This window comes from Schistocerca piceifrons, chromosome 2 (assembly GCF_021461385.2).
Source record: "Schistocerca piceifrons isolate TAMUIC-IGC-003096 chromosome 2, iqSchPice1.1, whole genome shotgun sequence".
NCBI classification, from domain to species: Eukaryota; Metazoa; Arthropoda; class Insecta; order Orthoptera; family Acrididae; genus Schistocerca; species Schistocerca piceifrons.
The window spans coordinates 313,579,082-313,645,457 of NC_060139.1; the positions used below are offsets into that span (position 1 = coordinate 313,579,082).

A 66,376-nucleotide genomic window follows, 5' to 3' on the forward strand; every position below is an offset into this window, starting at 1 on the left:
CAGAGACCAGTTGTATTAATCAATACTTTTATATTCATAATTACACACTATTTTATAAGAAAAGTCAATCTTTGTGATTGTACACTATGGACATTCTAAAATTAATTGAATATACTGGCTCAAGTATTGTTTTAAGTAAATATGCACAAACATTTTGCTAATTTTGTAATGCACGATCAATGTTAAAACTGTGAATCAATTATGGCTATCCACAAGATTTCCTCAGAATGATTTCTGAATGAAAATGTAACAGGAACTGATAGCCTTTACAGAGGAATAAACGAGGTGTAGCACATATGTTGGTACAACACGCATTGGAGCTCTTATTTCATCACCTGTCAATGACTCCTCTAATGGAGAGTCAGCTGTATGAAGTCATCATCACATGATGAGTTAATATTTTCACTTCCCTACTAACTCCAAGTTGCGTCAGAATTATTTTAACACTTTGGAGACCAGTGATGTATCTCCTACATCACATGGATTTTACTCCAAAAAGACAAACGACATAGGACCTACATCAGCTTCGTAAATACAGTAGTGTCCCGTTAATCCGAACTAATTGGGATGGACCTTGTTCGGATTACTGATTTGTTCAGATTAGCCGTAATTATGGTGACAAGTTTCTAGAATGAAGTATACCAAGCAGAAAAGTAGGTACACCATGGTAACAAATGGGAACAATGGCTCACTCTCACTCCCTGCTTTTGTTGTTGTGCATTGTTGAGACCTTTGTAGTGTCTGCCAGTTGGCTCGCTAAGTGCTTGGTTATGTTAGTTATTGATCGCTGGTATGTGTAAAAATTGTCTCTTATTTGTTCAGGTGTAATGGTGTACGTACTTTTGTCACGAGTAAATGGAAACATACAACGTTAACTCTCAAAGAAAAACTGAATGCTTTGAAGTGGATAGACAATGGTGAGAATGTATCTAAACTGGCAATGGAACTGGGTGTTGGTAAAGCAACCATTTGTGATTGGAAGAAGAACCGAGTGAAGCTTGAACAGATCTGTGCAATGTCTTCAAGAAAAATATTCGAAATTCGGCAGACTTTGAAACAGTCCCCGTACGACTAAGTGGATGAAGCTCTTTTCCTTTGGTTTACACAGAAAAGAGAAAGGGGGAACTCCTTTGAGTGGAGCACTGGTTCAAGAGAAGGCTGTTTACCTGAACAAGTTAATGAATGGTGATGAATCTTTTAGTGCGAGCACTAAAAGATTCATCACCATTCATTAACTTGTTCAGGTAAACAGCCTTCTCTTGAACTGTGATGCAGCAAAGGAATACTTGGGTGAGGTTGAAAAAAGAGAGGGAAAGTATTCTCCCCGACAAATTTATAACGCTGATGAGACTGGCCTTAATTTTAGGGCATTGCCAACAAAAAGCCTGGCATCAAAAGCAGAAGACCATGCTCCTGGTTTTAAAATGTGCACAGATTGTGTGACCTCATTAGCATGCAGTAATGCTGCTGGTAATCACAAGGTGTCTTTAATGCTGATCGGCAAATCTGCTAGGCCCAGAGCTTTTAAGAACTGCAACATGAAGTCCCTGCCCGTATATTATCGCAATCAGAAAATAGCATGGATGGGTGGTAAGCTATTGAAAGAATGGTTTCATGGCCAGTTTGTTCCCTCTGTTCGAGAGTTAAATAATTTGTCTCCCCATGCAATCCTTTTGACTGATAATGCGCGATCTCACCCCAGCACTGTGGAATTCTGTGATGGAGAAATTGTGGCGAAGTTTATGCCGCTGAATGTTACACCACTTCTACAGCCGATGGACCAGGGTGTACTGCAAACATTAAAACTGACTTACAGAAAACAGTTTTTATGAACGCTGATCCACGATGATAGCATTCCTTCAGTGGATGAAGTAAAAAAGGCCAATGTAAAGGATGTCGTTTATTGGGCCGCTGAGGCATGGCTGAATATTTCAGAAAATACTCTGAGAAAATCGTGGAGAAAACTGTTTACATCTCTTGAATTTCAGGACAACCTAGTTGAAAATGAAAAGGAAAATCTACTACAAATGATACAGACAATCCCTGGATATGAAGAAGCTAGTGAAGAAGACATAGATGAGTGGGCGGCAGTGGATGTGGCGTGTGTGGAGAACCTTACTGACGCTGATTCAGTTGCTGCTGTGACTCAAGACCAGGAAGAAGTAGACTGCTGTGATGGAAGTGACAACGAGCCTGAAAGCAACAAAGGAGAGCTGGTGCCACACAGTGACGCAGCAGAATCCCTTGACCTCATGCTACGTTATTTGGAGCAACAACCCACTGCTACACCTGCTTATTTGATGTTCATGAGAGAATGGTGCAACTATGAATCATATAACAGACCGTCTTTGTTATGCCAAAACACAATGACTGGGTTTTTGTCATCTAAAAAGTAGGGATAGAATGTCCGCTGTATTTTAGTAAGTTTGACAGCTTTTCTTTCATTGTTATACATTGTTTAAACCTAATGTTTTCTTGCCAATTTTTCTAATACATGTTTACTGTACTGTGGCAATCTGTGGTGCTTGTACTACCATGAAAAAACTCAGATGCCAGCACCTATCAATCGCACTGGGTGGAAAGGAATATATAAAACATTGTGTGTTACTTGTTTTGTGGCATTTAAGTTCCCCTTGTTGTCACGCGCCACACTTTTGAAGGTCATTTGCAGTGCAAAGGGCATTGATTATTGTCTAGTACACAATTTGTATTTATTTTCAAGATGCCCTTACATTACAGTACTGAGAAAGACAAAGGGCTAGCTAAAGATCTAATTACCCGAAGAAGCTCATTTTAAAAAAAAAAAAAAAAAAAAAAAAAAAAAAAAAAAAAAAAAAAAAAAAAAAAAAAAAAACTTTCATTTTGTAGACAAAACCATTAGGCGTTTGTAAAATTTCTTTGGATAACAAAACACAAAATAACTGCATCGGATATCAATGTAAGAACAAAACTAAGAACAATACAGAAAATGAAACACGCCTTTGGTTTGGATTTTAATAAAAATGGGGCTGGTGTGTACCTCAGTGACCCGCTAATGGGCTTACTAAACTTTTTGAGACGAGGCACAAAAAGTGGTGGAAGAAAGATTTTTTCACATTATCATGATGTTGACTGAAAATTAATACACACTATATAAGAAGCAATACAGGCAAAAAGGAATACAAACGTCTCAAAAATATTATCGACAGGAAGTGCAAAATGGCTAAGCAGGGATGGCTAGAGGACAAATGTAAGGATGTAGAGGCTTATCTCACTAGGGGTAAGATAGATACTGCCTACAAAAAAATTAGAGAGACCTTTGGAGAAAAGAGAACCACTTGTATGAATATCAAGAGCTCAGATGGAAACCCAGTTCTAAGCAAAGAAGGGAAAGCAGAAAGATGGAAGGAGTATATAGAGGGCCTATACAAGGGCAATGTACTTGAGGACAATATTATGGAAATGGAAGAGGATGTAGAAGAAGATGAAATTGCGAGAAGAGTTTGACAGAGCACTGAAAGACCGAGTCGAAACAAGGCCCCGGGAGTAGACAACATTCCATTAGAACTACTGACGGCCTTGGGAGAGCCAGTCATGACAATGCTCTACCATCTGGTGAGCAAGACGTATGAGACAGGCGAAATACCCTCAGACTTCAAGAAGAATATTATAATTCCAATCCCAAAGAAAGCAGCTGTTGACAGATGTGAAAATTACCGAACTATCAGTTTAATAAGTCACAGCTGCAAAATACTAACGCAAACTATTTACAGATAAATGGAAAAACTGGTAGAAGCAGACCTCGGGGAAGATCAGTTTGGATTCCGTAGAAATGTTGGAACACGTGAGGCAATACTGACCTTACGACTTCCCTTAGACGAAAGATTAAGGAAAGGCAAACCTACGTTTCTAGCTTTTGACAATGTTGACTGGAATACTCTTTCAAATTCTGAAGGTGGCAGGGGTAAAATACAGGGAGCGAAAGGCTATTTACAATTTGTACAGAAACCAGATGGCAGTTATAAGTGTCGAGGGGCATGAAAGGGAAGCAGTCGTTGGGAAGGGAGTGAGACAGGGTTGTAGCCTCTCCCCGATGTTATTCAATCTGTATATTGAGCAAGCAGTAAAGGAAACAAAAATTTGGAGTAGGTATTAAAATCCATGGAGAAGAAATAAAAACTTTGAGGTTCACCTACGACATTGTAATTCTGTCGGAGACAGCAAAGGACTTGGAAGAGCAGTTGAATGAAATTGACAGTGTCTTGAAAGGAGGATATAAGATGAACATCAACAAAAGTAAAACGAGGATAATAGAATGTAGTCGAATTAAGTCGGGCGATGCTGAGGGAATTAGATTAGGAAATGAGACACTTAAAGTGGTAAAGGAGTTTTGCTATTTGGGGAGCAAAATAACTGATGATGGTCGAAGTAGAGAGGATATAAAATGTAGACTGGCAATGGCAAGGAAAGCGTTTCTGAAGAAAAATTTGTTAACATCGAGTATAGATTTAAGTGTCAGGAAGTCGTTTCTGAAAGTATTTGTATGGAGTGTAGCCATGTATGGAAGTGAAACATGGACGATAAATAGTTTAGACAAGAAGAGAATAGAAGCTTTCGAAATGTGGCGCTACAGAAGAATGCTGAAGATTAGATGGGTAGATCACATAACTAATGAGGAGGTGTTGAATAGGATTGGGGAGAAGAGAAGTTTGTGGCACAACTTGACTAGAAAAAGGGATCGGTTGGTAGGACATGTTCTGAGGCATCAAGTGATCACGAATTTAGTATTGGAGGGCAGCGTGGAGGGTAAAAATCATAGCGGGAGACCAAGAGAGGAATACACTAAGCAGATTCAGAAGGATGTAGGTTGCAGTAGGTACTGGGAGATGAAGAAGCTTGCCACAGGATAGAGTAGCATGGAGAGCTGCATCAAACCAGTCTCAGGACTGAAGACCACAACAACATAAAACAGTCACTGATGTAATTCTATGTTTCTTTGCAGTATGTCATAGAAAAGGACACTCTTTCAAATGTGATAATATGAGTTAATTTTGGTGCAGCAGAACTTGCTACACAAAATTCAGAAAAACTGAAGCACAGTATCTGCCAGCTGAACTACACCATAACTGTCCAGTCCTCAGTGTTAATTGTGGATGTGTAGGAAATTATCAGTACCTGATCTAAAAAAAACGAATGTGCACTTGTAGTAGTAGGACATATTTTAAGTAAAACTGTAGTTAAAGCACCTTTATATTTTTCAAAGTTTACTGGACATGTTTATTTATGTAAATTGGAATAAACATAAAAGCTTCACAGAGGTAAATTTGAAGACTACACAATGCTTTGCAAAATTAAATGGGTCATTTTATGCCAGACATTACAACTCAAGAGCTGTGATGTTTCTGGTGCATATGTTATTTATTACAAAAATTAAACAACCAATGAAAATATTTTGCAAAAGTGTAATCATACAACACACTATTTATTATCTGCATTTTCAGATAGAAACTTCCAAATTACACTGTAGCAAAGAAAATATTACTATATAATGTATGCAATAGTTTGACAGTGTGAAATTTTCATGATACATATTTATGTCTTTGGAATATCCACGCAGAGAACTGAAATACATTAGAAATTTACTCCGGTAACAACAATACGATCTTTTTATTTTGGCAATAAGGTTTATGGCATATCATTTGCTCAAACACGATACAAGGCATACACCAATGTTTAACCTGATCTTATCAAAGGGGATACAAGAATTACACCATCACCTCTAACAAACAACATAGGAATGTTCCGCTTTGTTGTCTTATAAACTTCTTCATATGTTTCTTCATCAATTTCTACAGTGGTTACAGTTTCTTCCGCTTCACCCAGTACCATATTGAGGTGCTGATCATAAGCCTGAAACAGATGACTTTCATGTAAGACATGAGGGTCAAAACACTGACACAACATACTGTAACACAAAATTTCTACAAATTTTCATTGTGAAGCATTCATTCTGTAAGTGCACTCTGTCTGAAAATACTTATGAACTTTGATTAATTTAGGCATAAAGGTAACAACTCACCAAACAGTGGAGGTGTTGACTTGCTGAGAGCCATACCAACAAAACAGGAAACTTTCAGACCAAAAAGGATTCATCCAAAAGTTAGCAAAGTTTCCAATTTTATTTATGCGCCTTTCAAATAGTCAATGCCTCCACTGTTTGGTGAGCTTTTACCTTTATTACTAAATTATTTAATGCTACCAAGACTTTCCATTACCAAATGTACAAACTAGTATTTTGTTTAATATTTTAGTATTTTTGTTTAATAGCCTGTGTCAGTGTGTTATTTGACAGAGATTTTGTAGCATTAAATCCAATGAAGTTTAGCAATACTAATGAAATTTTTTTAATGTCAAAGATGTTACGCAAGCATGAAAAAATCTGTTGTATCATAACACTTTGTACAGAAGAAAACTAGCTTACTGCTATAACATCAAGTTGAACACTTGTATTTCAAAAGACGACACAATACACACAAGTCACAGAGCGAGTAGACCACGTAAGGCATGTGTACACGGTATAACGGTCAAATCTGCACTGAGTCCAAGTCTAGTGGACGCTGGCCGGCTGGCCGCATAGGTGGCGTGGCTGCTGCATGGCTGGCAGACAGTGCCGCATGTAGAGGACACGCGAAATTGCATGGCAGCACTTTGAATGAGCGGCGCGTCACAACACTTATGATATTACAATTAACAGAAATAAAAAGCTATGAAAGTGCTAAGCAGGTGTAAGTCAAATCTGCACTGAGTCCAAGTCTAGTGGACGCTGGCCGGCTGGCCGCATAGGTGGCGTGGCTGCTGCATGGCTGGCAGACAGTGCCGCATGTAGAGGACACGCGAAATTGCATGGCAGCACTTTGAATGAGCGGCGCGTCACAACACTTATGATATTACAATTAACAGAAATAAAAAGCTATGAAAGTGCTAAGCAGGTGTAAGTCAGGCACAGACTGCAACAAAACCCAAGAAGAAACAGGAAGCATTTAAAACTTGCGATACTGAAGGCAATTAAGTCAAGAGTAAGGAATAAGACGGTGTTGGTGACAATAGAAAAGAAAATAAGAGCGTGGAAAGCCCTTGCCAGAAAATGGGATGGGTACTGAGACATCTGTATAGTATCCAACACTATTTAATGAAGGAATAGTAAAAGGAAGACAAAAAAACTACAATAAATAAAACACAGGAATTTGGGTTTAATGCTACTATAAATGCACTTTTCTTAAGGTTCAAGTGGCCGAGTCAACAGTAATCAGAAGCTGTTGACCATGATTGAATCCTTTCCAGTGGTTAGCACCTTCTACTAACCTTTTTTTTGTCTACATCAATTATCTACATCCATACTTTGCAAACCACTGTGAAGAGCATGAGAGAGGTAGGTTAAATTGTAATAGTTATTAGGGCTGCTTCCCATTCCATTCATATATAGAACTATTTAAATGCCTCTCTATAATTAACCTAATCTTGTCCTCACACGATCCCTACAGGAATAATACAAGGCGGTAGTAGTATATACTTGTAGTTTTCATTTACAAAAGCTCTTGGAACTTTGTAAGTAGGCTTTCTCAGAATAGTTTTGTCTATCTTCAAGTGTGTTCCAGTTCACTTTTTTCAGTATCTCTCAGTCACTCTCCCACAGGTCACACAAATAATGATGCACTTCTCTTTATATATTCAATCCCCCCCACCCATTAGTCCTATTTGGTATGGGGGACACACACTTGAGTATTTTAAGATGGCTCACACGAGTGATTTGTGAGCAATCTCATTTGTAGACGGTCTGCATTTCCCTAGTATTCCACCAATAAACTGGAGTCTGACTCGTGTGACTCATGTTTTACCCATGACTGTGAGAAATATCTGTTATGATTAGAGCTGTATGTTCACACATGATTTATGTAGATCCAGATTCTAGTTTATAGAAGCTAAATCATACATAAAGGGTTTTATGTCAGCAACATCACAAGTATGCCAAGCGTCTTATCTCAAAACATTCTAACTTAAGCACATGAGTTATTTTAAAGAAAGAGGAATCATTTTCTAAGCATAATCATGGCAGCGGCCATACACAGCACGGTGTAACAATGCAGTATTAAAGCTGTTGGGTCTGTTGTATACGATGTATCAGATCAACTTTTTTTGACATAAAAATTATCCATTTCATAATGGTGATGAGGTCCCAGACTCCGGGGAGCGTACGGGACGATACAGGAGACCCGCACCGCTGTACTAGGCAAGGTCCTAGCGGAGGTGGTTTGCCATTTCCTTCCTCCGACCGTAATGGGATGAATAATGACGACGATGATGATGATGATGATGATGATGATGATGATGATGATGAAGACGACGCAACAACACCCAGTCATCTCAAGGCAGGAAAAATCCCTGACCCCACCGGGAATCGAACCCGGGACCCCGTGCACAGGAAGCGAGAACGCTACCGCAAGACCACGAGCTACGGACCATCCATTTCATAATAAATATTAATAAATAACCAGTTAGAAGCTGTTATACTTATGTGCAACATACTGTTATCTCATGCTGTATAATAGTGTAGCCTATTGGGCCCTAAATGACATGTTGCTCATGGTTTAGTTAATTATGTGTCATCATGTGGGAAGCCCAGGTACACAAGCTAGGTCGTATGCACACTTTATGCACTCAACTATGTGCTCATTGGAATACGCTGTACAACATGTTAAGACAAGAAACCACATGCTTAAGTCATGGCAGATACATTTCACAGTGCTACAGGCCATAATAGTTCATGCAGAGAAACGATATTGACAGTATTATGAAGCTTTACAGAGTTGATTATGATGTAATATAAAGCCTAGCTCCATGTTTAGGTCATAACAGCTGCCATTATTGCTGTTCCTTGAAAGATGCTATGTAAGTAAGGGCCTAATGCTGATCACATCATACAGCAGTTGCATGTAGATGATTCCTTTACTACGTAACACAGGTTTTAGCTGCAGGGTGACCTCCATGATAAGATGAACAGGTATTTGTGAGTAAACGTAATACCCGTAGCAGAACAAGGAGTAATACGACCATGTAATCTCTATGAAGATAAAGCCATATGTTGATGCTGATATATCACTTGGCACAATATGGCCAGTAGCCCTAGATCTAGGGGCTTACTAATTATTATAATGTATTACTCATACAACAAATGTGTGCATGAGCTATAATCCAGGACACAGATTGTACAACTATTTATATCCTAGTTCCGGATGTGACCTACTACATTAATGTCACTTGTTATCTAGCCACAGGTCTACGGCATGGTAATTACAATCACACACATTGCTTCAAGGCAGATAACATACACTGAGGTGACAGAAGTCAAGGTATAGTGATATGCACACATACAAATAGCAGTAGTATTGCATACACAACTTATAAAAGGGCAGTGCATTGGTGGAGTTGTCATTTGTATGTAGGTGACTGATGTGAAAAGGTTAATGATGTGATTATGACCACACGACAGGAATTAACAGACTTTGAACACAGAATGGTAGCTGGAGCCAGACACATGGGACATTTCATTTTGAAAATTGCTAGGGAATTCAATATTCTTACATCCACAATGTCAAGAGTACATCAAATTCCAGCCATTACCTCTCACCACAGACAACGCATTGGCTGGTGGCCTTCACTTAAAGACCTAGAGTAGCGGCGTTTGTGTAGAGTTGTCAGTGCTAACAGACAAGTAACATTGCATGAAATAGCCACAGAAATCAATGGGGGCGTATGACGAACGTATCTGTTATGACAATGCTGCGAAATATTGCGTTAATGGTCTGCGGCAGCAGATGACAGACATGAGTGCCTTTCTAGCAGCATGACATCATCTGCAGCACCTCTCCAGGGCTTGTGACCCTAGACGACTGGAAAACCATGACCTGGTCAGATGAGTCCCAATTTCAGTTGGCAAAAGATGATGATAGAGTTTGAGTGTGGCACAAAACCCACAAAGCCATCAACTCAGTTGTCAACACGGCAGAGTGCAAGCTGGTGGTGGCTCAATAATGGTGTAGGCTGTGTTTACATGGAACAGACAGGGTCCTCTGGCCCAACTGAACTGATTGCTACTGGAACTGATTATGCTCAGCTACCTGGAGACCATTTGCAACCACTCCTGGACTTCCTGTTCCTAAACGACGACAAAATTTTTATGGATGACAATGCATCATGTCACTGGGCCAAAATTGTTCACACTTGGTTTGTAGAACGTTATGGGTGATTTGAGAAAATGATATGACCAACCAGATTGGCCAACGTAAGTCCCATCGAACATTTTTGGGACATAATCAAGAGGTCAGTTCATGCACAAAATCCTGCAATGGCAGCACTTTTGCAATTATGGGTGGCTATAGAGGCAGCTTCACTCAACATTTCTGCAGGGAACTTCCAATGAATTGTCGAGTCCATGCCACACCGAACAGCTGCATTATGCCAGGCAAAGGGAGGTCCAACACGATATTATGAGATATTCCATGCCTTCTGTCACGTCAGTGTATTTCAGTAGCTCCAGCATAAGCTATACTATTTAGAAATGTTGTATAGCCTTGGGCTAGGCAATGTACAGTATAGAAATTGTGATAATGAAATGTGATATCATAATATCAGAATATCAAATGGAGTCTGTAGCAGATAACATAAGAGATAATAATATGTTATTTGCATATTGCCATGAACCATCGCAGGAAATATAATGTGATGTTATAGATCAACATCAAAGATGTTGAAAAAACTTTTGTGATTGGACATTTGAGTTGATTGTTTAATATCTTATGTGCTATCTGCAAACTCACTAATACATTCAGTTTCCTTCCTTTTGACACACTATTTACCACTTACATATTTTGATGCATGTCTGTGATTTTATGTTTAAGATTTTTCATGTGGACTCTGAATGCAGTTTTATTTTGTGTGTCAGTAAGTTCATGGAATCTTGTTGAAAACTTATGTCCTGTCTGTCCTAAATAAAATTTATCACAATTGCTACATTTTAGTTTGTGTACTCCTGAACCAGAGTAAATGTCCTTCATATTATCACCTACGTGATGTCGTAATGCCAATTTCAAGGTGTCTGATATTCTAAATGCTAATTTGACATTCAATTTGCGAAACCTGTGCTCAGTTTTATCAGATATATTATTTTTGAATGTTTTCATTACATACTTTGTTTTTGTACTGCTTTTATCTGGTATACGTCTGCCAACAGTACACCCTGTAGTTGTCGTTTTTTAAATTTTTTATACATTTTAATTACTCATTTTTATTTCCAGTATGTATAGCCCTCATAAAAAGAAGAAAGGAACTATTGAAAAACAATGTCAATGAAAGAATTAGTCTAGTGTTGTTAGGCTTGTTTTGTTCTGGTCCCAGGTCGTTTATGTATAGGAAGGGGAAAACTGCCAGATATTCTTCACTGCATGCTTGAGTTGGAAAATCTCATTTCCCTCTTCCAAAGGAAGGCATCCTGGATATCAGACAGTGCACTGTCACATTGCAGAGACAATATCCAGGTGCAACAATATCAGTGATTTCTCAGGGGGGGGCGGGGGGGGGGGGGGGGGGGGGGGGGGGGGGTGTAACCACCGCCTAACTCTCATAGTCCAGGAGGTAAGTCATAAACACTAAATTTACTACTTTGCTGCTAATAACTTTATTTGCAACATATTTTGTAGACAGTAACAACATATGCCCTGAAAGTACTTACACAAATATATTATTGTACGACATGTAGTTTTAGTACATTTACTCTGTATTACTAAGATACTCTTACAGTTGACTCAACTTAAGGAATTCACTGACATCTGGCAGCACCTTTGACAGCTTTCAACTGCGAAGTGTAAAAGGCTTTAAGCAACAACAATAGTCAACTACAGAGCTATCAAGAGGCATTACCAAAGAAGCATTTACAAAACCGTGTTGCAGATAGGTGAGGCAGCTGCTCTCAGCATACAGAAACCATAAGCTTCTAATAGAAAATTGGCAAAAATCAGTACCCAGACAATGTCAGGTTTGTCAGCTAGTAGAATTATAAACACATGAAAAGTTTAGTACGAGAGAGAGAGAGAGAGAGAGAGAGAGAGAGAGAGAGAGAGAGAGAGAGAGAGAGAGCGGGCGGGGGGGGGGGGCATAATAAAGACTTCTGACACCAAAAAATCATTTTGAAAATCACAGAAGACTGATGCAGTTCAGCACTCATCACATGTTGCTCATCATACAGAAAAGGAGAGACTGATCGGTATCACAAAGCTTTTTAATGTTCCATGACTAACAGCTTTTCTAAATTTACACTGATCTGTAGCAACCCCACTCACTCTTGAATGAAATAGTGTAACAGTTTTTCCTGTAACAGGATGTATGTACGAAAGAAAGGTTAATTTTTTTTTGTCTCTCAGATCACAGAGGACTAATTGTAGCAGGACTGTATGAATCTGTTTCTGAACATCTGGACAGCTATAGATATCAACATATGACTGTTCCAGCTCAAATGCATAAGGATGGGTACCCACGGACAGAGTTGGGCAAACAGCTAGCGCTCGTTCAGTCTACCTTTTGAACACAATATTAGCAACTGAGTTAATCGTGACAAAGCAAATACAACTGTAACAGAACATGTTAAATAGAAAAAAAATTGTTGTTGTTGTTGTTGTTGTTGTGGTCTTCAGTCCTGAGACTGGTTTGATGCAGCTCTCCATGCTACTCTATCCTGTGCAAGCTTTTTCATCTCCCAGTACCTACTGCAACCTACATCCTTCTGAATCTGCTTAGTGTATTCATCTCTTGGTCTCCCTCTACGATTTTTACCCTCCACGCTGCCCTCCAATACTAAATTGGTGATCCCTTCATGCCTCAGAACATGTCCTACCAACCGATCCCTTCTTCTGGTCAAGTTGTGCCACAAACTTCTCTTCTCCCCAATCCTATTCAATACTTCCTCATTAGTTATGTGATCTACCCATCTAATCTTCAGCATTCTTCTGTAGCACCACATTTCGAAAGCTTCTATTCTCTTCTTGTCCAAACTATTTATCGTCCATGTTTCACTTCCATACATGGCTACACTCCATACGAATACTTTCAGAAATGACTTCCTGACACTTAAATCTATACTCGATGTTAACAAATTTCTCTTCTTCAGAAACGCTTTCCTTGCCATTGCCAGCCTACATTTTATATCCGCTCTACTTCGACCATCATCAGTTATTTTGCTTCCCAAATAGCAAAACTCCTTTACTACTTTAAGTGCCTCATTTCCTAATCTAATTCCCTCAGCATCACCCGACTTAATTAGACTACAGTCCATTATCCTTGTTTTGCTTTTGTTGATGTTCATCTTATATCCTCCTTTCAAGACACTGTCCATTCCATTCAACTGCTCTTCCAAGTCCTTTGCTGTCTCTGACAGAATTACAATGTCATTGGCGAACCTCAAAGTTTTTATTTCTTCTCCATGAATTTTAATACCTACTCCGAATTTTTCTTTTGTTTCCTTTACTGCTTGCTCAATATACAGATTGAATAACATCGGGGAGAGGCTACAACCCTGTCTTACTCCCTTCCCAACCACTGCTTCCCTTTCATGTCCCTCGACTCTTATAACTGCCATCTGGTTTCTGTACAAATTGTAAATAGCCTTTCGCTCCCTGTATTTTACCCCTGCCACCTTTAGAATTTGAAAGAGAGTATTCCAGTCAACATTGTCAAAAGCTTTCTCTAAGCCTACAAATGCTAGAAACGTAGGTTTGCCTTTCCTTAATCTTTCTTCTAAGATAAGTCGTAAGGTCAGTATCGCCTCACGTGTTCCAGTGTTTCTACGGAATCCAAACTGATCTTCCCCGAGGTTGGCTTCTACTAGTTTTTCCATTCGTCTGTAAAGAATTCGTGTTAGTATTTTGCAGCTGTGACTTATTAAGCTGATAGTTCGGTAATTTTCACATCTGTCAACACCTGCTTTCTTTGGGATTGGAATTATTATATTCTTCTTGAAGTCTGAGGGTATTTCGCCTGTTTCATACATCTTGCTCACCAGATGGTAGAGTTTTGTCAGGACTGGCTCTCCCACGGCCGTCAGTAGTTCCAATGGAATATTGTCTACTCCGGGAGCCTTGTTTCGACTCAGGTCTTTCAGTGCTCTGTCAAACTCTTCACGCAGTATCATATCTCCCATTTCATCTTCATCTACATCCTCTTCCATTTCCATAATATTGTCCTCAAGTACATCGCCCTTGTATAAACCCTCTATATACTCCTTCCACCTTTCTGCTTTCCCTTCTTTGCTTAGAACTGGGTTTCCATCTGAGCTCTTGATATTCGTACAAGTCGTTCTCTTATCTCCAAAGGCCTCTTTAATTTTCCTGTAGGCGGTATCTATCTTACCCCTAGTGAGATAGGCCTCTACATCCTTACATTTGTCCTCTAGCCATCCCTGCTTAGCCATTTTGCACTTCCTGTCGATCTCATTTTTGAGACGTTTGTATTCCTTTTTGCCTGTTTCACTTACTGCATTTTTATATTTTCTCCTTTCATCAATTAAATTCAATATTTCTTCTGTTACCCAAGGATTTCTACTAGCCCTAGTCTTTTTACCTACTTGATCCTCTGCTGCCTTCACTACTTCATCCCTCAAAGCTACCCATTCTTCTTCTACTGTATTTATTTCCCCCATTCCTGTCAATTGCTCCCTTATGCTCTCCCTGAATCTCTGTACAACCTCTGGTTCTTTTAGTTTATCCAGGTCCCATCTCCTTAAATTCCCACCTTTTTGCAGTTTCTTCAGTTTTAATCTACAGGTGATAACCAATAGATTGTGGTCAGAGTCCACATCTGCCCCTGGAAATGTCTTACAATTTAAAACCTGGTTCCTAAATCTCTGTCTTACCATTATATAATCTATCTGATACCTTTTAGTATCTCCAGGGTTCTTCCATGTATACAACCTTCTTTCATGATTCTTAAACCAAGTGTTAGTTATGATTATGTTGTGCTCTGTGCAAAATTCGACCAGGCGGCTTCCTCTTTCATTTCTGTCCCCCAATCCATATTCACCTACTACGTTTCCTTCTCTCCCTTTTCCTACACTCGAATTCCAGTCACCCAAGATTATTAAATTTTCGTCTCCCTTCACAATCTGAATAACTTCTTTTATTTCATCATACATTTCTGCAATTTCTTCGTCATCTGCAGAGCTAGTTGGCATATAAGCTTGTACTACTGTAGTAGGCGTGGGCTTCGTATCTATCTTGGCCACAATAATGCGTTCACTATGCTGTTTGTAGTAGCTTACCCGCATTCCTATTTTCCTATTCATTATTAAACCTACTCCTGCATTACCCCTATTTGATTTTGTGTTTATAACCCTGTAGTCACCTGACCAGAAGTCTTGTTCCTCCTGCCACCGAACTTCACTAATTCCCACTATATCTAACTTCAACCTATCCATTTCCCTTTTCAAATTTTCTAACCTACCTGCCCGATTAAGGGATCTGACATTCCACGCTCCGATCCGTAGAACGCCAGTTTTCTTTCTCCTGATAACGACATCCTCTTGAGTAGTCCCCACCCGGAGATCCGAATGGGGGACTATTTTACCTCCGGAATATTTTACCCAAGAGGACGCCATCATCATGTAATCATACAGTAAAGCTGCATGCCCTCGGGAAAAATTACGGCTGTAGTTTCCCCTTGCTTTCAGCCGTTCGCAGTACCAGCACAGCAAGGCCGTTTTGGTTATTGTTACAAGGCCAGATCAGTCAATCATCCAGACTGTTGCCCTTGCAACTACTGAAAAGGCTGCTGCTCCTCTTCAGGAACCACACGTTTGTCTGGCCTCTCAACAGATACCCCTCCGTTGTGGTTGCACCTACGGTACGGCTATCTGTATCGCTGAGGCACGCAAGCCTCCCCACCAACGGCAAGGTCCATGGTTCATGGGGGGGAAAAAAAAAAATCAGCACAAGTAAAAATATTACCATTTTATTGTTTGTGGAACACAACACTTCTCTCTTTTCTTCAGAAGTGATGAAATGTTTTGTGTATGAAGCTGTGTTGCACCAAAGCACAAAATGCTCACCAGTGCTGAATCATTTAGCTCTAAACTTTCTGCAGTATTTATCCTTTTCATCACTGTGTTGTCCATGACAAAATGTTGATTCAGACTCTTTATGACAGCTGCATTTACATGTAACTTGGGAAATTCTTCTACATGTCCATCAAGATATTATCAAAACAAAATTCATGTTGCCATAATATCTGTCCTTGAGCAGAGAGCAATTTTGCAAATCAATCATTGGCTCTGCAATGGGTAAAGTGTATAGAACAATAGATAATAAAGTGCTAAATAATATCAGTTTATTTTACAGACTATACATTCCCCAATACCTTGTCTTCATAACTTTTGACAAAGTTGCACAATGTTTTGTTAACAAAGTACAAAATATGTGTCTGCAGACAACTGTAGCAATGAAAGACATTTAGAAAAACAAGCAAAAACCATTAAGTGTCTTGTACCAAGCTGCCTTTCAAATAGACACAGTTTGTTCATGAATGCCTTAATTTTGTGGCACACATTAGTAACCAGCCCTTGAAGTGTCAAATTTAAGTTATTTAAGTAACTTATTACATCAATGAGAAAGACTGTGTGCACTAGTGATGGGACAGCTAACTGATTTTAACAGACAGCTGATCAGTCGATTTTTCAGTCAAATGAAGTAACTGAATGAAACTAGACTTTCTGACCATGTCAACTAAATGAATGGTCTCACTCACTCAGAGTTTGAGTGGTTTCACTCAATGTGAGACAACCAACTGACAAGTCTCTGACTGTTGTGTCAGTTATACGAATGTTTTCACTCAGTAAACAATTTATTTTGTGGAGAGGTGAACAAGATGTATATTTCTAAAAATAAAGTATTTTCAAAATTTACATATCTAATTAAATGTGAGTTCTTTGTCTTTCTGGCATTAAATATGAATTTTTGTTTGGGTTTAAAAGGTTAATAACTGGTGCTGCATTATAAATGTATGTTTAAATAAATGAACAACTGATTTTTATTTAAATTTATTGAAACAGACCTCTCTCTTCCCACTTGTTGGTACCTACCACTGATAAGTCTCTTTACGTAAATGCAGACGTGACGTGAACCAGAAGCATACAAAATACTATATTTTTAATACTTCAGTGACTAATCATCTGATTCGTAAGCAAAGTTTTTTTTTTCCATGAGAAATATTTGTCTTCATTTGTTAATTTTCTTTGAACTACTTTAATTAATATAGCTTCACAATATGAGTTACCCTTGCGTATACTACATGTTTTATCAAATTTATCTCGTGAATCACTTTTTATTCATTCATACAATTTCTTTCATTTCCATGCCACTGTGTGTTTCAGCATTTTGATCCAGACACATAATTCACTATTAAGTAAACATCTGTTCATAAATATGGACAAAAAACTGAACTAAAAGCCATTTATTGGCACTCAATAAAAAGTAACTATCACAACAACAACAGTAACAATGACAACAAGTGATAACACTATAGACAACAATAATGATTTTGCAATGCCAAAACGACTGTATGTGTCTGCTCAGAACTGAATGCGCATGGATCAGGCAACCAATTGTCATTCCCACCAGTCCAGACAGGGTACTGCAAAGATTGTTTAGACTGTTTAAAGTGATGGCTAGAGATAGACTTAACTGTGAAATAAAAGTAAACATGTCTGCATGCATGCGTACAACTTGTATAATACATAGGTCCTACATAGCTAGTGACGTAATTTTCTGCATAATATATTTACCTTACACACAAATAAATGGTTGAGGAAGCATTTAAGGAGCACATTAACTGATTTTTAGTTGATGGACATCAGTGTGCTCCCTGCCGCCGTTGGATAAGCAGCTGCCAGCAGCAAGTCGTATACTCTTAACTCACTTATTTGTTACATAGTTTAATTTTTAATTTCTTTGTGTGTTTTTGGGTACTTACATTGTTTAATTCATAAATTTCGGGCATGTTATAGTATTTGAGAGTTGTAGCATCGTGTTTTAGTACCTGAATAGTGTAAAATCGCGTAGTCTCCTTCTGCCGTGGAGCAGTTTGTCAGCAGTGCGCATTTAGCAGAATTACTGCATTTACTAGGCAATCTTGTATTTTAATAACCGTTTAAATTTTGTGTCAAATTGTTTGTGCTCTCTGTAGATTAGTTCAGACATTCTTTGCACTACAGTATTTAGCATGGATAGGGACTGCGACTGTTGTGTTTGGATGCGGGCTGAGTTGGCATCCCTTCGCTCCCACCTTCAGGCAGTGGTGGCTTCGGTCACACAGCTTGAGGCTGTTGTCAATGGGCATCACTGTGGGGGTCCGGATGGGGGTTTGTCGGGGACGGCCAGCCCGTCCCACGCATCCCCCGATCGGACTACGCCTGTGGCTGCCCGGGATACTGCCCACATTGAGGCTGACCCCTCACCCGTGGTAGAGTGGGAGGTCGTCTCGAGGTGTGGCAGGGGGTGAAAGACATTCCGGAGGGCTGAACGGAAGGCCTCTCCAGTTTGTCTGACGAACCGGTTTCAGGCTCTGTCTCTGGCTGATACTGATCTTCGGCTGGCTGCTTGTCCTGTTCCAGAGGTTGCTCCTCCATCTGCAAAATCTGGTCAGTCGCAGAGGGAGGGCTTACTGGTAGGTGGGAGCTCCAACATCAGGAGCGTAATCGGGCCTCTTAGGGATATGGCAGCAAGAGAGGGGAAGAAAACCAATGTGCACTCCGTGTGCATACTGGGGGGTGTCATTCCAGATGTGGGAAGGGTCCTTCCGGATGCCATGAAGGGTACAGGGTGCACCCATCTGCAGATGGTCGCTCATGTCAGCACCAATGATGTGTGTCGCTATGGATCGGAGGAAATCCTCTCTGTCTTCCGGCGGCTATCTGATTTAGTGAAGACTGCCAGTCTCGCTAGCAGGATGACAGCAGAGCTCACCATCTGCAGCATTGTCGACAGGACTGACTGCGGACCTTTGGTACAGAGCCGAGTGGAGGGTCTGAATCAGAGGCTGAGACGGTTTCTGCAACCGTGTGGGCTGCAGATTCCTCGACTTGCGCCATAGGGTGGTAGGGTTTCGGGTTCTGCTGGATAGGTCAGGAGTCCACTACACATAGCAGGCGGCTAAATGGGTAGCAGGGGTTGTGTGGCATGGACTGGGCGGATTTTTAGATTAGATGGCCTCGAGCAAGTGCAGAACGGGCAACATCCTCAAAAGATGCGGGGCAAAGTCACGACATGCGGGGACCAAGCAGCAATTGGTATTGTAATTGTAAACTGTCGAAGCTGCGTTGGTAAAGTACTGGAACCTCAAGCGCTGATAGAAAGCACCGAAGCTGAAATCGTTATAGGTACGGAAAGCTGGCTGAAGCCAAAGATAAATTCTGCCAAAATTTTTACAAAGGCACAGACAGTGTTTAGAAAGGATAGATCGCATGCAACCGCTGGTGGCGTGTTTGTTGCTGTTAGTAGTAGTTTATCCTGTAGTGAAGTAGAAGTGGATAGTTCCTGTGAATTATTATGGGTGGAGGTTACACTCAACAACCAAGCTAGGTTAGTAATTGGTTCCTTTTACCGACCTCCCGACTCAGCAGCATTAGTGGCAGAACAACTGAGAGAAAATCTGGAATATATTTCACATAAATTTCCTCAGCATGTTATAGTCTTAGGTGGAGATTCAATTTACCAGATATAGACTGGGACACTCAGATGTTTAGGACGGGTGGTAGGGACAGAGCATCGAGTGACATTATACTGAGTGCACTATCCGAAAATTACCTCAAGCAATTAAACAGAGCCGACTTGTGGAGATAACATCTTGGACCTACTGATAACAAACAGACCCGAACAGGGAATCAGTGGTCATAAGGCGTTGCAGCATCCCTGAATATGGAAGTAAATAGGAATATAAAAAAAAGGGAGGCAGGTTTATCTGTTTAGCAAGAGTAATAAAAGGCAGATTTCAGACTACCTAACACATCAAAAACAAAATTTCTGTTCCGACACTGACAATGTTGAGTGTTTATGGAAAAAGTTCGAGGCAACCATAAAATGCGTTTTAGACAGGTATGCGCCAAGTAAAACTGTGAGGGACGGGAAAAACCCACCGTGGTTCAACAACAAAGTTAGGAAACTACTACAAAAGCAAAGAGAGCGTCACTGCAAGTTTAAACACAGCCAAAACCTCTCAGACAAACAGAAGCTAAAGGATGTCAAAGTTAGCGTAAGGAGGGCTATGCGTGAAGTGTTCAGTGAATTCGAAAGTAAAATTCTATGTACCGACTTGACAGAAAATCCTAGGAAGTTCTGGTCTTACATTAAATCAGTAAGTGGCTCAAAACAGCATATCCAGACCCTCTGGGATGACGATGGCACTGAAACAGAGGATGACACGCGTAAAGCTGAAATACTAAACACCTTCTTCCAAAGCTGTTTCACAGAGGAAGACCGCACTGCAGTGCCTTCTCTAAACCCTCGCACAGACGAAAAAATGTCTGACATCGAAATAAGTGTCCAAGGAATAGAAAAGCAACTGAAATCACTCAACAGAGCAAAGTCCACTGGACCTGATGGAATACCAATTCGATTCTACACAGAGTACGTGAAAGAACTTGGCCCCCCTTCTAACAGTCACGTACCGCATGTCTCTAGAGGAACGGAAGGTTCCAAATGATTGGAAAAGAGCACAGGTAGTCCCAATCTTCAAGAAGGGTCGCCGAGCAGATGCGCAAAATTATCAGCCTATATCTCTGACATCGATCTGTTGTAGAATTTTAGAACATGTTTTCTGCTCACGTATCATGTCATTTCTGGAAACTCAGAATCTACTCTGTAGGAATGAACATGGATTCCGGAAACAGCGATCGTGTGAGACCCAACTCGCTTTATTTGTTCAAGAGACCCAGAAAATATTAAATACAGGCTCCCAGGTAGATGCCATTTTCCTTGGCTTCTGGAAGGCGTTCAATACAGTTCCGCACTGTTGCCTGATAAAGTAAGAGCCTACGGAATATCAGACCAGCTGTATGGCTGGATTGAAGAGTTTTTAGCAAACAGAACACAGCATGTTGTTCTCAATGGAGAGACGTCTACAGATGTTAAAGTAACCTCTGGTGTGCCACACGGGAGTGTTATGGGACCACTGCTTTTCACAATATATATAAATGACCTAGTAGATAGTGTCAGAAGTTCCATGTGGCTGTTCACGGATGATGCTGTAGTATACAGAGAAGTTGCAGCATTAGAAAATTGCAGCGAAATGCAGGAAGATCTGCAGCGGATAGGCACTTGGTGCAGGGAGTGGCAATTGACCCTTAACATAGACAAATGTTATGTATTGCGAATACATAGAGAGAAGGATCCTTTATTGTATGATTATATGATAGCGGAACAAACATGGTAGCAGTTACTTCTGTAAAATATCTGGGAGTATGCGTGCAGAATGATTTGAAGTGGAATGATCATATAAAATTAATGGTTGGTAAGGCGGGTGCCAGGTTGAGATTCACTGGGAGAGTCTTTAGAAAATTTAGTCCATCAACAAAGGAGGTGGCTTACAAAACACTCATTCGATCTATACTTGAGTATTGCTCATCAGTGTGGGATCCGTACCAGGTCGGGTTGACAGGGGAGATAGAGAAGCTCCAAAGAAGAGCGGCGTGTTTCGTCACAGGGTTATTTGGTAAGTGTGATAGCGTTACGGAGATGTTTAGCAAACTCAGTGGTGGCAGACTCTGCAAGAGAGGCACTATGCATCACGGTGTAGCTTACTGTCCAGGTTTCGAGAAGGTGCGTTTCTGGATGAGGTATCGAATATACTGCTTCCCCCTACTTATACCTCCCGAGGAGATCACGAATGTAAAATTAGAGATTCGAGTGCGCACGGAGATTTTCCGGCAGTCGTTCTTCACGCGAACCATATGCGACTGGAACAGGAAAGGGAGGTAATGACAGTGGCACGTAAAGTGCCCTCCGCCACACACCATTGGGTGGCTTGCAGAGTATAAATGTAGATGTAGATCACGCATTTTCAGTAAAATGAAATACAAGAAGTCACTAAAATTTAGCAGTGTTCCTTTCTTCATGTATCCCTACCGGGTGTTTTATGCTCAACGTTGTACCTCCAATGATATACGATCTTAATTAGTTGTGTATAATTGCATCTGGAACAATTTAATCCACAGAAACACACAAATCAATTTTAAATGATGAAAAGAAGAATTTAAATGATGAAAAGAAGAATTTAAATGATGAAAAGAAGAATTTAAATGATGAAAAGAAGAATTTAAATGATGAAAAGAAGAATTTAAATGATGAAAAGAAGAATTTAAATGATGAAAAGAAGAATTTAAATGATGAAAAGAAGAATTTAAATGATGAAAAGAAGAATTTAAATGATGAAAAGAAGAATTTAAATGATGAAAAGAAGAATTTAAATGATGAAAAGAAGAATTTAAATGATGAAAAGAAGAATTTAAATGATGAAAAGAAGAATCATCCTTTCAATACGTAATTAAATGAATATGTATAATGCTTATTTTAACTGCAGTGTACCTTCTGAGATTATTTCATGTACACCTGGAGACAGGGCTATCCTCTGGAGTACGTTTACTGGGGTTGTGTACCATTTCTTTACTTCACTAATGAAAGTAGTGGTTTCACTTAAGAATGAGTGGATGGCTCAGTCAACTAAAACTCTAAAAAGGGCTTTCAATTGAAAATAAATAGGAAATAAAGAAAATGAATATATGGTTCAACTGATAGAGAAACTTGAGAAGAAAGAATGAATAATTCAATGCAAAGCTGCAATGGGTTTTTATTGAATTTCGTTCGGTTGCTCCCACAGACTGGTTCCACTCGAAAAAAGTGAATGAATGATAATCCAGCCGATACCTAAAACTACAAACAACTAAATCGAGTTTTTTCATCTAGTTGCTCCTACAGACTGAATTCACTCAATGGAATGAGTGAGTAGTTCAACCAGTATGTAAAACTACAACTGAATAAATCTATTGTTTTCATTTGGTTACTGTCCGCCCCCAGTAGCTGAGTGGTCAGTGTGACAGACTGTCAATCCTATGGGCCCGGGTTGGATTCCCGGCTGGGTCGGAGATTTTCTCCGCTCAGGGACTGGGTGTTGTGTTGTCGTTATCATCATCATTTCATCCCATCGACGCGCAAGTCGCCAAAGTGTCATCAAATTGAAAGACTTGCACCCGGCGAACAGTCTACCTGATGTGAGGCCCTAGTCACACGACATTTACACATTTGGTTGCTCCCTTACACTGGTTTCACATGGATGAATGCGTGAAAATGGACGAGTCAACCTTTTTCTAACAACTGATTGACTCAATTGTTTTCATTTGGTTGTTCCCATCATAAGTGAGCAGGCAATGGAACTAGGTGCAATAGGGCCACTAGATGAGCAGCCTACCACCTCCTCCTGCCCAGCTGGCAAGCTGGGAGTGATCAAGGCACCTAGAGCTGAGTTGGAACAGCCTATTATAAGGGGGTCCCCCATGCACATAAATATCCAAAGAAAACCTGTATTTAAGTCTGAGCTCAAGCCTAAAGGACAGTGCAAAGTCAACCAGCCATCACGTCATCCTCTAACATACTGCCTTTGGATGTGGTATGGAGGGGCATGGGATCAGCACACCACTCTCCTAGCCACTGTCTCCTTTCCTGATCTTTTTGGACCTACTACTTCCCATTTGAGTAACTCTCTCAACTGGCATCATAAGCCTGAGTGAATTCTGTTCAAGTCCTCAGACCAAGGAAAATCCCTTGCAGTATTGGGAACCGATACCTGACCCCCACATGGCAGTCAGGCGCACTGACCACTCACTTGCAGAGGCAGAATAAAACACCTTTGAGTTTAGTTTATACAGTGGACCTTGTCTGATTCAAACTTTATGAACTAATGGTCCCTGTTGCCAGAATATGAAGCCATACTTTAGCATATAATTTTCTGTTCAGAGATAGGTACGGTTAATTACATCCCATCTGAATGGCCAAAGGGAGAAGTGTCCAAGGTGAAAGACCGATTTTTATGGACCACAGTTTATTAATTAATCCTTACATTTTGCTAATCATTCTCTAGTCATAGCTCATGGTTCTTGACAGTGAAAGAATACTATGCTACAATGTGTTTATCGTAAGTTTCCTTCCCTGCAGTATTGACTAAATTGCTGTTGATTCCCATGTGCCACTATACCAGCCAACCCTGCCTATCCAGTATTTTTGTGGACTGAATGCAACTGTTGGATAACATGAATGCCATTTGTATAATCCATTCTGAGTAGTAACTTTACAGCAATCAAGTCTCACTCACACTAGTGCCACCACGAATGCATTCAAATTTGTATAAAATTCAGTAAATTCATTGGGGATATATCATATATTTACATCCTGATGAGGACAAATAACTTATGCAATCAATAAACTTGTATAAGTTTAGACCCTTGAATAATCCATCAATGTGCAAGATGAAGAGAAGGAGAGTGCAAGTGTTTAAGTGAATAGAGCCTCAAAATTATCCTGGGCAGACATTTTCTTTGTCCCCACGGGCATCATCAGCTCAAAAAGAGACAGCCAAACTGCCCACACCATCAAAGAACATTCCTTTTTATACATACTATAGATTTCTCGCAGAGCAACTTTCTGTTTTCTTCCGCTTCTCTACAGCAATGAAAATTTTATATTCTATCTGTACTTGTAAATGTGTGCACCTAGCTTTTTTTATCTTCTATTATATTCAGTGTGTATGTATCGATCATACATGTGACAGTTTTCAGAACATCTTGAAATGCCCTAATTAAAGGTCGAACCCAGTTATGAATGAAAAGTTAACGATAGCAACTGGAGAAGTTTTTTGATAATTAATAGCCTAATTCTTCCATGATGGATACCATTAATTATCTTTAGAAATGTAGATCTAAAGCATCCACATATGTTCTGGATCTTGTTGATGTTTTTTGAGACTCCTCAGATACAGCAACCATGAAGTTTAAAATCAAGTAAGAATCACAGGAATCTCACTGAAACTTTAACTTTGACTGGTATTCCACATTTACAACAGATTAAAATACGCTAAGATAGTTAGCCGCGTAACCCCCCCCCCCCCCCCCACACACACACACACACAATATCTGAACTTTGTTTTTACAATAAAATGTTAGACAGTCTCTGCTCTGTACTGTACGACCACTGTAGCAGATGACACAGACTTCTGGGAATAAGCATGGGAGACAGGTTTTGTGGGCTGCAATTCAACATTTTGCCTGTCTCTTGTATACAAGTACAGTGTAGCCATAGCATTGCAGGATGGTTTTAAATTTATGGCCACTTTTTCAGACGCATGGTACCTCCCTTAATGTACTCTGGGTAAAAAAAAGACTGAAGTTTTCTCGAGCTCATATTTAACTCATTTCCTGATATTACTCAAAACAATATCCCCTTTAAGGCCAGAGTCCGATTCAAAATGGCTGAAAATTCAAATTTTTTATTGCATTTTTTGAAAGGTATGTGTATCTAGAATGTTGGGACAAAAATGTTTTCTAATCCACGAGTTACAAAAATTTCTACAGCCCACTGTTCGACAGTGCCACAACTGCTGTGGGATTGCTCTGCGCCAGAGAAGCCCGGCTCAGTTAAAAAACTTTTTGTGTTGTTAAGCCTGCTTGTAAAATGATTTACATTACAGTATGCATGCAAACATATTCGCCAAGAAATCTGACAATCAATATGTGTAGGCTGCCGCTGCCTAACGCAGCCTATTTTTGCTCATTTGAATGACACCCTGGCCTTAAGAAATAACTCCTTCAGTTTTTTTCCTTCAATAGTCTAATAACCTCAGTATGAAACAAGTTGTGTTAGGACATAATCCTTTTTCAACAATGGAGTATACTTCTTTCTGGCACTTAAGATGTCACTCTTATCCAAGGATGTGTGACTAACATAGTGTCACAGTCACAGTTTTTAAAGTTTAATTGTCAAAGGGTAACCAAATTTCCCTTTCTTCCTTTTTAATAACAATAAATGCTTTTTGATACAGGTATACTATCTGTAACAATTTTCACTCCAATGTCAATTGGTCTGGTTGACTAGTTTGCAGAGGTACTTTATGTGAATGTTAATTCTAACAAGTGGCTCATCCGACACACTATAGCATTTTTGATTGGGAGAGATGGGGAGGGAGGGGAGGAGGGGAAGGACAGTCAACTCAGGCAGAACTGGAATGTGATAGGAGACCCACAGATGACACAATGAACCATTTCATCCTCAAGAGCCATCCAACCAACTCGCTGGCAAATTATCTTCATGACGATTTTTCTGTTGCAGAAGTGTGTATTACCTACATGATTCAGTTAGTTATGTTTCTTGCACGTTCCATGAATCTTAATTATGAGCTCTCGCTATAATGTGGAATATGGTGGTTAGGGACATCATGTTCAATAAACTCAACTCTACATGTCTGCAGATAGATTTCCCAAGTGATATACACATACATCCCTAAATCCTCTGACCACCCCCTAAGAGTCAACTGCAAAGGAGCACTTCAGTCATCAACCAATATAAATAATTTAATCACTTTCTTTGCCAGTGTTTCTACTACTTGTCATTGTGTCTAGAAACGATGAACAACATGTTCACAATCCTTCCTGTCCCTTCACAATTTTGTATTCTTCCAACCAACCTATGTGGACTGTTCAAAAAGTATCCCACTTTTATTTACAAAATCAATCTTTATTTAGATACAATTGATACTTGTCTCCTTCAAAGTAGCCCCGCTCACCTTATACACAACTTTCTCAACACTGCTGCCACTGCTGGAACAATCGCTGGAAAGCTTCTTTTGGCACTGTGTGCAGCTGCTCTGTCGAATTCTGCACGTCTTCCCTGTTCTGAAATCTGGTCTGTTCCGGAGTCTTTTTCAGTTCAGGAAAACATCAAAAGGCATTTGGTGCTAGGTCATAGGAATAGTCAGGCTGACAAACCACAACTGTGTTGTGTTTGGCCAAAAAACTCTGAATTAACAAACAGAGCATGTACATGCCCCTACACCATTGTCGGTTTCAACAAAAAGAAATAAGGTCAGATACTTTTTGAACAGCACTTGTATTTACAAGTCACATTAATCCATCACTTACTCACACATACTCCCAACCCCCTTGACACAGGAGTCACATTCCAGTGGAAAACCCAGTACTAGACCTGTCTAACACACCCACCAAGTACATCCTCCTCCAGGTCTGTCACAAACATAGCATTTGTATCAGACGCAAGGCCACCTGTAAATGCAGTCATATCGTATACCACCTCTGCTGTAAATGCTAACTACCTGTTTAAATAGGAATGCCCATCAAGTACTTATCCACCAGAGCAAATGGCCAGCACCAAAATGTTGCAAAGAGCATAACTGACCACCCAGAGGCAAAAATTGATACTGTACAAAACATGCTCGACTTTAATGGCTGCTTCACTACCTACAGCATCTGGATCCTCCTCCCAACACACCCACATCCAACCGTGCCCCATGCCTCCACATCACTCATTTTGCATTCACATTGTCCTCTGGACAGTCATCTTCCTCTCTACAGTCATCTTCCTTTCTTCTAACTACCCCTCCCAATGCACTCTTCCTTGTCACTGAATGGCACACACAGCTCACACTGTCTGCACCAGAACGAGATAACAGCACTACATTCCCATCCCCTGCTCCTGGTGGTTCTGCCTCCCAGTTTTCCACCACTCTTCCATCCAACTCTCCATACTGCACTCCACCTCCATTCTCCTCTTCCCCACATCTTCGGATACAACCCCTCATCCCAAGCTAGCTGTAGCACAATGTAGTCGTGCAGGTGTATTCTGTTAACTGATGACAGATTCGTCCAAATCTCAGCAACATTCTCAGTCTGGTTTGTGCACATATCGCTGACTTGTTAGACCTAGTGGGTTAGTAGTGAAGCACCTGTCTCGGGAACAAGGTGCTACGGGATTAAATGCTGGTTGGACTTCGGAAATTTTAAGTTTGCCTTTAATGTAGCTTGCACCTCTCAATTATGTGAGGAGCCACCAGGAATGGCACAGTTTGGATTTCACATTGAACTGTAGGCTTCTTTCTCCAATTGACAACTGGGGTAGGTTAGGAACACTACAGTTGAAGTGGCTTCTAATTGAAAGACTTGTCTCTCGGCTGTTGAGCCACATGAAATAATAATAATAATAAACACCAGATAATTCCCGTGGAGGCCCGGGAAAAGAATAGGCCTCCGGTATGTTCTGCCAGTCGTAAAAGGCGACGAAAAGAACAAACCACTAATAGGGCTAACCCCCCTTTCAGTGTGATTAGTTGGTTCAGGACAGAACTAAAGAAGCCTCGGACAAGCGCCGTCATGGTCGGGAACGACGATTGAACCCTATGTCCGCCCACAATGGTAACGACACTGCTAGCCAACTGGAAAATGATTCAAATCCAAATAGAGGTGTTTTGCAGGATATGCTTCCCGCAACCACCCTAGACGGAAAACAAAGACAGAGGATGAGATGGTCAGATGAAGTTAATCGACACCTCATGTTCTGTTATTACCAAGCAACAAACCTAGGAACCAACACAACTGGATACAGATCACAAGTATACACAACATTTATTACCGGATACCCAGAATTAAAATTTTTAACAGAACAAGTACAACAAATACTGGAACACAATAAAGTGCAATCAGAAGAAGAAGAAGAAGAAGAAGAAGAAAATACAGTAATGGACTCAAACATCCCACAGCAAACAAACAAAGAACAACACGCATCAATTAAACAGTCAGAGGAAAACGAAATCTTAAGACAGCCACCAGAACAAGCACAAATAGAACACGAAGTGACACACATGTTAGATATAGAAGAAAAATTTCAGCTGACATATATAGAATACAAAGACACAAATACAGACATTAGACCATTCTTGCATAGACCGCCAAATAACCCACAAGTTGAAATAACAATAAAAACTATCAACACAATCATACACAACAAAATAAATGAAAACAACTATGGAAGAGTTACAACTACTGGTTTATATAGGAGCACTCACTACACTAAATATACACACTAGGCAGAGATCAGAACCAACCAACACACAGAAGAAACCCACAAAACCAGCATGGCAACACAGGCTACAGATCAGAATAGAAAAACTGAGAAAAGACATCGGACAGCTAACACAATTTATAAGAAATGAAATGTCAGAAAAAAAACGAAAAAGGTTAGGTAAAATCTCACAACAAGAAGGGATAGAGCAATTAGATGAAAAGAAGCAGAAATTACAAGCATTGGCCAAACGACTTAGAAGATACAAAAAAAGTGAAAATAGAAGGAAACAAAACCAAACATTCAACACAAACCAAAAGAAATTTTAACAGACAATAGATAACACACACATTAAAATAGACAATCCACCAAACATAACAGACATGGAACACTTCTGGAGCAACACATGGTCAAACCCGGTACAACATAACAGGCATGCACGGTGGATACAAGCAGAAACAGATACATACAAGACGATACCACAAATGCCTGAAGTGATAATTTTGCAACATGAAGTCACCCAAGCAATTAATTCTACTCACAATTGGAAAGCCCCTGGAAAAGATAAAATAGCAAATTTCTGACTAAAGAAATTCACCTCAACACATTCACATCTAACTAAATTATTTAACATACCTAAAAACAAAGATGATGGACTTACCAAACGAAAGCGCTGGCACGTCGATAGACACACAAACAAACACAAACATACACACAAAATTCAAGCTTTCGCAACAAACTGTTGCGTCTATCGACGTGCCAGCGCTTTCGTTTGGTAAGTCACATCATCTTTGTTTTTAGGTATATTTTTCCCATGTGGAATGTTTCCCTCTATTAATTCATATCATAAATTATTTAACAGTTACATTGCAGACCCATACACATTCCCTGATACACTTACACATGGAATAACTTATCTGAAACCTAAAGATCAAGCAGACACAGCAAACCCAGCTAAATATCGCCCCATAACATGCCTGCCAACAATATACAAAATATTAACTTCAGTCATTACACAGAAATTAATGACACATACAACACAGAACAAAATTATAAATGAAGAACAAAAAGGCTGTTGCAAAGGAGCACGAGGATGTAAAGAGCAACTGATAATAGTTGCAGAGGTGACATATCAAGCTAAAACTAAACAAAGGTCGCTACACTATGCATACATTGATTACCAAAAAGCTTTTGATAGTGTACCCCACTCATGGTTACTACAAATATTGGAAATATACAAAGTAGATCCTAAATTGATACAGTTCCTAAACATAGTAATGAAAAATTGGAAAACCACACTTAATATCCAAACAAATTCAAATAATATCACATCACAGCCAATACAGATTAAGCGTGGAATAGATCAAGGAGACTCATTAAGTCCTTTCTGGTTCTGCCTTGCTCTGAACCCACTATCCAACATGCTAAATAATACAAATTATGGATACAATATTACTGGAACATACCCACACAAAATCACACATCTACTATACATGGATGATCTAAAACTACTAGCAGCAACAAATCAACAACTCAACCAATTACTAAAGATAACAGAAGTATTCAGCAATGATATAAATATGGCTTTTGGAACAGACAAATGTAAGAAAAATAGCATAGTCATGGGAAAACACACTAAACAAGAAGATTACATATTGGATAACCACAGCGACTGCACAGAAGCAATGGAAAAAACAGATGCCTATAAATATCTAGGATACAGACAAAAAATAGGAATAGATAATACAAATATTAAAGAAGAACTAAAAGAAAAATAAACACAAAGACTAACAAAAATACTGAAAACAGAATTGACAGCAAGAAACAAGACAAAAGCTATAAATACTTATGCTATACCAATATTGACCTACTCATTTGGAGTAGTGAAATGGAGTAACACAGACCTAGAAGCACTCAATACACTTACACGATCACAATGCCACAAATATAGAATACATCACATACATTCAGCAACTGAAAGATTCACATTAAGCAGAAAGGAAGGAGGAAGGGGATTCATCGATATAAGAAACCTCCATTATGGACAGGTAGACAATTTAAGAAAATTCTTTATAGAGCGAGCAGAAACTAGCAAAGTACACAAAGCAATCACTCATATAAATACATCGGCTACACCACTGCAATTTCATAACCACTTCTACAACCCTTTAGATCACATAACATCAACAGATACGAAGAAAGTAAATTGGAAAAAGAAAACACTACATGGCAAGCACCCGTATCATCTAACACAGCCACACATCGATCAAGACGCATCCAACACATGGCTAAGAAAAGGCAATATATACAGTGAGACAGAAGGATTCATGATTGCAATACAGGATCAAACAATAAACACCAGATATTACAGCAAGCATATTATTAAAGATCCCAATACCACAACAGATAAATGCAGAGTTTGCAAACAACAAATAGAAACAGTAGATCACATCACAAGCGGGTGTACAATACTAGCAAATACAGAATACCCCAGAAGACATGACAATGTAGCAAAAATAATACATCAACAGCTTGCCTTACAACATAAACTTATAAAAAAGCACGTTCCCACATACAAGTATGCACCACAAAATGTACTGGAGAATGATGAATACAAATTATACTGGAACAGAACCATTACAACCGATAAAACAACACCACATAACAAACCTGACATCATACTCACCAATAAAAAGAAGAAATTAACACAACTAATTGAAATATCCATACCCAATACAACAAATATACAAAAGAAAACAGGAGAAAAAATTAAAAAATACCTCCAGCTGGCTGAGGAAGTCAAGGACATGTGGCACCAGGATAAAGTTGACATTATACCAATTATACTATCAACTACAGGAGTCATACCACACAATATCCACCAGTACATCAATGCAATACAGCTACATCCAAACCTGTATACCCAACTACAGAAATCCGTAATTATTGATACATGTTCAATTACCCGAAAGTTCCTAAATGCAATATAACATACACCGTACAGTTAAAAGGAAGTCACGCTTGATCAAGGTCCGCGTCACTTTCCATTTTTGACCAGACATAACGTCTGAGAAAAGAAAGAAAGAATAATAATAATAATAACTAAAGACTCAACACCCTTACTATGCAATGAGTGGTACCTGTAGCCTTTATTAATATTGCATCAAGAATTTTCCACTACCAAATTTAGAGGTGTAGATTTCTGAGTTATACAGATTCAGTGAATGAACTTCCAGATACTGTGACTGGCACCATTAAAAGTCGGAACATATGTATAGCTCTATGAATTTAAATCTGAACTATTTTACAACATAAGATACTGAATCTTAGTATGTCTGGAATAATACCCATCAACGCCACATAAAATGTAAATTAAAATACAAGAATGAGTATTTTTTGTGCTTTCATGACTTTGACAAAGAATGTCAAAGGCATTCTCTTAAACATTTTTTTTAAAGCTATTCAATCATTCATAATTGCAGCTATTGCCTAAAACAAGAAGCACCATCTGCTATGCTCATCCATTTAGTTCTGTAAAAAGACCATGGATGTGGATATCCACAGTGGCACTAACTTTGCAGTTAAACCTTAAAATAATGCCTCTATTACATTTTTTGTTCGTTTACATTACATACACACAAATAATGACAGGCATTAAAATCAGTGAGTCTACCCTCTTAAATGTATTAACATAAACTCTACGAACGAACTACAAAACTTAACATTTAACACAATGCAAGATCTAATGTCAACATTCAGCACAGCCTCTTTGTTGCAGAAATGTTCCAAGAAAATTTCATGAAAACTATTTAAGTTAAAAGTCAGGAGGTGACCCCTAAGAGGGCATGTGAACTGGCTGTTGGCAAGTCATGATAGAGAGCCATTTCCCCATCTAGGTGTGGGCTGCAGAGATGGTACTGACTGGATACGAACGGCAGACCATCAGTATAACATCCCTGGTTAAGGAAGTCCTTTATTCATGACAGTTTAAAGACAGTATCATAGCTGGAGGGAGGGGTCTTGTCCTCTGTGATGTAACCAGCCATGGTCGCGCAGTGTACTGATGTTAGCTGCCTGCCCATTCAGTGACGTACACATGCTGACAGTGGCAGCAGCTGGTGGTGGTGACTGTGGTGCAGCCACAGGTAACTGACACATGGTAGTGCATCATTTTAAGAGGTGACAGAGGTGTCCCCTCGCTGTTCAGCCACCTTGTGGCTGCAGCATACAACACATTGGGACAGGTGGTTTTTAAACTGCAGTACATGGCATGACCATATACAATGGTGAGTGCCTGCTCTGCGTGTTGGATAGCAACAGCCAAGCTGAGCAGCTAGCTGGTCCAAGCTCAAACCTGCATCTCATCAGCATGCTGTTTGATGTATGACAGAGGCAGCCCTTTGCTGTTCAACTGCCTTGTGGCTGCAGCATACAACGCATCAGGATAGATGGTGTTTAAACCACACTACCTGGCACGACAGAAGACTATGGTGGGTGCCAGCTCTGTGTTGGACAGCGAAGCTGAGCAGCTAGCTGGCACAGGCTCGGGCCTGCCACTCACCAGGGAGTCAGTCATAAAAAGAAGATAGCCACCCAGTGCTGTGAAGGCACCAAGTTGACAGCATGCATTCCAACAGCAGCACTATCACTGTGTGAACAACAAACTATACTATGTTGTTCAATGCTATTGATGCTCATGGCAGCTAAATTTAATAAAGTAAATTAGCAAGAAAGCTCCTACTTTGAAAAAATCTGCTTCATCCTCAGTTATATCAAGTAGTTGCTGTTTATCTCTTGTTCGTAGCTTAATATTTATTCTATTACATTGATATTTTACAAAGTAAACATTTGCTTACATCTATAAATAGTGAATCCTGTTTACATTACTACTTGTTATCCAACTTTATTATAATACTGCAGCTTACCATGTAACTACATAACAGAATTTTTCAACTGGTGAGTCTAGGAACTTAGACAACTTGTAAAGAGAGTACCTGGTTGGATATCCAGAATGAGATTTTCACTCTGCAGCGGAGTGTGCGCTGATATGAAACTTCCTGGCAGATTAAAACTGTGCGCCCGACCGAGACTCGAACTCAGGACCTTGCCCGCGAAAGGCATAGGTCCTGAGTTCGAGTCTCGGTCGGACACACAGTTTTAATCTGGTTGGATATGTTTTATTTTTCTTCTTAATTTGTTCAGGCTCCCAAGAAACTCTATACACGCACTTAAAGAGCCTATTTGCAGGGGGAAAAAAGGGCCACCTCACTGTTATGGTCCTTACGTAATGTGTATGTGTGTATGTGAGATATATGAATGAAGTGTAGCACTAGTCTTTTACATTATTAAATAACTTTTAATGTGAAACAGTACTGTACACTAGGAATACACTGAATAAGATAGCTCTGCTTTAAACAAACTGGGTGGGTAGAGGCTCCATTTTCATCTGGTCATCATGATTTAGGTTTCCCCTGATTACCCTAGATTACTTCTAGCAAATGCTGGGGTGGTTTCTACTATAACAACACGGACGACTACCTGTATGTATGTATTTTGTTGCTCTTAAATTGTATTACCAAAACATTTCCAATAACTTTGTAAAAGTGATCTATGGCCATGAGGTTATCTTTGTATTTGCCAGTTCTTTTTTGAGTTATCAGTCTTCTGACTGGTTTGATGTGGTCCACCACGAATTCCCCTCCTGTGATAATGTTTTCACCTCAGAGAACTTGCAACCTATGCCCTCAATTATTTGCTGGATGTATCTCAATCTCTGTCTTCCTCTACAGATTTTATTCTCAACAGCCCCTCAGTACCATGAAAGTTATTACTTGATATCTTAACAGATGTCCCATCATTCTGTCTCTTCTTCTTGTCAGTGTTTTCCACACATTACTTTTTCAATTCTAGCGAGACCCCTCTCATTCCTTACCTCATCAGTCCACCCAATCTTCAACACTCTTCTGTAGCACCACATCTCAACTGCTTCGATTCTCTCCCATTCCATTTGTCCCAGTCCATATCTCACTGCCATACAATGCTGTGCTCCTAACATACATTCTCAGAAATTTCTTCATCAAATTAAAATCTATGTTTGATACCAGTAGACTTCCCTTCACTAGGAATGCCCTTTTTGCCTTTGCTAATCTGCTTTTTACACCCTCCTTGCTCCGTCTGTCGTGGATTATTTTTCTGTACAGGTAGCAGAAATCCTTAACTTCATCTACTTCATAATCACCCATTATTATATTAAATTTGTCACTGTTGTCATTTCTTCTACTTCTCATTACGTTCGTCTTTTATTCACTCTCAGTCCATATTCTGTACTCATTAGATCATTTATTCCATTCAACAAATCCTGTTTGTTTTCACTGAGGATAGCAATGTCATCAGCAAATCAAAACACTGATATCCCTTCATCTTGAATTTCAATCAAACTCTTTCTTTTATTTCCATCATTGCTTCTTTGACATATGGATGGAACAGCAGGAGCCAGAGGCTACATCTCACCCTTTTTAATCCATGCACTTCGTTCTTGATCTTCCAGTCTTATTGTCCCCTCTTGGTTCTTGTACAAATTGCGTATTAGCCATCTTTCCCTACAGCTTAACCCAATTTTTCTCAGGATTCTGAACATTTTGCGCCGTTTTACATTGTCCAATGCTTTCTCCAGGTCAACAAATCCTATGATAGTGACTTGATTTTTCTTCAGTCTTCTACCATTATCAACCGCAACTTCAGAACTGTCTCTCTGAAGCCTTTACTTTCCTAAAACCAAAATAATCGTCATTTAACAGATCCTCAATTTTCTTTTCCATTTTTGTTTGTATTATTCTTGTCAACAACTCAGATGCAGGAGCTGTTAAGCTTACTGTACTATAATTTTCACACTTGTCAGCTCTTGCAGTCTTGGGAATTGTGGGGGTGACTTTTTCTGAAGGTCTGATGGTATACCACCAGTCTCACACCAACGTGAATAATCATTTTGCTGCCACTTCCCCAATAGTTTTAGAAATTCTGAAGGAATGTTATCTACCCCTTGTGCCTTATTAGATTTTAAGTCTCCCAAAGTTCTTTTAAATTCTGATTCTAATACTGGATCCCCTACCTCTTCTATATTGATTCATGTTTCTTCTTCTATCACATGAGTCAAGTCTTCACCCTCATAGTGGCTCTCCCTGTACTCTTTATGCCTGTCTGCTTTCTACTCTGCATTTAACAGTGGAATTCTCATTGCACCCTTAATGTTACTGCCCTTTCTTTTAATTTCATCAGAAGTTATTTTGACTTTCCTATATGCCGATTCAGTCCTTATGACAATCATTTCTTTTTCGATTTCTTCACATTTTTCATGTAGCCATTTTACTTTAGCTTCCCTGCACTTCCTATTTGATTACCAGATGAGTTGTATTTCTGTACTCTTGAATTTCCCTGAACATTTTTGTACTTCCTTCTTTCATTGATCAACTGAAGTATTTCTTCTGCTATCCATCATTTCTTTGCAGTTACTTTCCTTATAGCTACGTTTCTCTCTCCAAGTTTGGTGATTGCCCTTTTCAGAGATGTCCATTCCTATTCAACTGACCTGCCTACTGAGCTATTCATTATTACAGTATCTATAGCCTCAGAGAACTTCGCATTGATTCTTCTTGACTAGTCTCTTAAACTTCAGCCTACTCTTCATCGACATCAAATTTTGATCAGAGTCTATACCTGCCCCTGGGTACGTCTTGCAGTCCGATATCTGATTTTGGAATCTCGACGTGATCATGATGCAATCTAATGGAAATCCTCCTGTATTTCCCGGCCTTTTTAATGAATACCTCCTCATCTTGTGATTCTGGAACAGAGTATTCACTATTACCATCTGAAACTTATTGTAGAACTCTATTAGTCTTTCTCCTCTCTCATTCCTATTACCAAGTCCATATTCTTCCACAACCCTTTCTTCTTTTCCTTTGTCTACAACCACAATCCAGTTCCTCATGACTTTTAGATTTTCATCCCCCTTTGCGCACTGAATTACCTGTTCAGTATCCTCATATACTTTCTCTGTCTCTTCATCTTTTGCTTGTGACATCAGCATGTACACCTGAACTACTGTTGTCAGTGTTTGTTTGCTGTAAATTCTGATGAGACTAGCCCTATCAGTGTACTATTCACAGTAACACTCTGCCCTGCCTTCCTATTCATAAGGAATCTTACTAGCACTATGCAATTTTGTGCTGCTGTTGATACTACCCTATTCTCCTCCGACTAGAAATCCTTGTCTTCTTTTTTCACTTCACTGACCACCACTGTAACTAGATTGAGCTTTAGCATTTCCCTTTTCATGTTTTTTAGCTTCCCTACCACTTTCAAACGTCTAACAAGCCACGTCCCAGTTGGTAGAATGTTATACTTTCATTGGTTACTCAGTCTTATTCTCATGGTCATCTCCCCATTAGTGGTCCCCTCCTGGAGATCTGAATGGGAGCTAGTCTGGAATCTTTTCCCAATGGAGAGATTGTCATGACACTTTTTCAATTACAGTCTACATGTTCTGTGGATACACATAATGTGTCTTTAATGCAGTGGTTTTACATTGTCTTCTGGATCCTCATGCTGTTGATCATTCTAATTCTTCTGTCTTTTAAGGACAGATTACCACTCCAAGGGCAAGAGAGTGCCCAGAAACTCAGCACACTCCTCCGCCCTCTTTGACTACACGCTGTTGGTAGATGCATGTGATTTCTTATGCCGGAAGTCTTTGGCCAATATTCTGGACATTTTTATTCAAACTTGAAGCAGCAGCCCGGTCCAAACCCAGGATGTTTTGATTTCTAATCAAAGATGCTACCCCTAGACCAAGGGTTACATCCTACTTCCTAGTCATACTACTTTGAGTAAAGTGAGGCAACCAAATTTGGATTATTCTGATTGTGTTATAGGACATTCCCAGCATAGATGAAGGTAATGAATTAGCTTGTATGCCATCTCTCACTACTACTTCTCGTCTTATGAATTTCTCTTTTTCCTTAATACTTGCTCAGCTCTAAGCACGAACTGGACCATACAGCAGCTGGATTGCAATTTTAAATAAAGGATGGAGGGAGAACAGCTTGTCCTTTTTAACATAAATTGCATTTAGTCAGTCATCTACATCAATGACAATGTCGTAGAATATGTCACCAGCATATATATAACTTAAGGAAATAAAAGGTTATAACAAGAAACACAAGGAACACGTCAGTGATTACAATGATGAACAGGACCAAGGTTTGTTTCTGGCTTAAAACAATTAGGCTGCTGGCATAACGCAAAAGAATCAGCTAATTGTGTTGTCCAAGATGGACAAAGCCTTGTATTTAAAAGTAATATTAGGTTTTAATATCTGAACTACAAAATTAGTACAGAACATAATCTCAGCTTCATGGAGGAAACTAACCATTTACTTTTCAAAATACCCATGTCAACATTTAACCTAAACAATTCAGTGAAACCACAGGCAACCTAAATCTAGATGGCCAAATGTGGATTTGAACTGCATTTCTCCCTAATAAGAGTTAGTTTGTTTTTAACTAACCAGTACCTCAGTCATTAAGTGGGTTTTCATTCATCCTAACGTTTTAGTATTACTCTGAGTCAATACTTCCTCTGAGACTATATACTACTACTACTTCTACTACTACTACACAAATATTGTTCTGGAATCTATACAGTCTCATTTAAATAAAACCAATGCAATAAATAAATGGCTTAAATGAAATAGTGGTGAGCCTCAAACATCAGAGTTTATAGAACTACGCCAACTAAATAAAAAGTCAATCTCAATATTCCATCTAATTCATGCTTCTACTTACATGAAGCCTTCCTCTAAGCTCTCGTTCATTCCTCATCTTGACATAAATTCTTTCATCCAAGCTTAGGCGAACTAGATCCAGAGGCTCCTTAACAGTAATAGCCGGAACCTAAAAGTAACAAGCAGGTAGACGAAATGTATTGATACTGTTATTTCATCACTTAGAATGGGACCTAAACCATGATGAAATTTCACTGGCGGAAAAGCGTATTTTAGGAAGCAAGAGGACACAAAGCATTGACAAGCAAAGGTAAATTAGTGCATAGGAGTAAGAAGAGACAGATCTATTTGCACTTAGAAGATTAAAATACAAGTCCTCATCTAACATTCAAACTTGCTCCAAGATCCACAAAAGAGTGGACTGAATGCAAGCCATCCAGAAAAGAACACAGAAAGGATGATGTATCAACTGCAAGTATAAAACTGGCCACTGTCTCCAGTTCCTTTTAGTTACTAGAACAAATCTCAAGTGATAGATAAGCAGGAATAACTACCAATAATCTGAAATATAAAGTTGCCATCGCAATCAATGACAGCATACAGCTGCTAGTGACGTACAGGTAAGAATGTTGGTGGTGGGGCAATGCACAGTAGTAATGGACTGTGTACCTCGTGGCACTTTAGCCAGCAGCATCATTCAGCTGTGCTTGTCTGTGGCATGCACTTTGGAGCACATACAGAGAATTTCGTTTAGGTATGGTGTAGGTATTTAGCCATCATGGTGTTCAGTATGAGTGGCATACAGCAAATGCATGTATTAGGATACGAAGTGACATCAGTAGTTTTCAAAGCATTAAATTGTTTGTATGGGAAGTCTCCTCCTCAGCATTCACGAATGAAGAATCTAACAACTTGCTTTAGGACTGCTGAGAATAGTTTTCATGTACATAATTTCATTGCCTAGAAGTTTAATTTAAGTTACTGCAGTTAAATAGAGGCTATAGCTTTCAACTGTGTATTTTACAGTACAGTAACAAATCATAGCTACAATGGTTCATTTCTCAAATGCCATTTTATATATCTTGCTGCAAAAAAGTCAAAAGCGTTCTCAAAATCTGTTAATTCTAGACAAAGTGATAACTCATACTAACTGTTCCTTGCCATTTTAGGAAGAAGAAAGACAGTGTTTAAAATTAATTAGGTTATTGGAAACTCTGATTGGTGAAGGGTAAGAAAATTGGTCCTGTAATTTTCAGCAGAACCACCACAATTTGCCTTAAATGATTTAGGAAAATCATGACGACTGAAAGGGTATTTGAGCTGTTGTCAGTTCAAATAGAAGTTTAGTGTCTTACCACTGCATCACCTCACACATTATCACACTGAGTAGGCATCAGATTTTGTCAGTTAAGACAAGAAATGGCACAGTAATTAACAGAGGGAATACTTCTTTAAATATTTTTACAGATCAAGAGCAAATCAGAAACATATAGTTTATGACAATGGCATTTCAGAAGTAATGCCAGATGAGGAAACATGAACACTATTTATATAAAGTAGTACTAATTCGTGTATAGCATCAAAAAAACGAGTATAATTTCGACTACGTGAGCCAAAGGAAATCAAATCATGCCGGTGAAAGGATTATTTAAAAATATATGCAGTGTCAATGATGGGTCCCAGTGCAAAACAGCAGTCTAGCTGTGGCAAAATAACTATATAAAGTTAAAATTCTTAAAACATTAAATGTTAGATCAGGGATAATGTCACAGTATTCATGTCAAATACGAGCTAGAAAGTGAAAATAGGGAACAACACAAACGTGCGGTCATGCGCCGGCTACATGTCGGCGGAGTAACTGAGGAAGAATACTATATGCTGACGCTAATCGTGTATTTCATATTAACTGAAACGGTAAATACCTTGATCCAGCAGTGTCAAATAAAAGTAGCAGCTGAGCTTAAATAAAAACAATCCACTTGTTTGCACATTCATAACCTCAAATATAAAGGTACTATTGATAACAAGATAACAAAAAAATTTCATAGTCCTTCAATAACTATTTACCTGGTCGCCATCTTCCGCCATTATGACAACTGTTTCCCCACCAGTCTTATACTGTCTAGACTATTTCAGTATTTCATAAACATTGATTCATATTCCCGCTAACAAATGTCAGCAAAGATTCTATTCTACACAAACCTACAAATAAATGATCTCATCATCTCTGCACTTGTACTTCCAAATGCGCTGCCTTGTAGACCAGGTCGTATCCGTCAATCGGAGATATCTCGCTGGGGGGAGCGACAAAGACAGACCGTGGCGCGGACGTCACAGCATTTGACACCGCATGTCTTATAGCCGAGATCACACATGCAACGAAAGTGCCACAACAGCTAATGGCACACTGCAGTTGCGTGGGAGAACTCTCAGTTTTTAGTGGCGCAACTTAAGAGACACAACTTTTGTCATACCACAAAAAGCTCAACTTCGTTCTCCTTTAGTGGTGGCCAGGAAATCGCGTATCTGTTAGAAATCACAGTGACTGAGAAGTCACAGATATCACAGTAGCAACTTTACAGAATCTAACTGCGATTTCAGTTACAGTTAGCAGTCGCAAGTGTTATTTCACATTCAAAGACGTGAGCCATCTATTGGTCGAATTTAGAACTGCTTTCTGCGATTTCAGTGACAAGTCGCAACTAAGAGTCGCAAGTAGCAACTAAAAAGCGCGGTTAACAGTGGCATCTGTTGGCCAAAGTTCGTACTACGTCCATCTCTGCCGTACGCTATGGAGTCCAACTGCGATTTCCGTGACAAGTCGCAGCTAAGAGTCGCAAGTAGCCACTAAAAAGCGCAGTTAGCACTGCCATCAGTTGAGCAAAGTTCATACTACGCTATTCGCTATCGAGTCAAACTGCGATTTCTGTGACAAATCGCAACTAAGAGTCGCAAGTAGCAACTAAAAAGCGCAGTTAACATACTTTTCCTAGTGTCATCTGTTGACCGACGTACGTACTTCGTTATGAGAGCCTTGTGCCTCACGAGATCGATGTGCTGTGTGTGCATATGGAGGGCTTATTTCAATAGTGGTACAAGTCCATTTTTGTTCATTTTGAGATACAGAGTCGTAAAGTTAAATGAGCGCTGAAAAATCTGCAGTTGAGATACCAGAAATATTTGAAGCATATGGCTTCTTGCTAGAGATGAACCTTTATTTATGTTTGTTTGGATCACTAATTTCAGAAGCATTATAGACAGAAAAGTGGAGGTAATGGACTTGTACCACTATTGAAATAAGCCCTTTATATTATATGACGACATGCACATTCAGCATTAGTTATGGTTGGTCAAATACTGCTGTGACTGAATGTATTATATTAATTAGAAGCAACATTGCCTTTTTCTCCTGAAAATATCAAGTAACGTAACAAATGTGTTTGATTCTGCTTCCAATATGACAGTTTTGGTTAATACTCCACATGCCTACAGGACTTTGCAATGTTAACACAGCAGAACTCAGACATCTGTATAAGTGTAGAGAAATGAAAACAGTCATATGAATGACTCACTTTTGTTCCGACACAGTTCAAGACTCGGGGGAAAAGTTTTACACCTGGTGTTCTACATGGCAACTTCACACACAAGAACTTTTTGCCGACACTACTACCACCTACATAAGTAAGCTTTTCCTGTGTTACTACCGAGCGAGGTGGCGCAGTGGTAGCACACTAGACTCGCATTCGGGAGGACGACGGTTCAATCCCGCGTCCGGCCATCCTGATTTAGGTTTTCCGTGATTTCCCTAAATCGCTCCAGGCAAATGCTGGGATGGTTCCTTTGAAAGGGCACGGCCGACTTCCTTCCCCATCCTTCCCTAGTCCGATGAGACCGATGACCTCGCAGTTTGGTCTCTTCCCCCTAACAATCCAATCCAATCCTGTGTTACTTTCAAGTAATGCACTTAAGCTGTTCCTGTTTTAACTGGAAGCTCTGTACTTCCCAATTTCATATCAACAGCCTCAAAATGCATATTGTAGACTTTGGGATATGTTACAGGTCAGTGTCACACCAAGATTGTGGAGAAAGGGGGGGGGGGGCGGCGTGTCACTCTCCAACAAGTGTTTACCAATAAGTAAGTGGCGGAAAATTATGGGTATAGGACAGCTCAAACATGTGGAAAATGAGATTTTTATTATTCACTCACTGTATTTGACATTTATTATTCCTTTAAAATCGCACAACAACTTCAATAAAACACAGTTTAATCATTCACACACTTATTTCACAATTATTTCACTTTTAAACTGCAAATCCGCTAAGAGCTATCTTGAATCTTCACGAGTTTCTCTCAACAGCCATGATGTGGATAGATACGTACAGCAACCAGTAATCAGAGTCAGGACTGTGTCTGCAAAAACACAAGGATTATTAAACAATTTTTGCTGTCATTAATTACTAGCAATATAATTGACAGAGTAGATTGCTAATATTTGCTATAATGAATATCACATTTGCAAGAACGATCTCACTGAAGTAATTAAGTCCATCGAAACGCTTAGAAACTAACCTCTCGTCTGACGAAAACGGTCTAAAGACGCAGTGGCAATTTCTTCAGATCTGTTGACAATAATATTTTGAGTTATCGCTTTACCGAGTGACTGAAATGTAGTTCAGGTACCTGTGAACATAACAGTATGTTAGAATTCATTTTCTAAATACGAACTATTACGGTACTGTACGGCTACTTACATATTAATTACACTATTAATATTTTCACAGTTGTTTCTTTAATACAAAATTAAAGCCAACGGAAGAAAAAACGTAAAACATACTTGCCAATGACAGGTTTGTTGAGATGCAATTTTCTGTGTTGACAGAGGTAACTTTTTCATACGGTGGTAAGTCGCAGAAATCACAGAAATCGCAGAAGTAGCAGAAGTCACAGAAATCGCAGAAGTAGCAGAAATCGCGGAAGTAGTAGAAATCGCAGAAATAGCAGTGGCGGAGGGATACACGACCTATGTTCCTTAACTGCGACTCTTAACTGCGACAAATCACAGTTAAGAATAACAGATACTGAAAAGTAGCATTCACAGAAATCATTGATATCGGAAAATCGCAGTTTAGCCCATCACTATTCTCCTTTGTGGCGCCACTTTCATTCCATCGCTGCTCCCTGGTGGCAGTGTTTCGAAACACGAGCAAGCTGTCGCAGTTATCATGGAGTAATTGCTGCTTTGTCTATTCGATATCAATGTGTTTTAATTTTATTACCAAAAAATGAAGATAGTGGTCGAGAGGTACATTTTCACAGCTTCTGAAACTACAAGAATAGCAAACTATGTTTCATGTAGGGAGTCGTCTTCGTGATATGTGAGATAAATCATTGTATAAACTGTGGATTATATGCAGGAAATAGCTCCCAAGTGTGATGTGGCAGCTGTTAGCCTCAAAGTTAATTATTCGAAATGCCTATAAGCCAGTTCACACTGGCCGCCACGTCACGTCCAGTCCCGTCAAAACATTCTGCAACTGGCAGCATCCATACTGGCCAACTCGTCACGTCACGGCACAGTCAAGGTTTCTCTGGAGAAAAGTTCTGACGGCTGACATAATCCATTCGTAGCTGACCATGTTACCCACAAGCTCGATTCCTTCCGATACACGGCCTCCCGCTGATCTCCATATTTCATTTCTTCATGGTTGACATCGGTTGTTTGTTATTAGCTACAAATTTTTTCAGTTTGTTATTTGTTTTGTTAAAATTTTTAATAAATTACTACAGATTAACTGAAGCAGTGAGACAGCAGTCTGAATTGTATGACATGAGTGTACTAAATTACTTGCCCTCTACTACTTTTATAGAGTGGATATTTATAGAATCTGGTATCGTAATTAATATTTCACTATGAAATGGATTGCAACATGGCAGCAACTTGAACTGAAAAAAGCACTGTGCATAGAATCAGACTGATTAGTAGGTGGAATTTATTTGTATGTCAACCATTCTGTCACATAAAGAAACGTACTGAAACCTTCAGACATTGCAAGTCGTTTGTTTAAATAGGTAACTGAAGCAAGCCTATTTATTGTTAAGTAGCTCTTTGAATTGTGTGTGAAATAGTTTTGCAAGCATTAATGGTCAATATTTATGTTCTTTCATTAGCTACCCCACTACAGAAAAGGGACTTGAACTATTGAAAGCCAAGTACAACATCTCAAGAAAATCCTTTATTTCTTGAAGGGAAAGGCATTGAGGCGATATGATCATTGCACAAAAATTTGCACAGGACTAGCAACCAAATCAATTTTTCTCAGAATGTGATGGCAGCGTGTAGCGTTTCGATCCTGTTAGTAGTTCTGGGTGTAGCAAAGAACGGGGCACAGCAAACATCCAGGAGATGCGCAAATAACTACTGCCTGAATTTATGTGCAGGTATACAGAAAGCGGCCGACTCTGGGAATGCTAAGGCAATGTACGATGGTATTAAGAAAGCAATTGGACCAACTGTCAGAAAAACAGCTCCTCTGAAGTCCAAGACCGGTGAAATCATACTGATGAAGCCAAACAAATGGAACGCTGGGTTGAGCACTACCTCGAGTTGTATGCAGCCGAGAATGAAGTTAGCAAGGACGCATGTGACGCCATCAAACAAATGCCAGTTATGGAAGAAATAGATGCAATACCTACTATGGAAGAACTTAGTAGAGAAATAGATTCTCTTGCTAACGGAAAGGCCCCAAGTGAAGATGGGATCCCTGAAGAGGTTATTAAGTATAACAAGTCTGTTCATCTCAAACATTTATATTCACTTATCACAACCAGCTGGGAAAAAGGTTATGCCCCAATGAGTATGCGGAATTCGAGGATAGTTACTCTATATAAACAGAAAGGGAACAGAAGTGACTGTAACAATTACCGAGGCATTTCATTACTAAGTGTAGCCGGGAAAGCTTATGCAAGAGTCATCCTAATGCGATTACAGATCTTAGCTTCCAGAATCTACCCAGAATCTCAGTGTGGCTTCAGGCCCGGCCGATCAACCTTAGATATAATCTTCTCCTTAAGACAGCTACAAGAGAAATGTCGTGAGCAGCAGGGGCCACTTTATTTTGCTTTCATTGGCCTTGTTAAAGCATCTGATTTAGTGAGCAGACATGGGCTTTTCAAACTGTTGCAGAAGATTGGATGCCCACCTAAACTACTGCAGATAATTGTCCCTTTCCATGAGAAAACACAAGCAACAATTTGCTTCATCGGTAAAACATCAGAAGCATTCCCTGTTAATAGCGGTGTGAAACAGGGGTGTGTGTTAGCTCCTACATTATTTGGGATTTCCTTCTCCCTTCTGCTCAGATTTGCCTTTGAAGAATGTGAGGAGGGAGTGTATCTATATACGAGGTCTGATGGAAATCTTTTCAACATTGCTCTCCTCAAGGCCAAGACCAAAGTAAATACAGTTCTTATCCATGAGTTGTTATATGCAGACGACGCAGCTCTAGTAGCGAACACAGAAGATGAGCTGCAGTATATAATCAACAAATTATCAAATGCCTGTGAAAAGATTGGTCTACTCATCAGCCTTCAAAAGACTAAGATCATGGCGCAGAGCACTACCAACCTTCCATCCATTAGCATCTCTCCTCTCCAGATAGTTGATGACTTTACCTACTTGGGATCCACAATATGTAGCAACTTGTCCATGGACACTGAACTTACTAACAGAATCGCAAAGGCATCATCTGTCATGGCTAGATTGAAAAACAGAGTATATAACAACGGACTGCTTACCACAAAAACTAAATTAAAAGTCTACAACGCTTGTGTTATAAGCACCCTTCTCTATAGCTGTGAGACATGGACAACTATTTCTAGGCATGAATCTCGACCTAACAGCTTCCATCTCCACTGTCTCCGGAAGATCCTTCAGATCTCTTGGAGAGATAGAGTACCCAACACCGAAGTCTTTCATCGTGCAAGCACAAGCAGCATCTTTGCACTCCTGAGTCATCGACATCTAAGATGCTTGGGACATGTCAGGTGCATGGATCCTGAATGGATACCGAAACAGCTGCTGTACGGCGAACTTCAGGAAGGTGTGAGGCCAGTGGGACGACCGCATCTTCGTTTCAAGGATGTCTGCAAGAGAGACCTGACCAAGACCAGAATCAATCCAAGTCGCTGGGAAAGCATTGCAGATGACCGTGTCAAGTGACGAGTAACTGTGCACAATGGCGTCAAGCTCTCAGAGGACGAACGCACATGGGAACAAATCAGGAAGAGGACAAAGTGAAGAGACAGAGCGGCTTCTGTTCGAAGTCCCTCAAATTTCACATGTCCAAACTGCAGTAGGGACTGCCACTCTCGAGTGGGACTTTTTAGCCACAGCAGACGCTGCAGACTGTGAACCAAGCATGCTACACCATCATCTCTCAAGGATGGACGGATGCCATTTCAGTTTGACGTAACAAATGAGAAAAAAACTGATGCTTCGTCTTTCTAAAAAGTAAAATGCAGGTTCCACTTCCTCAAGCTCCTTCTGTTGTGTGTGAAATTGCACTTTTGTACCATCTTAAAAAACGTTTTTCGAACTGAAGTACTTTCTGTGTTGTTTTTCGATTCTGTTTCCTTCTCTAAAATACAAGTTATCCCTGCAAGTTGCAAACAATTATAGAGTCCAATAAATGTCACTTTCGTACAGATCTGGGCTCCACCATCCATGTAAATAAGCTACCACGTTGTGTATGTGCACTTCCCGCGTAAAAACACTTGAAAATCACACACGGAAAGAACTGTTGAGGAAAGCAATGCGAGTTGAGGTCACGTGACTTGAATTGACTTGAGGAGAAGTGACGTGATGGAGAGTGAGTATACTTCTTGACATGATGGTGCGGTGATGTGATGGTGCCGTGACGGATAGTGTGAATTGGCCTTTTACCAAAGAATACAATAAAATTCTAAACTCTTTGAAGAGTTGCGTGTCTGCAGATGAAATTTCCATGCCACCTTTTGGTTAGTTTGCCATTGCACAGATAATTTTCGTCTCCAAGTGGTATTTCTTTTATAAATAAATATGTTCATGGCCCCTGAATTATCCCTGTGTGAAACCTATTTTTGGATCCAACATTCGGTTTTGTCTACTTGTATTTAACTCTCATGACAGTTCTAATGCCATAATGTGCACTATCCTCATTCATACCCACCCATATGAATTCAGCGGATGCCATATTGAAAGCTGTGCGACTACGTAGAATTTGCAGCATACTGTGTCAATGACAGCTCACAATGCCACTACAGAAAGCCTCAAGCTGTGGCGCCACATTAGTTGAGTTTGTGGACCCAGCCTTACGAGTGCCAGCAGCTGTTTCTATCTGGGAGCGAGTAACTATTTCAGACGAATTTAGTAATTCTTGACTGCGAGATTAAAGGCATGCAAGCTCTCGATAAAGCTAAGATCTTTAGCGGGTGCCATTTCAATTACACACTGATTTCAAGTGGGCCCTGCATGGAGACGAGTGCTCGCAAAGTGTGGCGGACAAGCCGACTAGTGTGATGTCAAAAGTTGGTTGTGAGGCCAGTTTTTTCGTGGGCCCCGGAGATCGAATGATGACGTCATGGAACCCAAACTCACCTTAAACCTTGTAAAAAGGGATTAAAGTATTTATACTACTGCTATCATGAGCTAGACTTACATGTAACACAAGAATGAACAATTTCATCTTTCGTGTTACACATCCTATTGTCTTGAATAAATCTCATACAAAGTAGAAGTATTACAGAAAAAATGGTTCTGATTTAGATTCAAGACTTCACACTTGACGAAAGAGAACAGAAGGGAATAGAATGTGAAAACATTTCAAAACACGTTTCAAACGATGGCATTCACTCAGGCTGTCAATGGAGAGGTGGGAACGAACAGGACGTCAAAATCGAGGTTTCTCGGGAACATGGGAACAAAATTTTGATGTTGACATTGGTGGAGGGGGGGGGGAGGGTGTCATTGGTGGCCAATATCGGTAATTAACTTATTTCTCACTTTTTTTGCGAATGGACCACTTAGGATCACACTACAATTTCATTTCTTCTTTAATCAGAATATCCACGGGTGTATTGCCGGTCTACAGTGTCCAACGGGCACAATATTTCGGCGATCATACATGTCGCCATCATCAGGTGAAATGACGGACTGAGCTCCTGTGAACGTGCCGGACGGAGATCCGTACGCTAAAGCTGCTCAGAGGGAACTGGGTTCGGTCGCGGTGGCGGCCGATTTAAATACCCTCCGCCCGCGGCGCGCTCCCTCCGCCGTCCGCGCCCCGCGCCACGGTCGCGCTGCGAAATAGATTGCGACGGCGTTTGAGATGAGGTCGGTGTGATGGCTCTGTCCGCCGTGGTCGTCACAACTATACGTTTGCTCGATTTACTCTTGATTAATCCAATCGAATAAAACTCGTGCACTAGCGGGGAGCGCCAAACATGACCTCGGTTTGAGGAAGGCCGGCGTCTACCAGATTCCATGTCAATGTGGCAAGTCGTATATTGGTCAGACTATGCGTACCGTCGAGGATCGATGCCGTGAACACCAGAGGCACACTCGACTGATGTACCCGAGCAAGTCGGCGGTCGCTGAACATTGTTTGTCGGAAAATCACGCTATGGAGTATGAACGCACGAGGATTCTGGTACAGACGTCGAGATACTGGGACAGCGTTGTTAGAGTCCATCGAAATTCGCACCAATGACGACTTCATAAACCGTGACTGTGGCCATTATCTTAGCAAGGCTTGGGAACCAGCGATTGGGTTAATCAAGAGTAAATCGAGCAAACGTATAGTTGTGACGACCACGGCGGACAGAGCCATCACACCGACCTCATCTCAGACGCCGTCGCAATCTGTTTCACCGCGCGACCGTGGCGCGGGGCGCGGACGGCGGAGGGAGCGCGCCGCGGGCGGAGGGTATTTAAATCGGCCGCCGCCGCGACCGAACCCAGTTCCCTCTGAGCAGCCTTAGCGTATGGATCTCCGTCCGGCACGTTCACAGGAGCTCAGTCCGTCAGTTCACCTGATGATGGCGACATGAAAGATCGGCGAAATATTGTGCCCGTTGGACACGGTGGACTGGCAGTACACCCGTGGATATTTTGATTATCAAATACGCTGGGAGAAACTCAAGAATCACATTTCTTCTTTGTCTGAAGTTTCCTCTTTCTCAAAGTGTTCCTTCATATGGACACTGGGCTGTTGCTTATGTTCATCCGTCCAGGCTCTTCCAGTCTTCTTAATTATTTCGACTTAAAATACTTCCAAATTTTGTATCATGATCCGAAATGTGTCCCTATTTAACATCCGAAATTCCTGAATGTTGAACATTTCCATATCTTTATGAGCTTCCTTAATCCATGTCGTTGTTGTCTTCTTTTTCCACAGGTAGTCGAATATCCTTTTGGTTAGACTGGTTTTGTCCTTTCTGTGCAGGTGTCCTAGAAATGACAACCTCCTCTTTTTCATGGTCTCCAAGAGCTTTCTACCTTTTTGTAGATTTCATTGTTGGTCCAAAGTTTCCAAACAGTTTCAACTTGCATAGAACCCATGACTTTTCGTAATATTCTTCTTTCTAGTATCTCCAGCTTTTCCAACTTTTAATTCATTGAGAGGCATTTGCTGGCATGCAGATACTCTGTTTTTACCACAGCATTGTACTGTTTAATTTTGGAATTCCAAGAGATGCACTTTTTGTTGTAAATGTTTTTAGTTAATCCACAAGCTCTCTCCATTTTTGAGACCTGGTCCCCCAAAGCAGCTTTATTCAGTTCGTTCTCTTGTATGGCTTCACCGAGGTATTTCAAATTTTTACCCTCTCAATTCATCCAGCCTCTGTTTCAAGGAATTGTGGTCCATGTTTGTCACTTGTCATGAATTTGGCCTCCTTTTCCGAGATGCTTCCTAGTAAGTTCATCTGTATGGCCACTACTTCTAAATTCTCTGAATGTATTGCAAAATCATCAGCGAAAGCCAAGCAGTTGGCTTTGATTCCTCTCGATTTTCTTCCTAGACTGATTGGACTAACGCTTTGATTTTCAAGTTCAGAATTCCAAATTCTCACAATCATGTCCAGGACACAACTAAATAGTATTGGTGATAATCCATCGCCCTGTCGCACACCTGTCTTGATTTCAAATGGTTGGGATTTTGTGCTTTTTGGTCTTCTTAGCCTTGACTTATTTATTTATTTATTCGGATAAACCTTCGTAGGTTATGATAATTATCTTTGGTTTCGGTTGTGTTTAATTTTTGTTGTTCTGAGGCTTCATTCATCCTTCGAGAGTGCCATTGCATTTAAGCTTCAGCCCACTTTCTTCCTTTCCCAGACCTCTATCTTCCTGGAAATCCTGGCTTTTGTGTTGATTTCCTAAAATGCTTCCTGTTATCTAATATGTCAATTCTAATTCAATTTTTTTCATATATTTATCAATTTCGGTAAACTATGTGGTTGAAGATCTTATGGGTTAGTTTGTTTTTATCCAGTCAGTATCTGTTTCTACAAAACTGTAATCATCTTTTCCTCATTACATCAATCAGTTTTTCACTTTCAGATAGAAGTCCCTTTGATCTTAAATTGTCTCCAACATTACTATTACTTCTAGGTCCCAGTATTTATATTAGAACTCTCCTTTAACCTTTTCAGGACCCCCCCCCCAAATCTCGCTAGTTTAAATGTTTCTGCTACCACTGATTGATAGCATCTTAGTCTTGTGTTCCAGTTCTGAGGTAACAGGAAAGTTGTGGCGCCCTGAAAATATTCTAAGTTCGGAGTTGGCGTGGCCACATGGGCCACTTGGCAAATTGAGGCTCGTCAACAACTGCATGGTGCCGAACATTAATTGGAGCGAGATTGGAACCCCTAGCACGTGGTCTAGGCTGACCATGTGGATGGGAATTCCATGTTGACGCGTTGTCAAGGAATGGGCTTTGTGTTGATGAAGATTTGTATGCCAGGAGTGCCAAAGATGGCGGACTTTGAGAAACCATAATGGCAGACATTTTACAGTTCATGTAGAAATTAATAATAGCCAGAGGAATCATGATACCTTAAGAAGAAACATGTAGATACTATTATTTGCACGACGATTCTGTTGGTGTTATCAGATTTTCAATATATTTACTAGTTTAAAGTTTAGTATCTGACTATAAATTATACAAGTAACACCAGGCAATGAATTTTCAAAATCTAAACAGTTCATCCGATTTTGTCGATTAATGTGTCTTTAGAAATCTATTAGCGTAAACCTAAATTGGTATGAGTTACAGGCATGTAACTTGAATAGTACATGATTTATTGGAGGTCAAAGTGGCCGATTACTAGTGGTCACGTCAGGCCATAAGTACTCCACAGTTACACGAAAAACGGTAGTAGCTTGCTTATAAATGTGTTTATTCGTCGATGTCTTTGTTTATATCCGATATATACTATTCATGAAAAAATTGGTCAAATATTTGCTGTGCTTAGAAAGCACAGATACATTAGGCTACTGGCCTACGTTTGTTTCTATTCTTTCGATATATATTTATTTGATTTGTTTATGTATTTCATAATGTGTGTTAGTGCGTGTTTATGGTCCAGCCTGAGGATATTTATTTAATTTTAAGTTAATTAAATGTAAATCCAGCATTTCGTGTGTGTTTAAATATGTTTGTGAGTGTGCGTTGGCTTGGAGACATGGTGGAAGCTCTAGCCAATCACAGCGCTCGTTACTACGATGGGAGACTGGATGGGAGTGGGGGAGGCGCATCGGGTCGCACAGGACACAAGGGAGTGCTGGACAGGAAGGCGCGATGGACGATTGCAGGAAAGACTTGGAGAGTGCTGAGCAGTTTGTGCGTGGTGGCGGGAGATAGGAATATTTCGTAGTGACGACTTGTGCACTTGTGAGATTTCCGTGGCTTCTGCAGTGAACACGTAGTATACATTTTGAACTGAATATCTTGCGAGCATTGTTGTTGTTCATAACTAATTACGTGAAGTATAAATCTATTGTTTCCCTGTCATTCAACTTATATTTTATTTAATTGCTGGACTATCGGCACCAATAAGTGTTTTGCAGAAATAAATGGCATTCTTAAAGGTACTTCTGATATCGTACTCATCATTTAAAGTTGTTAAAAATAGTACCTACTGATATTATTTAACTGTAATCTTTCATTTATAAATTTCTACGTTACATTCAAAAATTCTTAATTGCCGAGTGATAGGAACCTTCGACCATTCGATTCTTGCGTACATTCATATTGTATACTGTAGACTCAGCAGTATTTGGCTTGTAATGAGTCATCTACGTATCCCAGCCCCTAGTCAAAGAAACCAGCAAAACTCTTAATATTTCAACTCTATGTCTGAGGGTACGTAGTTGAGGGCCACCAGTAATATTTTTTTTTAATAGCCTGCAATTGGGGGCTCATCTGGGATTTGTGTCCTGCAAATTAGTAATTCATTTGCTCTCTGTTATTCAGGGTACTATGTGAAGTGTAAAAGCCTTTGCAAAACCAGTAGACATTTCTATAGAATGGACCTCTCACAAAACACAGTGTGGCATAGGTTTTTACTCGCAAGTAGGTTATGGAAATAGTAAAATTACGCAGTATTTTTACAACTAACACATGCTATCAATAGAGGTCCTAATCTACCACGTTAAAGGCAATTTTCATGGGGGTTCAGAATCGAGTACAGGGAACAGTAGCAGTTAGCGAGATTAACAGACAGTGGTTTTGAGATGGTTGGAACATGCAGTAACCGGCAGCAGCTACAGTTACATTAGGTGAGTTCTCCAGTGGTGGACGCAGTTTAACAGCAGTACGACGGCACCGTTTTCGAGTACTCCAGGGCAGTCTTCAATGTCGACTTCCACTACAACCGACAGCATCAGCATGGCAGAGGGAACCATCTCAGATCAGATAAGTGCCTGCACAAATAGTGAAATAGTGTTTAACTCTGAAGTTCAAGCTCCACTTATAGATCTTGTTAATATAAAACTGTCACCTAGTATGCTTAATTCTGAAAATGGAAGTGAGCCAGTTAGTCCAAAATCAGAGCATGAATGTGTAACTAGTAGGAATCCAGGCAAGGAGAATGAATGTGGAGGAGATATGATGTCTCAGCTAATGCAAATGATCCAGGGATTGGGAAAAAATATGAATACAATGGCAAATAATATCAGTACAATTCGAACAGATATGGGTACATTGCAAACAAATATGGGCACATTGAAAACAGTTCTGGATACAGTTCAGACTGTTATGGGTGCAATGTGAAATGAAATAGGTTCCGCTAGGAGGAAGGAAGTTGAAAAAAATATGGGTAACCTTGAAAAAGCAACTGATGATAAATTAAAATGTGTGTGAGTGGATATGGGGAAAATTACAGATGAAGTTGTAATAGTGAAATCTAAAATCGAATCAGTGGAAAAAGATCTTGGGAAAGAAATGGATAAGATACAGACGGACCTTGGGGTCAAGATAAGTGACTGTATAAAAGCACAAGATGCAGGTAAAAGCGATATAAATTTAACAATTAGTGACATTCTCAATCGTCTAGGTGATGGGAAGAAAGAAATTAAAGATAAAAAGAGCCCAGTATCACTAGTAAAAATCAATTCAAAGAACAAATGCAACAGATAAAAAATGATTTAAATTCGTTAGCCTTCCAACGGGCCACGTCGGTTATAAATATATCTTGGGCAGATACTGGATCTGTGAAATGTTACACAGATGATGGAAGATATCAACCAGTAAATTTCTTGGCTGCATGTAGGGCCGCTTTTGTTCACAGCATGTTGGGTGAAACGAAAATAAAATACGTTAAAAGGCATTTGGAGGGAGACCCACAGTCTTGGGCAAATGTTAAATGTAGTTCGTGTGAATTGTATGAAGAGTTCAAAAAGTGTTTTTTGAATAAAATTTGGTGCAAGGCAAAACAGACACGGATCCAAAATGAATTTTTAAATGGGCCGAGTTACAGGTAGGGTAATGGGACAATGAGAGAATTTTGCAAGCACGAACTTGGCATGCTTATGCAAGTGAAACATCCGTTGGCGGTTTTAAGAAATCACCACGTTAAAAAGGCGATTACCAGAAAATATGCAGTGAGATATTGTTCATAGTCCATGTGATTCCGTGAACGAATTTCTAGAATTTGTAGAAAAATTAGAGAGGGCTTCGAAGTTCAAACCTCAGAGCAAACCAGGTGGTAGTATCAACATGGGATTCCAAATAATCATCACCAAAATAATAATCGTGAGAGAAATCGAAGAAATTCTCAAGGAGGTAGTAGCTGGAATGAGCAGAATGGTCGGAGAACGAACGGGAGTGATAACTTCCGTGAATGGGACCCACGTAAAGAATGCAGATTTGACGGTGGAATTTCGCTCGAAGTGCAATCGCATGACTACCGGTCAGGAAATTGATGTTCGCCACATCTCAGGTACGGTGATGGTGATCTGAACAGCTGATGAAAAGGACTGGAGATAATGGTAATGGTAGAAATGTTTATAGGTTTGGAGAAAGGCAAGCATGTAATATGGATTATATTAAAGAGGAAAGTTAAATGGGTGGCTCTTTCAATAAAAGCAGGCGCGAACGGCAGAAGCACAGATTTGTGAGAGATTTAAGTAAAAGTAATGGGAATAAATTTGCAGGGAATTATCAAAGTTATGGATGTGTAATGAATGAGCGTGTGAATGGTGATGAATGGAAAGATTCAGTGGTTTAAAAAGAAGTTAAAGAGGAGATAAATTTTGTGAAAGCAAATTGTGTGGAGAGTTCTGAAGAGGTATTAGCAAATAGTAGCAATTGCAGTAAGGAAGGTGTTGTAGTAGCAAGTATTTGTGAGTCAGTGAAAAGCGTCGATGTTAGTGAAGGTGGCGTAGCTTTGGTCTCGCCAGCTGCAAGTGAGAGTGATTGTATTTTGGCTGAAAGTGTCCATGCTACTAAGGGAGGCTTAGTATTCGTCTATAAGGCAGTTGAAGTTAAAAATGTATCGGCGGAGGTACATGATTTCTGTTTAAAGGAGCAGAGTAATGGTAATTTATGTAATGATGTAAAAGCTACTGGTATTGATACTTCGGAGGAAGGAATCTACATGTTTCTAGTCACGAATGAGGTGAAATGAAACTTATTGATGAACGCGTGGATTTAAAACGTTTGTCAGAGTGTGTCCGTGAGAATGTATGTAAAGTAGGATTGGAGGTTAATCTGGATGAAAAGTGTGTAGAAATGGCAGTGTGTGCTGATTTTTGTACGATCACAGCGGAATGTAGCAAGTCTGGAAGTCCCAAAACTGTACAAGAAATAGCAGCAGTTTGTGTAACGTAGCGGTGGAGGATAAAGTTGTGTACGATTCATGTAAAGTTAATTTGTCGACAGAGGAAAGTAAGGTTTCTGATGTGAATTTATGTAGTGATTTAAATTATGTGTCAGCAGATAAGGTTGCTGAAATAAATAATTATGGTGATGATGGCTTAGGCATCAATGTATTATTTCAGGAAGAAAAGTGTTTAACAGTGAATTGATGTGTAATTTTGTTGGAGATGTAAGTGTCGATATTTTGGAGGGGAAAAATGGTAAAGTTGTGCATGCTGTGGGTAGTGAATTGTCAAAATGTGTGGAAGAACTAACAGAAAATTTAGAGAGGGCTGAAGTAAATAGTGTGGATGGGGATAATTTGTGTAATGAACTTTGTACGAATTGGTGTATGAAGGAGGAGTGTGATTTTAGTGTGACTGATTGGCGTTGGTAAGGAAGAACGTTATGGCCGTTACTGCTGCATATGTGGAAACGAGAGAAGTTAAAAATTGCAAGATGTTTAAAAAGGGAAGGAATGAATTTGGGGCGAAGGCATTATTTAATGAATTATTTTGGGATGAACATGAGATTGAGGGATGGATAGAACAGGATGTGTGTATGCTAGAATTGGAAGAGAAGGGACGAGCTGTAGAAAATAATCTATTAAGGGAGAAATAATTAGAACGAAAGGAAATGGTAAATGTACAGCCAGTTATTGACATTAAAGTTGGCAAAGAAATGGGAGATGCACTTCTAGATTCAGGCAGTAATGTGTCAACGGCTCAGAAAATTTTTATGACATGAACAAAAATAGGAAGCTAGTAATCTTCCCAGTCACTAGCATTCAGATTAAAATGGCAGTTGGTGGTATGAGTAAGGCAATAAGGCCCGCCTCGTTGGCCGTGTGGTCTAACACGGCTTTCTGGATTGGGAAGGAGAGCCTGGTCCCCAGCACGAATCCATCCAGCAGACTTGCATCGAGGTTCGGTGAGCCGGCCATTCTGTGGATGGTTTCTAGACGGTTTTCCATCTGCCTCAGTGAATGCAGGTTGGTACCCCTTATTCCGCCTCAGCTACACTATGTCGCCAATACTGCGCAAACAAGTTCTCCACATACGCGTACACCACCATTACTCTACCACGCAATCATAGGGGTTACACTCATCTGGTGTGAGACGTTTCATGGGGGGGGGGGGGGTCCACTGGGGGCCGAACCGCACAGTAACCCTGAAAGAGTGGTTTGGTGTGGGGCGGCGGAGGGGTGAAATGGACTGTGATAGTCGTGGTAGGGTTGTGGACCACTGCGGCTGCAGTGGGGACAGAGCCTCTCTGTAGTTTCTAGACCCCCCAGTTCATGTTCAATGCAATACATTACAATACAAAGCCAATAAGACAACAAATACTTTTAGAACTTAAATGTGGAGAACATTATTACGAGATAGAATGTTTTGTAGTGAGTGGTCTAGTAAAAGAAGTAATTTTAGGAACTGACTTCCTGTGAAAATGCAATACTTCGCTTAATTGTGTAGGGAATTGCCTAGAATATGAATTTCAGAATGAAAAAACGCAAGTAAAATTTAAAAGACTTTTAAAATCACATTGCTCATACCATAGTTACTGAGGGTTGGAGTGAGGATGTCGATATGCTTAACAGAATTAAGGAAGTGATTGATGCAGTCATGGGTATATCAGAAGGAGAAAAGTTCAAATGTGTGTGAAATCTTATGGAACTTAACTGCTAAGGTCATCAGTCCCTAAGCTTACACACTACTTAACCTAAATTATCCTAAGGACAAACACGCACCGCCATGCCCGAGGGAGGACTCGAACCTCCGCCGGGACCAGCCGCACAGTCCATGACTGCAGTGCCTTAGACCGCTCGGCTAATCCCGTGTGGCAGAAGGAGAAAAGAAAGAGTTATGTAGGTTGTTGTACCGCTAGGAGGACGTATTCTCGGATCGACCTGGTAAAGTTAACGATTTCGAGTACTCTATAAAAGTGAAACTTTACGAACCAATAAAGTGCAAACCGCATTTAATACCTATAGCTGATTGGGATGCCATCAGAGTTCGATTAAAACAAATGTTGGATTGGGGTATAGTTGGGTTGGGGGATTGTTTGGGGGAAGAGACCAAACAGTAAGGTCATCGGTCTCGTCGGACAAGGGAAGGAAATTTTATTTCTTGTCCAAAAAATTGTTTATGAATAACTGAAATCGAGACATTTATTTAATATGCCGTTTCGTTCATATTTTGAGTTAGTTTAAGTTTATTTCGAAATTAATGCTGCTCCAAGATCACTAAAAAGTTTTTGTAAATACTATTGGCCTGGCATTTTAATCATTTAATTCTGTTCTTTGTAAATTTTTTATATGTACCTGTATGAATTGAAGGGTGCTACATGGTCCAGGCTGACCACGTGGGTGGGAATTCCGTGATGACACTGTGTCAAGGTATGGACTTTGAGACGATGAAGGAGATTTGTATGCTGGGAGTGCCAAAGATGGCGGACTTTGTAAAAACCTAAATGTCAGACATTTCACAGTTCATGTAGAAATTAATAATAGCCAGAGGAATCATGATACCTTAAAAAGAAACATGTACATTACCATTATTTGCACAACTATTATGATGGTGTAATCAGATTTTCAATATCTTTTTTAGTTTAGTATCTGACTATAAATTATACAAGTAACAACCAGCAACGAATTTCCAAAATCTAAACGGTTCTTCCGATTTTGTCGATCGACATTAGCGTAAACCTAAATTAGTATGAATTACAGGCATGTAACTTGAATAGTACATGAGTTATTTGAGGTCAAAGTGGCTAGTTACTATTGATCACATCAGGCCATAAGTACATTACAGTTACATGAAGAAACGGTAGCAGCATGCTTATAAATATATTTATTCGTCTATGTCTTTGATTATATCTGATATATACTATTCATGAAGAAATTGGTCAAATATTTACTGTGTTTAGAAAGCACAGAGACATTAGGCTACTGGCCTACTTTTGTTTCTATTCCTTTGATGTATGTTTATATGATTTGTTTATGTATTTAATAATTTGTGCTAGAGAGTGTTTATGGTCCAGCCACTCACAGCACTCATTACTATGGTAGGCGACTACCGAAGTCAATGGGGAGACTGGACTGGAGTGGGGGAGGAGCATCGAGTCGCACAGGACACATGGGACTGCTGGACAGGAAGGCGCGACGGACGGTCGCAGGAAATACTTGGAGAGTGCTGAGCAGTTTGTGCGTGGTGACAGGAGATAGAAATATTTCGTAGTGACGACTTGTGCACTTGTAAGATTTCCGTGGCTTCTGCAGTGAAGACATGGTATGCGTTTAGAAGTGAATATCTTGCGAGCTATGTTGTCGTTTATAACTAATTACGTGAAGTAGGAATCTACTGCTTCCCTGTTATTCAACTTAATTGCTGGACTATCGACACCAATAAGTGTTTTGCAGTAATAAACGGCATTCTTGAAGGTACCTCTGATATCGTACTCATCATTTAAAGTCCTTAAAAATGGTACCTGCTGATTTTATTTAATTGCAATCTTACATCTATAAAGTTCTACGTTACATTCAAAATTCGCAATTGCCGAGTGATAGGAACCTTCGAGCATTCAATATATGTGTATCTTCATATTGTGTACTGTAGACTCAGCAGTATTTGGCTTGTAATGCGGCAACTACGAATCCCAACCCCTAGACAACGAAACCTGCCAAAACTTTTGATATTTCAACTCTGTGTCTGAGGGTACGGAGTTGAGGGCCACCATTAATTTTTTTTGAAAGCCCACACAGTACATGTTTTTTCTTGTCTATGTTTTTATGTGAAATGCCCTTTCAGATTTTGCGCTTTATTTTCTATGGATATCTTTTCTTGTGTATTGCTTGTTATCCCTCTTGCTAGATGTGTAAAACGGTTTGCTTTGGATACCACGTTGTTACGGATTTTTAGATTTAAAGGGGAGGGGGACATCATTGATATTTGTCATGTTTTTAGTCCTATTGTATATACTTGTTTCTTTAGTTCTGTAATTTGCTCTTTGGCACTGTCCAGGCAGAAATTATTCAAGTATGATTTTTTTTTGTGAATCTTCCTGGTTGAACACCTTTAGTATTGATGGATATCCTCCAGTCTCTCGCTATCTTCTCTTATGTGCAGTAGAAAAGTAGAGGTAATAAACCATCTCCCTACTTTACTCTTTATTTGACATCAAAAAGTTTCGACAGTTACCCTATCAATTTTACCTTCAATGTTATGTTTCTCAAAGTACCTTTACTTATTTGTGTTGTTTTGCTGTCGAGGCTGAGTTTGTTCATGGTATTCATTACTGCATTTTTAACAACTGAGTCATATGCCTTTTTAAAGTCTACAAAATTCGTAATTTCAAGTTGCTGATTTTCTTATCTCTTACGTTCTTTAGATTTGGCATTTTCTGTGCGCAAGACCATCCCTTCCTAACTCCTGCTTGATATTCTCCTACTTGTATGTCGAATATTCCTTCAGATCACTTTAAAAGCGTCATGGACAAGATATTATATCTCATTGGCAAGAGGGATATCTCCCTATAATTATTAGGATCAGTTTTTTTTCTTTCTTATGTACTAGATGTATTAATGCGGATGTCCAATCTGATGGCAAGCTGCTTATTGTCAAATCTCATTAATTTTTTGTCATAGACATAGAACAATGTTGTCACTAGAGCATTTCCACAGTCCAACAAGTATGAGTATACGATTTTCTCCTGATGTTTTGTTATTTTTAAGTTTTTTTATGATTTCATTGATTTGCTGTGTTGTTGGTGGCATTGGGTCTGCTATTATTTGGACAGTGTTACAGAAATGAAATTCTTGTTTTGGTGGATCGCAGTTACATAGTACTATAGTTCCTGGTGTTATTATATGCAGTCTTCTGTGTTTTTGGATCCTTACAGTGTGAACTAAGTACTGTGTCCTTCTTTCAACTACTTTGAACGTTATAAAGGCTCCTTGTGTTGTTCTGCTTAATATGAGAGTCATTCAATAATTAAAGAGACAAATTCGTCTTGAGAAAAAAACGTTAATTTTTACAAAACAATACCTTTTCTGCTTTTCAACATAATCCCCATGAATATTTACGAACTTGTTCCAACGAGCTACAAGATTTTTTATGCCAGCTGCAAAGAACTCTTTATCTTGATGTTTCAAACAATTTCCCACAAGCTTTTTCACACCCTTGTTGTCCTGGAACGTTTTACAACATAATGCCTCCTTCAGTGCACCAAACAAATTGAAATCACTAGGTGATAAATCAGGACTGTAAGGAAGATGACACAGTACTTCCCAGACCATTTTGACGATGGTTTCACGGGTTAGCTGAGCAATATGAGGACGTGCGTTCTCTTGATGAAGAATCACACCTCTCCTCTGAGTTCCATGACGTCACTCTGTCATGGCTGGCTTCACATTGTTTAAAAGCAAATCTGAACAGCATTGGTTGTTCACTGTATGCTGCCCTTCGAGATAATCACAAAAAAACTGGACCTTCAGAATCCCAAAACACTGCCAACGTGACTTTCTTGCTGATGCTTAGGTTTTGAATTTTTTCTTTATAAGTGAGTTGGTGTGTTTACACTCCATGCTTTATCTTTTTGATTCTGGCTCGTAATAGTGAACCCAAATTTCATCACAAATAAAAATTTTGCTTAGGAAGCGCTCACCTTCTCTTTCATAATGTTCCTTTAGTTCTGTGTACACTCTTAACCATGTTTCCTCGTGTGGCCGCACCAACTCCTTTGGGACCCATCTTGCACGTATTTTGCGGTACTTCAGCTGGTTACAGGTAATGTTATGGGCTGTACCAATAGTAACTTGAACATTATCGACCATCATTTCCGCAATTACATGGCGGTCGGCACGAATAATGTCGTCAATTCAACTTTCAAGTGAGGGAGTTGAAACTGCAACTGGTTGGCCACAACAGTGTTTGTCAGCCACTGAGTCATGACCATTTTTGAACTGCTCTACCCACTTGTAAAAATTTGCACGATTCATACAACCTTCACCATAAATTTTAGACATTCACTGGTTTTTCACCTTCAACGAGTAAAAAACGAATAGCAGAATATTGTTCAACTAATGTGGATGTTTCAAGTGGACTCGCCATCTTGAAATGTATTTTTGAGGTTATAAAAAAAACAATGTTGATACCGTCATACGGGGTGATTTTGGACACCAGGGTGAATTCGGACAGTATGGTTTATTTGCTCTTTGCCACTGCATAGAAACAAAGAGTTACTTATTTTAACGTCTGTGTGCCAGTTATTTTAAGTGCAAGATTGCATTTATAGCTTTCCACATCTTTTGTTTTGCGTCAATTGTTTCCCAAAGTGAATAATTGATGAACAGTCTCAGTGTTAAAAATCCATGCATTATTGTAAAGTGGAAACTTCCTATTGTTGCACTGAGTGGCAAGTTATTGTAACCGTAATTGTCAAGACACTCAGTAGCTAACAACATTGAGACAATTTATGTACAAGTTTGTCGAGTTTTTCGTGCAAGGTTATAAAATAACGACGGTTTTCGTATAACTGTTTAGTGTGTGGGGTGATTTTGGACAATGCGAAGAATGTATAAGAGCAGGATAGGTGCTACAGTATGGTGTAATTATGACCCGGAACTTTTAGATAAAGCTGTTTTTGATATTCAGAGTGGTAAATTATCGTACAGAAAAGTGTGTAATTTATATGGTATACCTAAATTAACCCTACCAAATAAAGTGCAGGAAGCACATATGAAAAAAATGGGAGGACAGCCAGAACTAAATAAAGATGAAGAAGAAATGTTGAAGCAAGGTATCTTGAGGGCTGCACATTGGGGTTTCCCTTCACTAAATTGGATATTAGATATTTAGTTAAAGGCTACCTTGATAAATCTGGCCGAAAAGAGAAGAAATTTCGTAATAATTTGCGAGGATAAGAATGGGTGCATTTACTCCTCAAATGACAGTCAGAAGATCTTTCCGTTCACTTAAGCGAAAATATTAAACGAGTTCGTGCAGAAGTGAACAAAGAGACAGTTAAGACGTTTTTCTCCAGTATCAAGGCAAAGCTGGAAAACCTCCCACATATCATTCCATATCACTTATTTGTAACAAAGGGCTACCAAATCAAATAAAAACCATGTAGAAGAATGGAGAATTCGCCCTCTAGATACTGTAACTTCAGACAGAGATTTAAAAACACATGTCCAAAATCACACCAATCCATGGGGTGAGTTCAGACACTTTATTTAACTGCCTCAGATAAATATACCTACACATACACTTTCTGGTTCTGGGATATTTTATTCGTTACACATATACCCCACAGATTCCATAACAATCAATTTAATCCAATAATATATACGAAAGTTACAGTCAAAAAAACGACAAAGCCGTCCGAAATCACCCTGTTTGACGGTACATCAGCTGATTAGCGCTCATCCCAGTGATGCCAACTTAATGCCATAAAAGTACCAAACTTGCCCTACAAACAGTTTTTCCCCAGACCAATCTGTCTCTTTAATTATTGAATGACCCTTGTATATGACTCAACTGACGTTAGTAGGTCTTTTATGTGTTGTGTTCTGATGGGTTTGAGACTTTTGATGCAAATTTCCTTGCTTATACAAAATTTTTCTTCTTTTTCTCTTCATTTTTATTTGTGTTCCAGATATTCCAAGCTCATTGTCTCTTTATAATTAACTCATCACACTCGTAATTCCACCAAGCACGTTTTCATTTCTTTTTAAAACTAACAGTCTCTTTTGAAGCTTGAATAATAGTCTGTCAAAGTTGTTCCCAACGTTTAGGTATCCTTTTTTTTCAATTACATTTTATAATCATTTTCCCTAGATAACTTTTGTAGGTCAAACTTTTTTGATGAGTGTTGGTTCTTTTTTCTGAATATTGGTCAAACTTTGAATTTAATTATAGTTAGTGGTCTGAATCTAAACTCATGGCATTGGCAACTTAGATCAGATTAGTTTTGAGTGCCACCATTGGAGAATGTCTACTGGTAGCAAGGTGATTAAGATGTTTTTCACCACAAATCAGATTTGTTGGTACCTATATAGTTTGTTTTCTAGGAAGTTTTTCGAAGTATGTAGATTTGAGTGCTATGTCATGCTCTTTGCATAGTCTTTCTCAATTTGTAAAGGTTCTTTTGTTCACCGTATATGTTTGAAAGCATCACTACTTTACACATAAATAGAAGAAAATGTACATGAATCTTACTTCATGAATCCATTCAGCATTATATTATTGTGATAATAGAATATGCAGCAATATGTATCTGATAAGCTGTTAAACAGGATAGGTTTTCATTCAACTTTCTACTCGCAGTCATAATTTACACATATATATATAGCTGTTCTATTGCAACAAAAAATGACAATTTGGTTGCACATATTCATATATAATTAGTTATTCATGTGTGATATCTCATTAAGTTCTTCCCTTACAGACCTGTTGGCAAAGGAGTGCATTCAAAAATGAAGTACTGCAGAAACAGAGTTATCGATTGGATATCCTCACTCCTACTTCTTCACATATTATTCCTCATATTTTGTGGCTTGTTATAGGCCTGTCTCATCAAATTCTGTTGATTTGTCAGCACAACTTGGTGTTAGCCATCTAAATAACTATAATTGTGTGTTTTGCCAACCATCCACACTTGGTCATTGGTGATTCGTAGTAGCTACACCGATCAGATAATTCCACAAAGTTGTAACCAGTTGGTCAAAATATCTTTCAAGATAACTCTGTATGAATTATCTCTTTGATGTACATTTCGAAAACATCGACATTGATTATAGTGCATAAGGCTTTTTTATTTATTTATTTACTTAGCATCCTTGTATCTCATCATTATAAAAATGATACAGGATTTGTCATACATTGCCTTACATAGAAAATAGGATATGATGAGATTTACAATTATATGTCCATAAATAAAATATTATTATGTATAACATGAAACCACACGTATAACAACATTCATAATATGCTAAATCAGAATAATAAATGAATAAAAGTCAGTTTTCAATGAGCACTTTTGGTCATTATGATGAAGGAAATAAGCTGGTGATTTAAGTATTCCTTGACACTATAAAAACTCTTACTAATTAAATTTTTTTAAAGTTCTTTTTTGAATATGAGGAATTTTGCTATACTTTTAATTTCCTTTGGTAGTGCACTAAGTAAAATTTTTGGCTGATAAAGAACGTTTTTCTGATACATAGCTTTTGTGTGACTTTCACTATGAAAGTCGCCTCTATTCCACATTTTGTAGTTAAGAACTTTACTGTTTCATATAACATATGAAACAGTACTGCTTCATAAAACATATACTTTCATAAATATAGATAAATGATAGAGTCATGATTTGTAGTTCCTTGAAAACTTTTTGAATGATTCTCTGTGTGTCATACCTCTGATATCCTTATTGCCCTCTTTTGAAGTGCAATCAAGTGTTTGGCCAAACTAGTATTCCTCCAAAATATGATACCATACCTTAGTGTGCTATGTATGAGTGCAAAGTATGAACATGACACTGCATCAACACTACATGCATTTTTTAGTATTCTAAGAACATAGCAATACTGACTTAATTTTTTTGTTTAACATTTCTGTGTGTTTCTCCCACATTTAACATTCATCTAGACATAATCCTAAAAATTTAGTGTGGGGAGTTTGCTCTACAGTTAGGTCAGATTTTACTTTGTTTGTTATATGTCTGAAGTTAATCCAAACTGTTTTTTTGTCATTCACAATTAATTTGTTGTTTGCAAACCATATGTTTGCTTCTTATGTGGCTACTGTGACTCTGTCCAGAATGTCAGATTCATTCGTGTCATTGGCAAACAATACTGTATCTGCTGTTGATATATGGCTTGGCATATCATTTATAAATATTAAGGACAGCAATTGCCCCAGTACAGAGCTCTGTGGCACGCTGTACCTGACTCTTTGGTATGCCTGAATAAAACTTTCTCGGTTTTCAAGCTGCATCAATTCGAATAAAATCCTCGAGC

The 66,376-nt window shown here is 39.4% G+C and overlaps 1 protein-coding gene across 1 annotated transcript; it reads right to left on the reverse strand.

Moving 5' to 3' along the window:
• Window positions 1–5,440: 5,440 nt before the first annotated feature.
• LOC124777199 (U6 snRNA-associated Sm-like protein LSm3) lies at window positions 5,441–41,254 on the reverse strand. The gene is made up of 3 exons (XM_047252514.1): window positions 41,032–41,254; window positions 39,026–39,133; window positions 5,441–5,889 (listed from the first exon to the last, which is right to left on the reverse strand). The coding sequence occupies exons 1-3, from the start codon at window positions 41,050–41,052 to the stop codon at window positions 5,713–5,715; spliced, it is 306 nt and encodes a 101-aa protein (XP_047108470.1). The 5' UTR covers window positions 41,053–41,254; the 3' UTR covers window positions 5,441–5,712.
• Between the last annotated feature and the right edge of the window lie 25,122 nt (window positions 41,255–66,376).

Excerpts from the sequence above, each read along its gene's own strand:
- LOC124777199 (XM_047252514.1), bottom strand. The coding sequence starts at position 41,052 with ATGGCGGAAGATGGCGACCAG. Across the intron at positions 39,134-41,031 it reads TGGCGGAAGATGGCGACCAG|GTTCCGGCTATTACTGTTAA; the intron begins GTAAATAGTTAT and ends TGTTACTTTTAG. Across the intron at positions 5,890-39,025 it reads AGCTTAGAGGAAGGCTTCAT|GCTTATGATCAGCACCTCAA; the intron begins GTAAGTAGAAGC and ends CATCTGTTTCAG.